This window comes from Equus caballus, chromosome 7 (genome assembly GCF_041296265.1).
Source record: "Equus caballus isolate H_3958 breed thoroughbred chromosome 7, TB-T2T, whole genome shotgun sequence".
NCBI lineage: Eukaryota > Metazoa > Chordata > Mammalia > Perissodactyla > Equidae > Equus > Equus caballus.
In genome coordinates, this window is record NC_091690.1 from 46946676 (window position 1) to 47013090 (window position 66415).

Genomic DNA, 66415 nt, shown 5'->3' on the forward strand with positions numbered 1-66415 from the left:
ATGAGGCGGGACAGACATGCACTTGGGGGAGGAGGGAGGGATCCAGGAAGGCCCCTCTCCCAGGGATCCTCCAGGAGCTGGGGAGTTTCCCAGGGGCCCAGTGGTGGGGGACAAGGATGCCAGGAAGCCTAAGCCAGGAGGGGACCTAGACCGAGGGCCCACCTGGACCAGGCTCAGACAGTCTTCAATGGCAGCAGGACAGGGTTGGGTGGGATAAAAGGAGGGACTTCCCGAGGCTGAAGAAGGCACTAGAAGTGGGGACTGTGTTTGGCAGGATCCCACAAAACCCAGGCCCAGACCCTCCCACGGGGCTGCACAGTGGCCGTGTGTCCTGGGTCGGGCACCTCTCCCCCGACCTCCCTTCCCTGTGCCCACGGCCTCCTGGGTTTCTCTTCCCGCGCAGGGGCAGGACTGAGGCCAAGACGGGTTTGGGGGTGCGATGGGGATTGGGACCCCCGCTCCCGCCTACCCCAGCACGGAGAGCCTTCGATTAAAAACTGGGGCTGGACCCGGAGTCCAGGACCCGAAGGGGGAAGTCGGGCTGGGTCTGGGGACCAGGCGGAGTCGGGACTCGGAGGGAGAAAGTTGGGGCAGAGTCGGGGACGCGACGACGGAGTAGGGGGACCGGCGAGAGAAAGTGGGGGCGGGCCGGCCCGGGGGCACATGACGGCGGCGCGCCCCGCCCCGCCCCGCGCCCGCCCCGCGCCCGGCCCGGGGGAGGAGACCGGGAGGTTTTAAAGGCGATCGCGCCCCGCCGCGGGCCGGCCAGTGAGTGGGATGGAGCGCGCCCGGCGCCCCCGGCCCGCCGGGGGCCCCCTCGTCCCCGCCGCCCGGCCCGGCGCGGCGCCCTCCCCGCGGGTGAGTCCGAGGGCCCGGGAGGGAGGCGGCGGCGCCGCGGCGGCCGCAACTTTCCGCGCCGGACTCGTGGGCGGAGGGGGTGCGCCCGGCGGGTCCCCAGCCCCTGGCGAGCGGAGGGAGGGCGCCGCCCCGCGCGCCGCCGCCGGTCCTGGGGGACAGCGGGCACCGCGCAGGGTCCCGGGCGCCCCCTACGGAGCGGGGGAAGGGCGGCCCGGCCTCTACCCCTCCCCGGGGGCCCGCCGACTCCCCCCAAGCAGAACCCCCGCCCTGGGAGACCCAGGAGAGCGCGGTGGGGAGGGCGGGTCCCGACGCGCCCCGGGCAGGTCAAAGTGGGCAGGGAGTGGGCGCAGGGTGGGAGGGCCTGTGCCCGGAGGCTGGGGTCAGGGGATGGATATGCGGGTGCCTGGGTCCCTGGGGGCGCCTGTCTGGGCTCTGGGGGCTGGGCTGGAGGGGCGCTCGGGGTCTGCCGGAGTTCTGCGGATGGGGGAGGGCAAGAGTGGTTCAAGTTCTTGACATGTCAGCCGCTGAGCCCGGGGAAGGCCTCCCATGGAGGAGGCGGGGCAGTGGGCCGCCAGTGCAGCCCGGGCTGGCGGGACATCGGGGGACCCCTGTTCTCCCTCCTGGCCCGGGAGAGGAGGGCTCATTCATAGAATGGGCCTGGTCGGGGAGATTCCTGGAGGGCTGACTCCCCAGGCCTGTGTAGCGGGTCGGTGCTCTGGGGCTGCAGGAGGAGGGCGGAAGGGCCCTGAGCTCACCCCAGCCCTCCGTCCTAGCCCCAGACTGACCGCAGCCCCGTCCTGCTCTGACACCCATGCAGCCCAGCCAGGCCCAGACCCACTGGCTTCCTGGATGCCTCAGGGCTGCAGTCGGCCCGTCACCTGCCCCCTCTCTGCCCCAGCCCCAACCAGCTGCCCGCCCATGACCGGTGGCGTCTGAGGGTGAGGCTGGGGACTATGAGACCCCTGGCATGAGGGGTGTCCCCTGACGGCCCTGCCCATGCCAGCCCGAGCTGGAGGGCAGCACCCGACAGGTGTCCGGGCTCAAAGGGAGGTGATGTGGGACACACCCTGTCCGCTCGCCCACACGCCCTGCCCAGGCTGCCCGTGTGCATGTGTTCACATGCCACCGTCTGTCCTGGGAAGGCACGGGCCCTGGGGCCTGGTGCCAGCTCTGTCCTAGTGCCCAGGAGGGCACCCGTTGCTCTCTGTCCTTGCAGGATGTCCTCTGGGAGCTCCTTCAAGACCCCAACTGGCAGGCCTTGTGTGTGGGCCTAGAGGGGGCCCCAAAATAGCTGCCGGCCTGGCCTGGGGCTGGCACGCGGAGCACATGCGTGACAGGGCGTGTCCGGGGGTCGGGCCTGTCTGTGCTGGCCCAGCCTCCCGGCCTCCGCAGACCCTTGCTCGCTGGAGACAAACAGTGAAGGTGGATGCTCCGGGGGTCCTCCCAGGGACCCCTGTCCCCACCCTGCCTGTTGCAAGTGGAGGCCAGATGTCCTGCGCAGGCCGTGGCTGCGGGGCAGACCCCATCCCGTCTGCCGCCTCAGGGTAACTGGCCCCCTGGGGACAGTGGGGTGACCTGCTTGCCCTGGGCCGGGTGGCGCTTCCATACACCTTGAGGCATTTTCCAGAGCGTGCCCTTCGCCTCGGGAGGCTGGGTGGGGGCGACTGTCTGCGGCGAAGAACCGCCAGGAGCCCTGGGTGGTCCGAAGAAGACGCCTGCCTGTCCTCTCTGGGCTGGCCCTGCCCAACTTTATGTGAGGGTCAGGCCTGGCCTTTTCTTAGGCTTGCTGCGTGACCTTGGGCCTGCCTTTCTCTCTGTGCCTCAGTTTCTCCATCTGTAAAGAGGGAGCATTGGGAAGCCATCCCCTGCCCTGTTCCAGGCAGGCCCTCACCTTCAGATCCCTTTTGGGGCTCCCTGGCCCCTCTACCTCCTGCCATCGGTACCCTGGGTGGGCGCAGAGGTGCGTCTGGGAAGGCCGGTCCCCTGGGAAGGCCGACGAGGAGGGCAGTGGCGTGGGTGTGTGTGGCAGAGGCGGCCGCCGCCATGCTGGGCACGGCTGAGTCATGCTCCAGCAGCGCCTGGCCTCAGGGTGCTGGAGCTGGCGCCACCCTGGGTGTGGTCACTGAGCTGTGGCCCTGGGCTGAGCAGGCCTGGGTGGTCTGGGCCCGGGGGTCGGGGGGTGAGGGGCCAGGGAGCTGACTTCTGAGATGCTAAAGCCCTCCGGCCTCCCCCTGGCCTGGGTCTGGCATCACCATTTCAGGACATGGTCACCCCCACCCTGGGAATGCCTTGGGGAGCCCGGGGACCCCGAGCTTTGGGCCTGGGAATTGTTGTGGTGTGAGGGCAGACGATGGGGCCTAGAAGCCAGCGACAGCCCTCGAGGCGAGTGGCCCCAAAGAACCAGGCCAGGCCAGGACGTGGACCCATCTGAGGGTAAGGCAGAGGTGGCCAGGCGGTGGGGGGCCCCCCTCCATGAAGGGCTCACAGTGTGGGTTCTCGGGGGCCCCTGGGAATCGTGGCCGGTCTGAAGGGCTACAGTTTCAGCAGGGGTTGGAGTGTGGTGTGGCGTGGCCGGGCACACTGGGGGCTGGGATGTGTCTTGCACGGTTCCCCTATTTATAACAAGTGATTCAGCCCTCAGTTACTCACCCCTTCCTGGGCCTGCCCCTTCCCCCAGCCCTGGGTGGGCAGCGGGGGGGGGGGGGGCCCCCCCACTCGCCAGCGCCCTCCCTCCCTGCTCCTGGGGGCCAGCCTCCGAGGGCTGCCCTCGGGCCGGCCGTCACGGGGGCTGCGACGCGGTCAGGCGAGGGGCGGGGGGCCGGTGGTCAGGCAGCCCTTGGCTGGGCAGCCCAGGTTGGCGGCTGGCTCGGGGCCGGCCCCGGGAGCCTCTGCGGAGAGTCTGGGCCCATTAGGCAAAGCGTTAGTGACAGGCTGGGCGGGCGGCGGCGGGCAGGGCGGGGCCTGCAGCCCGTGGTATTTTCCGATCCCAGCTGCTCCTGAGAGGGTGGAAAGTATTTGGGGACCAGGCTTGGGGGCGGTGGTGGTGGCGCCCCCGGCGGAAGCTGCCCCTGATTCATTCTTGGAGCATGGGGCTGGGGGGGCAACTTGCGTGCCTGTGTCTGTCTCATGCCTCCACGCCCTGTCTGCAGGGCAGACTCGGGCCCCATCCCTGCATCCCCACATCGCGAGGCCGGGCCCTGCACCCCCTCCCCCATGCTGCCACCAGGAGCCTGGGCCCTGCCTGGACCCTGTCGCCCCTGAGCCTGAGAGGCACGCTGCCCGTCCTGGGGCCGGCGCCCGGGCACCTGCATGGCAGTGCCCCGTCCCGCGAGACCCAGGCCCTTTGTGCCTGTGGGGGACGGGGAGTGGCCTTGGCCCCAGCCCGGGGCTCTGTGCAGGGGAAACCCCACAGGAAACGGTCCTGGCCAAATGGCCGCCCTTCCCGTTCTCGTCCCTGGGACACGAATGTGCTGTCTCACTTCCGGAGGCGGCCCAGGGAGGCTGGCTGCCCTGCGGGCTGCGGCTGCTCCCGGTGGTGCCCCCAGACCCCGAGGGGCTGGGGCTGGGCTGGGGCCTGGTGGGAAAGAAGGGGTGTGTGTGTGTGTGTGTGTGTGTGTGTGTGTGTGTCTGTGTGCGTGAGGGATGGGGGACAGGGCAGGACATCTCTCTCCACCTGTCTACTGGTGTGGGCGCCACCAGATCCGGGCACTGGGGCCCTACCAGTGTGTGGTGTCCTCACATCCACCATCCTTCCTGTTTCTGCCTGGTCCATGATGACAGTGTGGCCCTGTCCTAATTACACGTATCACTCATGGGATCCTTACCATGACATTACTCCTGCTTTGCCGATGGGAAGCGGAGGCCCAGAGAGGTTGCATGACTTGCCCAGAGTCACCTAGCCAGGAAGCTGCAGAGCCGGGGTTCAAATCCCACTGAACTGGCTCCAGAGTTGGGATCTCCTAGCCACAGGGCTGTGCATAAGGGAGACCTCTGTTTCCTGAACACAGGGCTGGCTTCCTGGGCGGTTCACAGGGCTTTCCTGCTCAGAAGGACCTGCAGCTTGGTTGAATGTTCTGCTGTCAATGTCTTGAAATTTTTTTTTTTTTGCTGAGGAAGATTCACCCTGAGCTAACATCCATTGCCAATCTTCCTCCTTTTTTCTGCTTGAGGAAGATTAGCCCTGAGCTACAATGTAGTGCCAGTCTTCCTCTATTCTGTATGTGGGACCACTGCAGTGTGGCTGATGAGTGGAGTAGGTCCGCGCCTGGGATCCGGCCCGCAAACCCTGGCCGCCGGAGTGGGGTGCGTGGAACTTTGACCACTTGGCCCCGGGGCTAGCCTGTGTCTTGAAATTCTTAATTTGTGAACTAGGGGCCCTGCATTTTCATTCTGCACCCAGCTCCACAAATCCTGCAGGCGGTCCCAGCACAGCGTGCTTGCTGAGTAGCACACACCCTGTTGGTCAGTCCTCACTGTGCTGCGAGGCCTGGAGCTCCATTTGACAGATGGGGAAACTGAGGCTTGGAGGGCATTTGGGAAACTGCCAAGCAGGGATCCACATCCTGAGCCTGGGTCCGGCGCTCTGGGGGCATCATGCTGGGGGAAGAGCTGGGCGCCGCTGCCGGCATCCGCCCTGTTGGGGTGCGGGCTGAGTCCCGGCCGCCGCTGAGGAGCCGGGCCACAGGGGGAGGGTGTGTGTGTGTGTGTGTGTGTGTGTGTGTTGGGGGGGGCCCTGTTGGTGGTTTCCTCCTGCCCTTCAGGCTTCTAGGAAGTGGCGCCAGCTGGAGTGAGATCACTTCCTCACCCGCCTGCCCGCCACCCGTCGGCTTCCTCTCCTTATGGCCCCATTTAGCTGCCCAGGGCTCCGTAACGGGGGGGCGGGGGGGGGCGGGAAAGGCGGCCCTGGCTCTGGGAGTTCCTGCAGCCTCCTTGGCTGAAAGGGACCCTCGGGGCACCCATGCCTCTCCGCGCCTGGGAGGCAGGGTGCGGCCGGGGCGGGGGCATCCAGCCTGGTGTTCCCGCTCTCCCTCCAGCTGCGGCTGCACATGCGGAGAGGGCTTCCCGGCAAACCTCCGAGGGGGGCGTCAGGCGGGACCTGGAGGACCGACGTCCTCAAATCTCATTGCCTCCTTTGCTCTCTCTCTCCCCCCAGGTGCCAGCCGCTGGCCCCACCCAGTGCCCCCACCCCTCTGCCACGGCCGGCTGGGGTTCCTGGGGATGGGATTTGCTGCTTGTCACAAATCACATTGCCAGGGATTTCCAACCGACCCTGTGCCCTGCCTCTGGGGCCGCCGCCACCACCACCACCATCACCACCACCACCACCGCCACCGAGGACGCTGCCCGGGGATGGGGATGGGCTGGCAGAGAGGCCCCCACCACCTGCGTCTGGCCTGGGGAGCAGGGCTTAGCTGCTTGTGAGCAGGGTCCACACCGAGTCATGTTCACAGTGGCTAAGTTCCGCCCCCCGGCTCCTGCCTCCTCGGCCCTCCGCCCTGCCTCGCGCCGCGCCACCGCTGCCCCGTGCCTCCCCGGGCTCTGCCTCCCGTGCCTACTGAGCTGAAACACAGTTGGTTTGTGCAGACTGGCTCAGTTCAGCAGGAACAGGAGTCAAGCCCCCTTGGAGCCTGCAGCCCCTCGCCCGCCTTGGGTGGGCTGATGCCTGGGCAAGGAGACGAGGACCTGGACCCAGGCCTGTGTCTGGAGGAGGGACTTGGGGGGGCATGGGGCCCAGGATGGGGTGGGTGGACCCAGCTGTCTGCTGCAGGCCTCCTCCCCCACCTCCGCACTTGGGGCCCCCCCCCCCCCAGTCCAACCTATGGCTGGGCTGGGCTCCCAGGGAGGACGGACAGGTGGGTGGGTGGCCCTTCCATGAAAAAGGGAAGCCAGCTGTGTCCCCGCCTGGACGACCCTCTGGGCCTGGAGCCTCGCCCCTCCTCTCCCAGGCCTGGTGGGGGCACGCTCCAGGCCTGCCCCTTCCCAGCAGCCAGTTACTCAACAGGAAGCTGCCCGGGCCCCCAGACCATTAAATGCCAACTCTGGGCTTCCGGAACCAGGCTGGCCTGACCTGAGCAGGCTTGGCCCTTCTCCCCGAGTCCTGCAGCTGCCTAACTTGGGGGAGGAGCTGTGACCCCCTTCTGGCACTCGGGTGGGGAACAGGTCCCTGTGGGCCCAGAAAGGACACAGGAGGCCTGTGCAGCCCTCAGGCCGGCCCAGGGCACAGCAGGAACGTTGAGGCTCTGCCCGCTGTCAGATGGAGTGGGCCTGGGGATGCAGAGTGAAGCCCCCGGTGGTCGGGCTGCCCCGCGTACCCCTCCGGGGCAGAGTCTGTGCTGCGTGTACCACCTGCTGTCCAGTTAAATAAGAGCTGCCTCGCCTCCTTCCTGAAGGTCTGGTGGTTTGTGATTCCCTCGTGCCTCCCATCCCCGAGTTCCAGCTTTTTTCCAGGAGGGTCAACCAGCCTGGCTTTATGGTCCTGGCAGCCGGGACTCCTGACCTCACGGATCCCCATCCCCACCCCATCCCACCTGTTCCCAGGAAGGCCCCACCTGTTCTCTGGAAGGCGGCAATTGAGTCACGTGGGTGGAGAGGGTGGAAAGGTGACCTTGAGGGGTACGCTGGAGTTGGGCAGCGACCCCGAGGGAAACCCCGGGCTGGAGGGACTGACTCTCGGGCCGATGAGGTGACAGGGAGAGGGACCTAGACGCAGTCACAATGGGGACGCTCTGTGCCTGGGGCGAGGAGGTTGGAGCCCAGTCCGAGGTGGGGGTGGGTGACACTGAGGGAAACGCGGGGCATTCGGAGGTGACTGGGACCTGAGCTGGTGACACTTGGGGGTGACTGAGACGCAAGGGACAGCTCGGGCTCGGAGTGGGATCTGGGGTGCCTCGGAACGGTCGGTGCGGGCAGGGAACTCGGGCTTGCGGTGCGTGTGAACGGAGACATTCGGGTGTGACTCGGCCCCGAGTGGCGCCCCAGGTCCGGGGACGACGACACGCGCGGGCGGCGGGGACCACAGGGGCCGGGGCCACGGCTGCCCCTCCCCTGGGCCTCCAGGCGGCGCTCGGGCGCGCGGGGCCGCCCGTACATACATGCGGGGCCGCGCGGGGCGGGGCCACCTCCTATTGGCCCTCTCGACCGGAGGGCGGTGCCGCGAGCCAATCGCCGAGCCCAGCGCCGCCGGAGCCCCGCCCCGGCTGCGCGCGCCGCCTGGCGGCCGGCCCCGCCCCCGGGCGCCTGTCCTCGCCTGCCCCGGGCTGCCGGGGCGCTTGCGGCCCGGGGCGGAGGCGGCCGCGCTCCATCCGGGGACTGGGAGGCTCGTCAGGGCTCACGAGCCCAGACGGGGAAGCCCCGCCCGCTCGCCGGCGAGACGCAGCCGGGGGCCCCGCCCGCTGTCAGCCGCACTCGGGCCACCGGGTGCAGCCGGCACGCGCTTGCCGGGCACCCCGCGCTGCAGGCTGCGCCCGGGGACGGGGAGGCGGGAGCTCCTCGATGGCGGGGAGAGAGGGCCCTGGGGGTAGGGGGGCGCGGCGAGGAGACCCTCACTCCCAAAATAAAAGCAAAAAGAAAACGCTGTGTTCAATCTTTAAAAAAAAAAAAAGGAAAATACAATATATGGTTCAATAAATAGAAACGAGTTACAAAATGATGTGATCCTTTGTCCTTAATTACAAGAGGAGACGAGACAGAGGGGAGCGGCTGGGAGACACAAACAGAAAGGCAGGCCGAATGGAGGGAGATACAGGGAGGGGGAGAGATGGAGGCGGCAGGGAGGCAGGAGAGGGCCAGGGCCAGAAGCCCAGACCCGGTTGGGGCTGGGGCCCCTGGCTGGCCTGTGCTTGTCTCCTAACACCAGCTTTGGAGGACAGTGTGAGCCTGGCTCGGTTCCTGAGTTGTATGTCCAGTGACTGACAGGTAAGGGGAGGGGCAGCAGTGACCCCCAGCCCGCCCTGGGACCCTGGCACCTATAGGAATGGGAGTCCTGGCCGGATGGGGTGAGGTATGTGGCTGAGGCCTGAGGCCTCTTCAAATCCTTCGGTGGGGGTGGGCCATTGGTCCAGCTGGGCAGCCTGGAGGGGGCGCAGGGCTGTGGAATGGGGCTCCTGAGGCAGAGAGAGTACAAAAGGAGATCGAAACGCCCTAACACAAGCCCCCTGGCCACCCTGGGCGGGGTGCAGGGAGGGTGTGCTGCACTGAGCTGGAGAGCCCATTGCTGGAAGTCCTGCCTCCCAGCCCCGGCCATGGCCCAGCGCAGCCCAAGGCAGACCTACAACTCTGGGGAGGTGGTGCTTGCCTATTGCTTTTGGGGTGCCCGAGGTGGGGTCATACCAGCTGCCCAAGCTCACACCCTCTTCCAGGCCTCTGGGTGGTGGTATGGCTTCTGATCCTCGAGTCTCGAACACTTGCTTGCACACTGCTAGGCACACACGTGGCAGGACCCCTACCTCCTACCTCCTTCCAGGCTTGGGGGGCGGGCAGGCAAGACCCCCTAGCTCCGGCTGGGCTCCGTCCCTGACTTAATACTGAAATGCCCGTGGGCCCCCAGTGTTGAGGCCCCCGATGGGGAGCGGGTGCTGCGGGGCGAGGCCACCGCCTGCCTGCGGTCCTCAGCCGAAACGCTCCCGCACCAAAAGCATCAGCTTCTTCTTGCCCTTGTAGGTCTGCTTCAGGGTCTCCAAGAACTGCGCGAACTGGAGGTGCCCATCGGGCGCCAGCAGGAAGGTCTCTCGCGCCTTGCCCAGGAACTCGATGAAGTCGCCGTAGTGCCGCGGGCTGATGTGCGTGAGGCGGGAGTGGCTGGTAGTGATGTAGGCTGCCACCGCAGCGTCCAGGAGCTGGCAGAGTGGCGCCCGGTCGGTGCCCAGTGGCTTGGCAGCCCGGCGGGCCCCCAGGGGCCCCAGGCCGGGTGCTGAGAGAGTCCAGCGGCGCAGTATGTCAGAGAGCATGGGGGCGCAGTGGACGCTGCGGATGATGAGGGGGACGATGGCCGAGAGCTCGTGCCGGCCCAGCGAGTGGCTGAGTGAGCAGGCCCAGAGCACGTCGTTGACGGCCGGGTGGCTGTCCTGGTTGAAGGCAATGCTGAGCTGCGCCAGGGCCAGCGTGGCCAGCTTGTAGGCCCGCAGCGGCAGGCCGCGGTGCTCCATGTAGCGGGCTACGGTGAAGAGGTGGGCGTGGCCCAGGCCACCAGCCGCAGCGTCCAGCACGATCTGGTAGGCCGCCTCAAAGGCTGCATGGTTCTTCTCGCACAGGGTGAGGGCGGGCAGGGCACAGTTCTGAGGGTCTTTCATGGCACACTGCAAGGCCAGGGTGCGGGCGCAGGCCCACAGCTCCTCCCGCCGGGCCGTGTCCAGCTGCAGCCGCAACAGTGTGGCATGAGTGGTGCCTGTCACGGCCACGATGGTGGCCGCCTCCACTGGGGTGAACAAGGAGTACCAATTCTGCATGATGTTCATCAGGGCTTCTGGGCCTGGGGGAGGTCAGAGGGCGAAACCCGTCAGGAGGAGGGGCAGGGAAGTGGTCGTGGGCGCAGGGGTTGACCCCAGCACTGCCATCCCCACCAGCCAGGACTGGACATGCACCCCCTCCCCCTCCACCCAAGATGGACAGAAACTGCACTTTACCTCTCCAAAGAAGCAGGGGCCGCCGGATTGGGTGGGAACATGTATGTGGGGCCAAGCCGTGGAGCCACTGTCCCTTACCCAAGCCACATTAGCCTGGCCAGCCCCCCGCCCGACATCCCCTTCGGCCTGGCCCTGAGCAGTGGCTGGAGTCAGACAAAAGTTGGCTTCTCTCTCATGCCTGCCGGGCTCCCCTGTGACACCTGGAGAAGCAGAACAGGGATGCTCCCCATGGGGACTCTCACCGATCTCTGTGGCACAGCTGACCAGCCAGCGCACCATCTCCCTCCGCCGCCACGTCATGGTGTTCAGGGTCATCCGCATCACCTGCAGGGTGGAAGGCGGAGAGAAGGGTCACCCAAAACCTTGGGCTGGTCTCAGGGGGGTCAGGGATCCAGAGGGGTCCGGGAAGACTTGGGAGTTAGGGACTGAACCAAGGAGCCACATGATCTGGGCGAGCGGCCTCAGCCTCCTCACCTGTAAGGTGGGGAGAACAACCGTGTCTACCGCCCGGGGCTGTCAAGAAGGAAATGATGTCGGCACAGCTCTGTGCACAGTGTCTGCTGCTCTGAGGAGCCCAGCTGGTGCCAGCCATTACTATTACTGCCACTATTGCTGTTATCTGAGGCCCCAGGGCTTCCACTCTGGACAAGCCCACCTGTCCCTTCTCTCCAGAAAGTTCCAAGCTTCATGTCTCCCTCTGTAGCCCCAAAGCACCTGACCCACAGGCCCTACTTCTCTTCAGGTCCCACCCCCACTAAGCACCCTCCTTGCTGGCCCTCCCCCCAGGCCCTATCCCCAGGTCCTGTCTGATGGACCTGCCTTCTGGAAGCTTCTAAGGAGCGCGTCTCTCTAAAGCTCCACTCCTATCTTGCCCTCCACATCCTCCCCGCAGCGGCTCCATCCCCTACAGGAGGTTGTTTGGGGTCAGTTCGGCCTCCTTCAGGTCCCTTGCTTGCCAGTTCTACTGAGATGGGCCCACCCCATCCTGGAAGCCTGCTCCAAGCTGTTCCTTATTCTCGTTTTACTTCCGTCCCTGAGGCCCGGCCCCCCGGGCTCCATGCCTGTCTATCCCCTCAGGCCCCGCCCCCAAGAAAGCTCCTTATTGGCAGGCTGTGCCCCTCAGCTTCAGCCCCGCCCACCCGTGGTCCTTAAGCATAAGGACACCAGCCCCCACGCCAGCACCTCTAGGCTGTGTTCCCTGTTGTGGCCCCACTTACCTGCAGGAGCCGTGAGCCCCCTCCTCGGCCTCAGCCACACCCCCAGAAGTGGATTCTCACCTTCTGACTCTGCCACTGAGTCCCGCATTCATAGACCCATCCCTACTAGGGACTCCATTCCTTCATTCCCAGGACGCTCCGTTAGAGGGGTGGCCCCCTGTGGCCCCACCCCCAGAGGTGGTGGCTCACACAGGCCCCGCCCTCAGGCGGCAGTCTCCTCCCCCCTCCCCCCCGGCGGCCGGCACCTGCAGGCCCAGCTCGAGCGCGATGCCCAGCAGGGTGGTGTCCGGTGGTGCGCCGGCTGGGGTGGCCGTCTTGCAGGCGTCTTGCGCCAGCTTGAAGAGCAGGGCCGGTGAGTGAATGTTCTGCCGGATGGAGCCCAGTACCGCGTGCAGCCACTTGGGGTCTCCTGGGGTGGGGGCGGGGATAGAGGCCACTGTTGGGACACTGGGCACCAGCCCCTGTCGCTGGCTGACCTGTTCCTGCAGATTCTGCCACACAGGTGTACGTGTGTGAGCGTGGAGGGAACACCTGGCGATGGTTCCATGAAGATCCAGCCCGCTCTCAGCACTGCCCCTGCCCCTTCTCTCTGTCCTCCTTCCAGTGGGAGGAAGCCACCTAGGGAGCCACTGGACCCCTAATTGTCACAGGCATCGATTCTGGACCCAAAATGCCACAGTTCAAATCCCTGGCCTGCCACTCACTAGCTGTGTGACCCTGAGCAAGTCACTTCACCTCTCTGTGCCTTGGCTGTCCTATCTGTAAAACAGCTTGTACTAAGGCCCTGGTACCTGCCTCACAGGGCCGTGGTGAGCCCATTCTTGCAAAGGCCTTAAATGGCAAGAGCTCCACAAATGTGAGCTTTTGTTACCACGATTATCACTGGCCCAGATCTGACAATTCTGTCACTCTGCTCAGCCACACAGGCCTCCTCTCTGTCCCTCAAATATACCAGGCACAGTCCAGCCTCAGGACCTTTGCACTGGCTGTTCCCTCTGCCTGGAATGCTCTTCCCAGATGCTATAGACTGAACTGTGTCCCCAAATTTGCCCATTGAAGCCCTAACCCTGGCATATGGCGTTACGAGGCAGGGCCTTTGGGAGTGATGGGGTGAGGTGTGGTCATGGGTGGGCCCGTGATGGGATGGGCACCCTGTGAGAAGAGGAGACCAGAGCACCCTCTCGGCCGTGTGAGGCCACAGTGAGGAGGCAGCCGTCCACAGCCGGGAGGAGCCCTCACCAGGAAGCGACCCTGCGGGCACCTGGTCCTGGACTCCAGCCTCCAGGACCGAGAGAAATGAGTGTCTGGGATCTCAACCGCCCGCCTGGGGTTATGTTACAGCAGCCTGAGGAGACCAGGGACCGGCAGGGCTCCGCCCACCTTCACATCGTGGCTTTAATGTCAACCTTTGCCCCCTAGCTGACTGTCCACCCCGCTAGAATGTACCACAGGGCACGGGACCTGGGACGGTGTGCTCACTGCTGCGTCCTGGGCACCCAGGGGGAGTGCCTGGAGAAGTGTGGAATTTGGTAAAAGGACAAAAAGGAGGGGGAAGGAATGAGGGAATGGAGGGAGGAGGAGGCGGCAGAGGAGGGGGATGGGGGACGGCCGGGGGCAGCCGCCATCCTCACCCTTGGCGGCCGTCAGCATGGCGGAGGCCAGCTCGCACTGGCGGGTCTCCAGGTGGCCAAGGATGAACCAGCGGGGGAAGCGGTTACTCATGACGGAGTCCAGTGGGCTGGCGTGAGCCTCTCCGGCGGGGAACGCTGTCTCCAGCACAGGCAGCCTGCAGGGAGGGGAGAAGTGGGCCCTCAAGTCCATCCCTTGGGCCGGCAAAGCCCTGGGCCCCCAGGGAGACGGAGGACGTGTGTGCGAGATGGTCACTGCAGTGTTGCTGATGCCCGTCTCCATGGGGAAGATCAAATAAACAATGCTCTGTTCACACACCAAGGGCTCATTAAGGGGATTATTTATGTCCTGATGTGGCCTGTTACTCCCTCTATGACGCCCTCCCCTTGCTCACTCTGCTCCAGCCACTGTTCCCCTCAATGTCCCTCACCCACAACCAAGCACAGTCCAACACAGGGCCTTTGCACAGGCTGCTCCCACTGCCTGGAGCGCTCTTTCCCAGACATCCTTGTGGCCCCTCCCTCACCACCTTGAGGTCTTTGCTCAAATACTTTTCTTTTTTTTTTTTTAACAGAGGAATTTTTTCTTTTTTAAAGATTGGCACCTGAGCTAACAACTGTTGCCAATCTTCTTTTTTTTTCCTGCTTTTTCTCCCCAAATTCCCCCAGTGCATAGTTGTATATTTTTAGCTGTGGGTCCTTCTAGTTGTGGCATGTGGGACGCTGTCTCAGCATGGCCTGAAGAGCGGTGCCGTGTCCGTGCCCAGGATCTGAACTGGCAAAACCCTGGGCCGTTGAAGCGGAGCGCATGAACTTAACCCCTCAGCCACGGGGCGGCCCCTCAAATACTTTTCAGTGAGCTCTTCCCTGACAGCCAACCCCCGCACCGCCGCGCCCCCCACCACATGTGAAATTACAACTTCCCACTCCCAACTCCTTCCACCCTTTCTTGTGTGTCACCATCTGACACGCAGCATAGTTCACCTACTAACTTATTTACTGTCTCACTAAGATGCCAGCTCCCAGAGGGCAGGAATTTGTGACTCTTTCGCTCACAGCTGCATCTCTGCAGCTAGAGCAATGCCTACACACACAAGGGGAACAAGAGATGTCTGTTGAATGACTCGACATCCCCCTTAAGGTGCACCATACACATATATTTCGTTTAGAAAGTTCTTCAAAGTTGTCAGATGTGATCAACAGCATGAAATAGGAGTCAAGACTATTCTGGTTCCAAACAGTATCTAATGTTCTCTCTGTGTGCCTTTGGACCCATCTACACTGGTTTTGTAACGTGTAAAATGCAGGCAAACGTGCTGATTTCCTAGGTTGTTTAGAAGATTCTATGGGGTCATGTGCGTCCTGGACTTAGGTCAGGGGTCGGCACCTTTTTTGGCACAGGGCCGGACAGCCAATATTTTCTGCTCTGCAGGCCATTGGTCTCTGTCCCAACGACTCAGTCTGTCACTGTTGGCAAAAGCAGCCAGACAACACACAAACACGTGAGCACGGCTGTGTGCCGACAGAACCTCATTTCTGGACGCTGAAATCAGAGGTTCAGATTCTTTTCATGTGTCACAGAATCTTCTCTTGATTTTTTCCAATCATTTAAAAATGTAAAAACCATTCTTATCTGGGGGGCTGTAGCGGGCCCAGGAGGTTACAGGTGGCGGGCCGAATTTGGCCCGTGGGCTGTAATTTGCTGGGCCCTGGCTTAGAAAAAAGCCTTGCACAGAAAAGAGTGTTCCCTAAATCAGAGCTCTTACAGTCTGTTCTTTCTAAATATTCTGGAAAGATGCACCCAAATTGTTAATTGCTATCTCTGGCGGCCGGGCTCAGAGGACAGGCCCAGGTTGCATCTTATTTGCTGGGCATGGTTTACTATACAGACAGCTTTCAAAACTCTGCTTCTATGGTCTGCTGCTGCAGGTGAGAAATGTAACAAGATTATTCATTGCAACATTTTTCTGGAAACAGTGTAAATGTCTGTCAACTCCAGCCTGGCTCTTTGCTGGTGCGACCCCGCATGGACACCGTGGTTCACATGCTGTGTGACAGGACAAAGCCTTTAAGATCCAATGTTCAGTGACAACAGGTACAGGACGTAGCCTAGGTGTGAAAGGAGAATGAATTTTCAATTTCATTGAAATTATGGGATTGCAGAAATGTCTACTCTTGCAGGATAGATAAGAAAGTGGTAACACTGCTTGTCTTCAGAGAGATTTGGGGGGGGGGGGGTGTTGGGAAAAATCTGCCTGGAAAAGGACTGAATTCTGTGCCACGTGGAGATTTCTCAAATTTAAAGTAAGAGAATGGACGATCGAGCACGCCTCCCAGCCAGCTCCTGCCCGCCGCTGGCCGAGCCCCCAGCCATCGCTGTCCTCACCTCATGGCTCGCAGCGCCAGGCGGTAGGCCAGGTCGGGGTCGTGGGGCAGCAGCGCGGCGAACAGGTAGCGGGCACAGGTGTGCATAGGCACGCTCTCCCGGAACAGCACCTCTCCGAAGCCGCTGAACGGACCCCCTGGAGGGGCAGCGGGAGCTCAGTCCCCAGGTGTGGGCTCACCTCCGCCCCTCCCAGGTCTCCCCAGGCCCAGGCTCTGAGTAGGGGATGTGCGGACCCCAGGATAGACTGGCTGAGCTAGGGGTCAGAGGGGATCCTGGGCAGCCCTGGGTCGGGGGCAGGACTCAGAGGCAGGGTGGGGCCAGAGGAGGGACGTGGGTCTGACCGGCGCCGGGAGCTCCTCCCTGCCTTAGGGGGCCGGGCCCCCAAGGCAGCAAAAGGGCAAAGCCAATAACGTCCGGCCGGGCCTCAGCGACTAGGCTCATTGGCTGCCAGCGTGGCTCGGGAGCGTGGCTTCACCACTAGCGCGGCAGCTATTGGCTGCCAGCACGGCTGGGGGAGGGGCCGAGGGCAGGATCTCGCCTATCAGGAACAGTCAAGGTACCACCGGGCTGTAAGGACCAGGAGGCGGGGCTGGGGCAGCAGCAACCGGGCTCACCTTCCAGCAGGAGCCCCGCCTGCTTCCGCAGCACCTGCACCAGCCGCTCGTCCAGCTCCACCTCCTCTAGCAGGGCCAGCAGCTGCTCCTCGTTGCGCACCACCTTGTCCTGGGCGTACAGCCCCTCGGGCAGGGCCCGCTGCTGCCCCAGACCCAGCAGGGCCACCTCCAGCGCCAGCGCCAAGTAGGACTCCCCAGGGCTCCCAGGCACAGGTACGTGCTGGTAGGCCACCTTCCGCTTCTCCGGGCCTGAGTCTGTGGGAGACGGTCACCAGAGCTGCTGGAGGGGACCCCCTTTCCTGGGACCCCAGTGGCCCTTGACCTCAAGCATGGAGAGTGGCGGGGTGGGGTTCACAGGGAGCACGGATGCTCCCAGCACTCACCAGGGGGTGGGGCCCGCCTTCTAGCAGCAGTTAGGCCTATGGTGGCCTCACTTTCAGGAGAAGCTAAGCCTACTGGTTCCGTGCACTGGCGAGGGGGCGTGGCCAAGCGTAGGGGCGTGACCTCATTCTAGGGGGTATGGGCTAGGGGCGTGGCCTCACTGTTTAGGGGTACCGGCCGGGGGCATGGCCAAATGCAGGGACGTGGTCTCACCGGCTATGGGATTATGGTCGGGGGCGTGGCCAAGCGTGGGGGGGGGGGTGGGCTCACTGCTTAGGGGGTACCAGCTAGGGGGCGGGGCCAAGGTGTCGGGTTTGTCCCACTTCTTCCAGGGCAACCCAATGTGGGTACCTGGGTAAAGGGTGAGGGTCTCTTCCTCCAGGCGACAGGCCTCCAGGAGCGCCCTGCAGAGGCAGCCAATGGGGTCCAGGGGGTGGCCCACCCATCCTTCGGTGTTGGTGATGCAGGTGGAGCCTTTCTGCAGCAGCTCTGCAGGCAGGAAGAGAGGCTCAGTGCACGCCTACTCTCCTAAACCCCCGGGGGGCCTTCCTCTCCCTGAACCCCAAGCTCAGCCTCCCCATGCCTGCCCACCACCTGCCCACTCAGCAGCCATTTTCTCTGCCCCTCTAGCTCTGCAGCGGCTCTTGCCCCCAGAGCCAGACCCAGGCCTGGCAGGACACAGGGACGAAACCATGCACTTTCTAATACATCCAACCAGTGTCATCCTCCTCATAACCCTAATCCCTCCCACCTCTCTCAAGCCCAACCAGCTTTCAGGGCTCTGTGGCAGCCACCCTCCAATGTCCCTGCACAAGCCAAGCTCTCTCTTGCCTCTGGGCTCCTGTGCATGCTGTTCCTTCTACCTGGAACACTGTTCCTCCCTCCCCTTCTCCGGGGAAACTCCTATACATCCTTAAGCTCTCAGCCTAGCTCTCATCTCCTTTGGAGGGCTTTCCCCAGGCCTCTAGGTCGGGTCAGGGCTCTGCTAGGGACCCACATGCCCCATGTTTCCATTACACCCTGCGTTCAATCTCCTGAGAACTGACCCATCAACGCAACCCTGCCACCCAGAGGACGCACCTGGGGCCCCTCCTGCCGCCCCTTATCTAGTCCACAAACATGAGTCTTTATCCCCCATATGGTGTGGGGTTTTTTTCCTAATACAAATTTGAACTGTTGCCCATGTTTAAAAAAATCAGTAAATTCCACATCAAATAATCCAGATTTCTGGCCTGTCTTGAAAAATCAGAAGGTCTGGCCTCACTGGGTCCATCCATGTTCCTGAAAGGCATATGGCTGGCACCAGCCTGCTACTGCAGGGGCCAGACCCTTAGAAACTACATTTCCCAGACTCCTTTGTGTGAGGAGTGGCAGGTGGGAGAGGACGAGGGCCGGTGAGCAGGTGTGCAGCTGTCCGCAGGCGCAGGCAGGAGGTTTGCCGGCAGGTTCTGGGTGTCCTCTTGGGAACTGCCCCCGCCGGGGCCGCCAGCCGCTGAGCTGTCAGCAGTTTGCGGCAGTCTCTGTGCTTCTGAAGTTCAAGTTCTTGACCCCGAGCAGCGGCCTCCCTGGCTTTCGATGCTGCAGCCCTGCCAGTGGTTTTGTGAGCCCTCAGTCCCCTGGATAGACTCCTTTCTGCTCAAGGCCCCTGAGAGCGGTTCCATTTTCCTGGTGGGACCCTGAGGGGTACCACAGACCCTCTGGGTTGCCACAGCCCCCCGGACATGGTGATAATATCGGTGCCTACCTTTCTTCTGCTGCTTGTAGGTCTCAAGCTGCTGTCGCCGCTGCAGCCGGAGCGTGTTGACCACGGCACCTGCCAGCCGCAGGGCCTGGCGGGGGTACCCGTGGGCACGCAGGGTGTCCACCCGGGCACAGGCGGTGGGGAAGGGCTCGCCCAGCCACAGTGGGTGGCCCTGGGGGTCGAAGATCGGCTTGTCGCTGCCCACGTTGCCGGTGAGGCTGGGGCCGTAGGAGTCACTGGCCAGGATCCTCTGCAGGTGGGCGTCGCTCCAGCGCAGGGACCCGGCCTGCAGGGCGCGGCCGAATACGGTGTGGCGGGAACCTGCAGCCGCCACCTCCTCCTCCTCCTCCTCCCCCTCCGCGCCTGCAGGAGAGGCGTCCAGCACAGCCTGGTGAGGCAGATCCTGGCGGTCGGGCCACAGCCAGGTCCTCCCCCCCCGAATGCCAGCTGGGAGAGACTGTGGGTGCAGCAATGGGTGTCACCTCCCCAAATACATGCAGCAGCCTTTCAAAGGCACAGGTGTGCGTGTGCGGCAGGGGGGGAGTTAGAGCCCTGTCCACACAGGTGGACAGCTGAGTGAACTGTATGTGTCCATCTCTCCCCCACACACAGTCCTCTTTTCCTCTCTCCATCTCTCTCTCCAGCCCCCATTCCTCTCTCTCCTCCGCTGTCTGTCTCTCTCCCTCCCTTTCTGCTTCTCTCTTCTCACTCTCTCTCCCTCCCTCTCTCTCTGTTCCCCGCCCCCATCCCTGCCTCCCCCCAGGAGGAGGCTGGGTCAGGAGACCAGCCCACAACTGCAGGGTCTGAAGGCTCTCCTGCCCCTGCCCTGGGCACTCACCTCCTCCTGGGGGGCGGTCGGGCAGGGCTGGGCCGTAGGAGGTGGTGACGGTTTGGTGGGGGGGCAGTAGGGGCCCCTCTCCTACCTGGGCTGAGGGCCACAGTGGGCCGCACGTTGGGGCCATCGAAAGAGTAATTGCCTTCTTCCAGTGGGCACACGTCCAGCTTGTCCCACTGGCCAAGCAGCTGGAGCCAGCTCGCCTGCTCCTCTGGTTTGCAGTGGGGGCTCAGGACGACGCACACCCACAGGGCCCCTGGGGAGGGAGGGCGGCGGATGTGGGCCTGGGGCAGGCTCAGCATTCACTTACAGAGGGCCTGCCTGCTGCTCTCTGCTTAACCCTCACCTCGAGCCTCTGAGGTTACAGAGAGGTACAAGCAGTTGCCCCAAGTCACACAACGGGGAAGGCAGCATTTGAACCCAGGCTGCCAAAGTCCTCTTGCTGTTTTTTCCCCTGTAGAATTTATCACCATCTCTCACGGGGGTCAGTCAACTACTGCCCACGGAGAAAATCGAACCCGCCCCCTGTTTTTGAACAGCCTGTGAGCTAAGATTTATTTTTACATTTTTAAATGGTGGGGGGAAAATAAATCAAAAGAAGAATATTTTGTGACTCGAGAAAATTATATGAAATTCAAATAAGTAAATAGTGTCCATGAATACAGTTTCGTTGGGGTGCTGCCACGCCCAGTGGGCATGCATGCAGGGGCTCTCTCTCTCTCCAGCGGGCAAAACCCAGTAGTTGTGACAGACATCACACGCCTGCAGAGCTCAAACTACTGGCTATCGGCCCTTGTGGAGAAGGCGTGCGCCCGGCCTGCGGGTCTGCAGCGGTGCCTTGCCGGCCCCGGGGAGCTGTGGGCTCCCCAAGGCAGGGAGTCAGTCTCTCCCAGGTCCTGCTGTGGCCCAGCACCCAGGTCGGGCCTCTCACAGCGGAGGGGCCAGTTCACGGAGGAAGGACTCAGGGGCCAGACCTGGCAGCTGGCGCTGGCCGGCGCCCACCGCGCTCAGGGGTGAACCTTACCCAGCTCGTCCCACAGCTGCCGGCACTTGTCCGTCATGCCGGCGCCCTGCTGCCGCCACAAGGCCAGGCGTGGGTCCTGCAGGAACTGCTCGGTCATGAGGATCAGCATGCGTGCCCCATTGGAGTCACGCATCCGCAGCATCTCCCGCACCTGTGCAGGGGCAGGGCGATGAGGAAGGGGCGGTGCCGGCGCCAGGGCCCTCCAGCCCCGGGTCCGCCACCTGGCACAGCACCTTGCAGAACATGGAGCGCAGCTGCTGGCTGGCGCCATAGTAGCCACCGTTGGACAGCAGCTGCTTCACCTGCTCCTGGATCTGCTCCTCGTCCAGGTGCCAACAGTTGGCATCCTCGATTCCTGCGCCCGCAGTGGGGTCTGGGGCGCCTGCAGGGAGGGAGGGAAAGCTGAGGCTGGGGCAGGGCAGAGGGGGCATCTGCCCCTGCCGTTGTCCAGTTCTTCAAATCACCCAACCCGTCCCAAAGTTCCATCCATCACTCATCCTTCCCACCTGAAAAACCACCCATCCATCCATCCATCCATGTGTCTGCCTGTCCATCCAGCCATCCATCCATCCATCCGTGTGTCCACCTGTCTGTACATCCATCCAGCCATCCATCCATCCGTGTGTCCACCTGTCCATCCATCCATCCATCCGTGTGTCTGCTTCTCCATCCATCCAGCCATCTACCCATCCATCCGTGTGTCCATCTGTCCATCCATCCATCCCTCCATCTGTGTGTCCACCTGTCCATCTAGCCATCCATCCATCCATCCATTTTACACAAAATGTCACCCACCCATCCATCCAAACCACTCACCTGTCTCTCCATGCCCCCACGTCATGCCATGCATCTACCCACCCACACATTCATAACCCTTAACCTACCTATCTACACCATTAGTCTACCATCCACCCTACCCATAACTCCCACCTGCTCACCTATCTATATACCTATCCCACTGGTCCACCCCTCCATCCACCTACGCCCCCCATCTGTCTTTCCAACTCATCTGTGCCAACCACTCGAGATACCCACCAACCCATCTCTCCACTGACCCACACAACCATACTATTCATCCATCCAACTAACCCCAACTTTCTCTCTATTCTTCTCCATCGCACAGCCCATTCACATGTATCTCCCAAAACGCCCACCACCACCATCCACCCTCCACGAAACACCCACCCAGTCAACCCATCCACCATGGCTGTCCACACAGATGAACATTCCACGCACCCATCAACTCCCCCCAGTGCCTGCCCCCATTGGTCCTTCCCATCTGTCCAGCACCATCAGTCTACTTCAACCCCCGATTACAGCCCATCCTGCCTCCGATTCCCACCAACCCCCAATCCCCGAGTCAATCACCCATTTTTCCACACCATCGGTTCACGCCGACACAGCACCATGAATGCCTCCTGCATCCACTCATCCCCGCCCTCCAATACCCACCCGCCACTCGTCCGTCCACCAGTCTCCATGGGACTCCATCCTCTCGCCCTCATAGTGAAGCAACACAGCCCCTCGTAGCCCCAGACCCTCTCAGAGCTCCTAATTCCTGCTGGTCTGTCTCCCACCCATGACATCCACTAATGTCCACACATGCCCGCCACCCCTCCACACTCAGGCCTGCTCCTGTGATCTCGGGACACCCCCACCCTGGGGCCTGAACTCCCACTTGTTCCCTCAACTCAGGCTCTCTCCATTGGCTCACTTGTGACAATTCATCTGCCCAGAGCCACAGCAAATCCAGGACCTGCCACTTACTCGGTGTGTGACCTTGACCTCAGGCGGTGGTACTCCCCCCACCCCACTCGTGGATCAAGGGGACCTGAGGATTCCGTGACAAGCGCGCGTTGCACGGCAAGCAGGGTGGCGGGGAGCCCGGGCGCCCTTACCGTGTACCAGGTTGATCTCGGAGCCCAGGAGGAGGATCTCGTCGGCCAGGCGCTGGGCGGTGGGCAGCACCTCGGTGTGGTGGGCGCTGATGAGGTACTGCACGAACTTCTGTAGCTGCTCGCGGCTCATCTGCGACAGCGTCTCGGAGATGGGCAGCCGCAGCTCCACCTGGCGGGCGTGCCGGATGCGGTACAGCGACAGGGCCACCACGTGGGCACAGTAGAAGAGGTCACGGTTGTCGCAGCCACAGCTCACGGCCGTGATCTTGCAGCGGTCAAAGCTGACGGAGACAGGGTACAGGCGCTCGGGCTCCCCGGGGCCCCCTGGCTCCCGGATGTTTCCACTCAGATGGAACCCTACGACCAAAGGCAGAAGGTCACCACTGTGTCACCCCAGAGACGGGCAGCACTGGTCCGCGGTGCACAGCAAGGCCCGGGCACAAATCCCAGCTGAGTAACCTACTGCAAGTCACTTAACGTCTCCATGCCTCAGTTTCCTCATTTTTCAAATGGGAATAAATAGTGACATCCTCCTCATGTGTTTGTAACGAGGATTAAACGAGTTAATTTTTGGCTAGTGCTTAGAACACTGCTGGCACAGAGTAAGCTGTAAATAAAGACGTGCTCGTGTTCTAATTCTGAATAATATTACTGTATCGTAGTGACGATGTTGAAGATTATAGAGATGACGATGTTCTCAGCCCTCGGGTTGCCATGGATACAGCCCGGGCTCCAGGAGCCCTAGCCTTCTTGGGAAGATGCCTGTGACACTTGGGGGAGAGTGGCTGATGTGGCTCCCCAGGGGCCAGCCTACCTCTCACCCCCTGCCCCTCCCTGGCCCTTGGGGAGCCCAGATGCCAGGCTCATCCAACTGGTTGGGCAGCCCAGGCCCGAGCCGGCCCTGGCTGCGTCATGCGGGGAGACGGCGGCTTCCTCATACCAGCTGGAGGCGGCCAAGCTTGTGGCCGGCTGGGTCATGTCCAGGCAGGGGGGCCCCAGGCTGCCAGGGTTCAGGGAGGGTCATCCTGGTGGAGCCCCTGCCTCCAGCTGGGACACGGGGCATGCCCCATGGCAGACGTCACGTTCCGGAGCTTGCCTGCTTTCTGGCTCAACCTCCACCAGTCCCCTTGTGTGCCCCGCTGCCTGAGGTCTAGAATCATCTTTCATCTCTAGGTCTAAACCTCTGCCCCCTTCTCTCCCCTGGATCCCGCTGCCTGAGGTCTAAGACCATACCTCATAGCTGATCCTAAACTGCTACCCAGACTCCCACCCAAGCCTCGTTGCCTTAGGTCTGAGACCACCACTAAACCTCTGATCCCGACCTCCAGCTGAGTCTCTGCCTGAGGTCAAAGGCTACCTCTCACCTCTGGCCCTAAATCTCTGCCTCCAACTCTCACCTAAGCCCCTGCTGCCTGAGGTCTAGGACCATTCTTACCTCTGGCTCTAAACCTGAGCCCAAAGCATCACTGGGTCCCTCTGCCGGAGTCTGAGATGTCCTCTCACCACCTCTTCCCCTCCCCTGCTGTCTGTGGTTCAGGACTCTAGAACCACCTCTCACCTTGAGCTCATAACCCCACCCCCAGCCCCATCTGGGCCTGAAGCTGAGGTCTAGGATGCTCCATCACCCCATCTCAGCTTCTACCCCCAACCCCCACGGTGGCCTCCACCTGCCACCTAGGAACGGCTTTGCCTCAGTCCTCGACCCTTAGCTGGGCCTCACTGCCTGGGTTCTGGGGCCTCCCCTCCCCCGCTTCCTAGTTCACCAGCCTTCCCCCTACCCCCATCTAAGCCCGCTGCCTGAGGTCTAGGCAGATGGCTGATCTGGAGCTTGCAATATCTCACACAACCCTCCCTGGGCATGGAAGCCGGGGTTCTGGGGCCTGCCCTCCCTCTGGCCCGGGCCTGCTCCAGGCCTCCCTGCCTCGTTGGCCGGGGCGGGGGCCACACTCACCCACTTGCAGCACGCGGTCCACGGCCCCGCTCTGCAGCAGGTGCAGCCCGCGGGTGAAGGGCACCCGGGCGTCGTGCTCGCCCTCTGGGGGCTGGCAGCCCAGCGAGGAGTACATACATATCTCCCGCTCGCTGCGTGGAAATGACCAGAACACGATGCGCTTCTGGACCGGCTCCGGCACCCGGGAGAACCGCTCCTCGACCTGTGGGAGGGCCGGTGGGTTAGAAACCCTGGCACAAATCCTGGCTTTGCCCCTTACAAGCAACAGGACCTGGGCAAGTCACTCCACCTGCCTGAGCGTCGGTTTTCTCAAGTGTGGGGTGGGGTGTTGACAGCACCTGGGGACCGTGAAGATTAAATATGCATTAAATATGCAAAGTGCTTACAGGAACATCTGGCTCACAGTTAGTGTTCTAGAACTTTCTGCCGCTTCTCTCCTGGGTGTCAGGTCCCAGGGTCCTGATGTAAGGTGGTCCCACCTCCCAGGCTTTGAGGGGGCAGGAGGAAGAAAGACAGAAGTGACAAGAATAGTGAGCAGGCCTACGTTATCTTAGCCCACACTGTGCTCAATGCTTTACGTACACGGTTTCTTTTAATTCTCACAGAAACAACCTTGTGACACTAGTTGTCACCCCATTTTGCAGCCTGGGGGATCTGAGGCTCACAGGTAGGCATTCACTTGTTCAGAGGCCCACAGTTGGCGAGCTCCGATTTTCGAGACAGGCTCTGTCCCCAGCTCCCCAGGGCCCCCAGAGAGGGAGGGGTGTCCTGGCCACCGCTGTGGGCTCTGGGCAATGAGCTGAGCGGGTTGAGCCCACGTTCCAATCCAAGCTTGCTACTCACGGGCTGGGTGACCTTGGGCAAGTTTCTCAGCCTGTCTGTGCCCCAGCTTCCTCAAAGTGGGAAGGAGAACAACTCCCAGAGGCCCGCAGAGGATTCTGGGAGCTGCTGCAGGCGAGCGCTTCCCTTGCCCCCGGCCTGGCCAGGGCCGGCACGTGGGAGCCCCGAGGTGGGTTTAGGATTATTCTGGGTGTCTCACACACAATGAGGGAGCAGAAACCCTCTGGAGCCCCCAAGCCGGGGTTGCAGGGGGGAGTGGGAGGGCGAGCGACTGGCCCAGGCCTCAGGGACAGTTGGCAGATGACTAAGGAGGGATTTTCCTGGCCATGAATCAGAGTGTGCCCCATCCACGCCTGACCCAGACCCGCCAGTCCCGGCAGACTTCCTAACTCTGGAGAGGCCAGCAAGCAAGGGACGCCCCTCACAGTCAGATGGGGGAGGTGGGGGGGGGGTGCCGGGTAGGGTGGGCTGCAGAAGGCACGTCTGGTCCAAGCCACATCTCCAGCTCCTCAGGGGCCCACACTGAGGCTGGGAAAGGAGACTTCCACTGCCCCAAACTTGGGGCATCCTGGCAGAGCCCCTAGAAACTACAGAGGTGGGGTTCCAGGTGCACCTGTCTGGTCCTGAGCCCCGGGTCCCGCCCCCGCTGCCACCTCTGGACGGACTGGGATGGCTGGGAGGGCGGGCGGGGAAGGGTGAGTGGAGCTGAGGGGCAGGGCCTGAGAGAAGGATCTGGAGCACTGGGGGGGTCCCCATGGGACAGGTGGGTTCTGGAGGCTGAGGTCTGTAGAAATGGGGGAGTCCTTTCCTGGGGTGGGAGAACAGGAAAGGTGAGTGTGAGACTCGAGGGGCTGAGAAAGGGGGTGTCGCCAAGTGGGGGCGGCTTGTGGGTGCTGGAGAGAGGAGCGAGGATTGGATGGGGGCCCTAAGTGGAGGAGGAGGACGAGGTGGGAAAGAGGGGTCCCCAGGGCCGCGAGGGGACCATGGGGCAGGAGGAGAAGGAAGCGTCCTGAGTCGGGATCCGGGCGCTGAGGGACCCCCGGGTCTTGCGCGCGGGAGGGCAGGGGTGGCGGAGACGGGATGGGGTGGGTCACGGGGCTTGAACGAGGGAGGTGGCAGTACGCGCGGTGACTCGGGGCGGGGCGAGGGGGGGGTCTCGGGGGGGTCCCCGGGGGCGTATCCGACGGCGGCAGCTCCGGAGTCGGGGGACGGACCGGGAGGAGAAGGCCGCCCGGGAAGAGGCTGGGGGCGCGCCCCTCCCCCTCCCGCGGTCACCTGCTCGAAGGCCCAGCTCTCGGCCACTCGCTTGGCGCTGAGGTCCAGCAGCGCCTCGGGCCGGCCCCGGCCGCGCACGGCCCCGGCCCCGGCGTCGCGCTCCTCCGGTCCCGCGGGGCAGCCCCGGCTCCGCTTGGCCGCGGGGGGGTCCATCCGGCCGGGCCGGGGCCGGGGCGGGGTCTCTTAGTCGGTCCGATGCCCGCTCCGCTTCGCCGGCTCCCGCGACGCCAGCCCACCTTCCCTCTTTCCTCCGCGCTCGGCCGCCCGGGGACCCCCGCCGCACCCACCCCCGCCCCGCGCCGGGCCAGCCGGGCGATACGGCCCCTTTAAGGCTCTTCACAACAATGAAGCTGCCTGAGCCGCCGCTTTATCCTCCGCCGCCGTCCCGCCCCCGCCGCCCGTCCCCATTGGCACCCCCCTCGGCCTCCGAGGCCCTCCCCCGCCATTGGCTGCACCTCCAGACGCTTTTCCAGGATGCCGCTGCTCATTCGTTTCAGGAGCTGCCTGTCTTTCCAGGGCGGCCCAATCAGAGCGCTCAGCGAACGGCGCTGTCAATCTGGGGGCGCCGGCGGCCAATCACAGCAGGAGGACCCCCGCGGCGCCGGCCTCTCGCGGAGTTTCGGGGCGGGTCCCGGGTTCATTCACAACATTCCTCCCCCACCCCGGGGGCTGGACAGCGCGCCCGGGGCAGCTGGGGCTGCGCCCACACACGGCTTTGTTTACTGAGGGTCGCTTCCGGGCGCCGCGAGGGGACAATCCACATGGCTCGGCCGGGGAGCGAGACGGAGCTGCGGGATCCCCGGGCAGCAGCGCGGCCCCTCCTCCGTCTGGGTTGTGTGATGCGAGGAACTTTCTCAGCCTCTCTGGACGCCAGTCAAGTTGTGATGCTTTTGGAGGGGGGGGTTGGGGGCATCCCAAGCCCCTTGGTAGACCTCATGGGGGCTGCGGAGTCCCTCTCTAGAAACAGAGCCCAGTTCCAGCTCATCCTTGAGCCCCAAGCTAAGAACCCCTAATCCATTCTACGCCCTAACCATTACGTGGTCATATGACACTGGATTTTCGGCTATTTCTGACCTACTGAAATGTCAGTGTCCTAATTCAACGTAATACAAGTCCAGTCCGACCACCTCTGTTTTTTTCTGACCCGGTTGGTCGGGGCCACGCTCTCTGGCCCGGAAGCCGGCCCCGCCCCCGCATCCTTCCTCCCTGTGTCCTCGGAGAGCCCTGCCGGTCTCCTCCGCCCCGCTTCCCTCCACCATCGTTACGTTTCTGGATCTGTTTTCGGCAGCGGTTCGATTCCGGCCCCGCTCTCTCCGCCGGGAGCCCCCCAGACGCGGTGGCCCGTCTGATCCGGGCGCCGCGGTGCCGCCAGCACCTGTCCGGCGGGCGGACAGCAGCCACTCAGCCTGGAGCTTGCTGACTGACCCAACTCAGCTTTGCTCCTGTTCATTCGAAATTACCTAGAGAGCAGGAAAGACCCAGGGTGGCCCCTCAGTGGCCTGACGGCCGCCACCCCTTCTCATATGGAAACTCTGGCTTTTTCCTTCCAGGAACTTCGTTTCACAGCTGCGCTTTCTGGCCAGTCCCCAACCCACCATTCAGTAAAGTCCCCCCGACCTGCGCTGTCACCACCGGCCATAAGTGGCCTTTTCATCCTTGAAATGGGGCTGGCCCGAACGGCGCTGACCTACAAACGGAACACACAGATCGGATTTCTGAGACTTGGTAGGAAAAAAAAGGTAAAATTCCTCATTAGAAATTTTTAATATTGCTCACGTTGAAATATGGATGATAAATAATGTAAATGAATTTGGGTTCATTCCTATGGGACGGCGGTGGCCTTGGGAAGAAGCCACCAGAAAGCAGTGATGATAGCGTCCTGACCGCTCCAGGGCGCTCCGGCTGTCCACACGTCACCCAGTGTGAGCCCTCCACCACCTGCACAGTGGGGACCAGTGCCTCCCTTTCTCAGACAAGGAAACCAAGGCTCAGGGCGGGGCAGGGGTGGGGGTGGGGGTCCTTGCCTGAGCCACCCAGCCTGGAGGCCTGGGCTTCCTGGAACGTGCACCGCCTGCAGAGGACTTGAGGCAGAGACAGAGCCCCAGGCGCCCCCCTCACACATGGGCCCGGGGACCCCCTCAGCATCTGGTCTGTGACGACGACAGCTGAGCCCGGCTCCCAGCCCCGAGGATGCTCCAAGGGGGGGTCCCCAGATGCTGAATCAGAGGCCACTCCAGGCCGGGGGAACAGTGGGTGTGGAGGAGGAGCCGAGAATGGGTCATCGCAGGGTGGGGAGGCATTCTTTTATTCTCTAACAGTAGATACGGATATTGTCATCATCCCCATCTGACGGATGAGGAAACAGAGGCCCAGAAAGGTGGCTTGCCCAAGGCCAGCATTCAAGCCCAGGTGGGTGGGCTGGTCCTGTCACATTGGCTGGAGATCAAAGGCAGAATTTTGGAAACACCAAGATTCTATTCCAACTCTATTCTGATTTTACAGATGAGGGGAATGGGGCCCAGAGAGGGTCAGAGAGTTGCCCAAGGCCACACAGCGATCTTGGGTCAAAAAGCCCCTGGGAAGATGGGGGTGCCCCCAGGATGAGGTCTCTAGGCCTATCTCAGACGTGCCTCTTGCCAGCGGCACTTTCAGGAGAGGCGAGGTTGGGGGTTCAGCCGCTCACGTCCTCCCTTCTGTGGCAGCCGAGCTGGGGCTCCAGGGAAACGGAAGCTGCGTTCACCCTGCCCGCCGGCCGCCGCCGTGAGCTCACTGTCTAGGCATCTGCAGCTCCTGACCCGAAGCCCACGTGTCCTCAAGACCCACGGGAAACGGGCAACCCTGGAGCCCAGCCGCCAGCGATCTATGGGCGCCGCCCCGTCCCCTCCCTTCCCCGGAGCCCCTCCCTCTGCCAGCCGCGCGGGCCCCGGCCATGACTGCAGGAACCGGCCGGGCGGTTTCGCTTCCTGGTCCCCGCGGCCCCTGGCGCCCAGCTGGAGGCTTGCTTCCTCCGTGTCTTCCCTCCCCTTTCCAAGCACAAAGTCATGGGGAGCATCAGCACCCGGCCTGGAAAAACGGGCACTGGAGGCGGCGCGGGACGGCGGAGGAAGGGCCGGAAGCAGCTGGGCAGGGACCTCGGTCCGGCAGGCAGGGAGTTGGTGGCCGCTGGGCTCGGCTGGCTCCCCTGGGACTCGGCGCGGCAGCTCCAATCACACCTGTGAGGCCCTCCGCTTTCAGGCTCCCGAATTCCCCACGGGGGTGGGTGGGTTAGGGTTCATTTAACATGGGGAAACTGAGGCTCAGAGAGGTGAAGGGACTTGCTGAAGGTCAAACAGCCAGGAAGTGGCAGAAACTGGCCTAGGCCGCGAGGTGAGGGGGTTTCCAAGAGTCCGGGCTCTCCGAGCCAGCAGCAGGGGGGCTGGTGGGCAGGTGCAAGGCAGGCACTCGGCTGGAGGAGTCACCCAGGGCGGGAACGGGAAGTTGATGCTGTCTGGGGAGGTGGAGGGGGAACGAGTGGGTGACATTCCAGACCCCATGCCTGTCGCGCCTGAATGCCTTTCCTCGCCCCTGGGGTCCTCCTCAGAGGGGCTGGGGTCAGAGGGACAAAGGGAGCCAGTGGACAGTGCCCTTGGCCATCCGTGGGCCTGGCCTGGATTCACGGCGCCTCCTGGTGGCCGCAGGAGGCCCCGGATGGCGCCCCAAGCCCACGGGTCCCAGCCCAGGCCCTTTGAGGTTCCGGTGGACAGGGACACCGAGGATGACAGGGGAAAGGTGGAAACCATCCCAAGAGGAAATCGTGACTCTGACAGACAGTGAAGACGAGCCTGGGCCAACACTGCTATTGAACTCGTGTGAACCAGGCAGATGCTACACTTGGCTCAGAAGCGTCTGGAGAACAGGTCCCTCACAGATCAGACTCTGGGCATAAACACCCGTGCGGCCGGACGGACACTGGCTTTTGCACGTGGGAGGCGGGCTGTCCTCGGACCCTCTGCCGGACGGGCTGGAATCGGTTGTACGTGGCCGTCAGATTTTCCCGGTCCCGGAGCAGACAAGGCACACACCAGGCCACAACCGCACAGCCCAGAAGGGCGCGCTGTGTGGAGAGGATGCACAGAGCGGTCGCCGCGGAGTCACCGAGACGTGGCCCTCCTTGCAGCAAGGTGGGGGGATCCCTTCCCTCCAGGAGCGCCTGTCAACCGGGCAGCCCGGGCGCCGTCCCGCAGCTGGGGCAGCAGTGAATTGGCAAAGGCGGGGCCCGGAGCTGCAGGGCCCGGAGCTGCAGACGGATGGGAGGGGCACAGTGGCTGGTCCTGGGGGCCAGGGACAGAGAAGGGCTCTCTGGGAGGACGTGGAGAGGAGGAGGGAACAGCAGGTGCAGAAGGCCAGGAGGCAGGACAGGGCGGAGGCGGGGGCTGGGGCTTCCCGTTATGCCCACCAGAGCGTCAGCTCTCAGCCCTTCCAGCCCAGTGTGCGCCAGGCTGTACACACAGTAGGGGTGCAATAAACACCCAAGGGGCAGAATGGACCCTCTCGAAGGGTGGAAGTCAGCCCTGCCCGCCGAGGTGGCCCATGCCGCCCCCCCCCCCACCACCCTGCAAGGGACCCCAAACTGCCAGGGCCCTGCTTCAGCTGCCACCATTCCCGACTGTTCGAGATGTCAGTTACGATTTTGTGTGTGAAACTGCTGCCCCTGCCTTTTCCATTTGATGGTTAAAACTCACCTATAAAAGTCATCGTTTAAAAGTGCGCGACCAAGCGACATTTAGTACATTCACAGTATCTCACAGCCATGTCTATCTAGTTCCGGAACATCTGTAGCAGCTCTGCAAAAACCCGTCGCCGTGAGCAGTCACTCCCCACCCCTCCCCTGGCCCCCGCGGATCTGCACGTTTCTGGACTTGCCTGTCACGGACATTTCACATCAGTGGAACCACTGTCTGTGGCCTTCTGGGACCGGCTGCTCTCACCGAGCAATTGTGCTTCATGCCCAGCGTAGCAGGAATCAGCGCTTCCTTCCTTTTTGACAGCTGAATAATATTCCACCGCGTGACCACATCCTGTTTGTCTGCTGACGGGCTGAGAGACACACGGGCTGTGTACGCTTTTGGGCCACTGCAAACAGTGCTGCTGTGACCACATATGTACGAGTTGTCATTTGAATCTGTTTTCAATTCTTCTGTGTGTGTGCCTATGAGTGGGACCGCTGGCTCACGTGGCAAACCTATGTTGAACTTACTGAGAGGGCACCAAACTGTCTTCCACAGTGGCTGTCCCCTGCTTTCTAAAGAAACGTTGCTGGTTCAAGAAGTTTTAAACACCACTGTGTGTGGGACCAAAAAAAAACACATCTGAGGTGGGTGAGGCTGGCCAGGCAAGGATGGGCCAGCAGGGGACCAGTCACCCACCTCGGGGGGAGCAGCCAACTGCACCCACAAGCGCCACCACCTCTCCCAGATAGCAAGTCAGTGTCGCCCAGCCCGCAGCCTGCCAGCCCAACCACCAGCAGAGGGAGGGCACCAGACCAGCGGCCCCTCCTGACTCCACAGGGAAAGTGGCTCCCTTGGACACCTGGCTCGTCCCTGGCAGAGGGTGACCCCCAGGCTAGAAGCACAGAAGTCCCTGGGGAGAGTGCTGGGGTAGTGCTGGCTGGCTCACAAGAGTGCACGATGCAGGAGGAGGGAGAGTCCGGTTTATTGTTCAGGCTGAAACTGTGGAGACAGGACCTGGAGAGGGGAGGGGGCCGCGGGAGCTGGTGCTGGTCCCCTCTGGCCTCTGCTGAGTTCCAGGCACTCTATGGACCTGCTGCTTGGTCACCGGCGCAAGGGCCGGCCCAGTGAAGCTCGAAGTGCCACCTGAGGCTCTGGGGCGCATGGCTCCTGCTCCCCACAGTGCGCATGGTCTTCCCTGGGCTGCTGTCCTCAGGAAGGCGTCTTGGAGGAGGAGGCTGCCTCCTTCTTCTTGGCGGGGGCCTTCAGCAGCGCCAGCTTCTTGGGCAGGCTGGAGCTGGCTTTCATCACCACATCATGCTCGATCTTCTTCCGGATCCCGACCTCCAGGTCCTGAGGGGGCAACGAGGGGGCAATCAGACCGCATGGTTCCAGGTGGTCAGATTCTAATAATTCTAAAGGCAAAAACGATGGAATCCGACCTGGATGTGAGAGGAAAAGGGCTCAAGAACGACCCCGAGGATCCGGAATGGAGACCACAGCAGGACCCTGGGCCGGGGCAGAGGAGGACTCAGGGCCTGGCTCTGGACATGCTGAGTTTGAGACACACGCCTCGCCCACCACCAGATGGAGGGAAGCAGGTGGCTGGGGGCCTGGGTGGGAGAAAACTGAGCTCCGGGACACGAAGCACTTTGCTCAAGATTGCAGGGCGGGTTGGCACACGGATGACGATACAGGCTGCGATCTGACTCCACCAAAACCAGTCTTAAGTCTCTGTAACTTCTTTGTACACTCAACACTACTCACCTACATATAACGAAGCCACATTTAAAGACAGACGTGAAAACGACAGCAATGGCCACAGCAGCCATCGTTTACTGTGCCCCACGCTGTTCTCAGCGCTTACAGGTGCCTAGTGACCTTGACTCCCTATAAGTCTGGGAGGAAGGCGCTAGCTCTCCGACTAGGGCACAGGGGAGAGGCTCAGGGCAAAGAAACACCAGCCTTCCTGAAGCTGCGACTCTCCCCAACTATGCGCTGCTTTCCTGCAAAGGTGCAGTTTTCACCTCCTTTCCCATGCCACCCGCTGCAGAACGTTAACAACCACAGCAGCTGACTTGCGTTGAATACTTTTGGCCTGCCAGGCCTAGAAACCTGTTAAATGCTAGGTGATGATGCTGTCGCCACTGCACGGGGGACGGAACTAACGCTCCCTGAGCAGGGAGTCCTCCAGGCTCCATCCCTCGTCCCTGAGCGGATTCTAGGCTCCATCTCCGGTCCTCCCCGCGCCCCCCCCCCGCCCCGCCTCCCTCCGGCTCCGGGCCCCTCCCCAGCCCCCCTCCCTCCCAGGCCCCGCGCCGGCTCCGGGCCCCTCCCTCCCTCCCGAGTGCCCCCGCCGGCTCCGGGCCCCTCCCGGCTCCCTCCCTCGCCCGCACTCGCCTTCCTGAGCTTCCGCTGCTGCACGATGCGCGCCTTTTTGGGGGCGATGACACGGCCTGGAGAGAGACGCGCTCGCGTGAGGCGGGGGAGCCCCGGGCCCGCCTCACCCCCAGCCCCCGGACCCCTCCTCACCGCCCTTCCTCGGGCCCCGGTTCCGCTCGGAAGCCGCCGCCGCCGCCGCCGCCGCCGCCTTGCTCTTCGCCGGCTTCCGCGCCTGGAACTTGTGCTGCCCCTGCGCCATGGTCGCGCATGCGCCGGAAGAGGCGTGGCCGTGAGCCCCGGCAGCCGGAAAGCGCAGGGCACGGTGGGATACAGTGGGGTCAGAGGGCGCAAAGGCTCACGGGATACAACGTGGCAAAGAATTACAGGGACAGTACATGGCAAAAGTGGTGGATCACAGGCAGCGTTTCCGGAGTTTCAAAGGAAAGGTTACAAAGGCAAGTTAACATTTACTGGGCGCTTATTTGTAAAACTTACCCTGTTTCATGCTCTTTATGTACAAAATTCAGTCTAGGACTCGGGTGAGGCAAAATTTAAGAGAGTGCCAAAAACTTCCAATGATCAAGATAATTTTCAACACTTAAAAATAATATTTTATTAAAAAAATCAAATCACCAAACTACAGCCTGCTGCCCAGCTGCCTGATGTTGTGAATAAAGTTTTATTGGAACGAGGGCCAGTAACAGAGGTGAGGTCAGTACCTTCAAGGTGTCTAAGGTCAGGGTTCCATTCTATTTAAAATCTTGCTATTTTGTTTATCACAGGTTGTTTTTGCGGGAATTTTGATTTTTAAAAAATATTGCATGAAACTATTACTTATCTTGATTACCGACCTTTTGGGCACCCCTGCAGAGTCCCAGCCCTGCCAGCACCCTAACAGGGTGGAACTAGTAAGATCCCCATTTGTGAGGAAACCACAGCGTGGAGAGGTGAAGTGACTTGGCCATGATCACACAGCAGAAAACGTGGCAGAGCTGGGAGGCGAACTCGGGCAGCCTGGCTCCAGCCGCTGGGCTCTTAAGGGCCGTGCAAAGGCCCTGTCTGCTCTCCCCGCTCTAGGAGGAAGTGTGGCTGAGGGAAGGAGGTCAGCTTTGGGCAGGCCATTCAATAAGTTTAGTATAAAATCTAGGAGGATCGGGGCAGAGTATGCAGAGCCCGGCCGGTGACTTCTGGGCTCCATCTAGGGTGCCCCACTCAGGAGGCGGTGGCATTCAGGGCTGCCCGGAGCTCCTCGGGGGCAAAGACGCCCATCTCCGTGATGATGCCGCCGGTGATGAGGTCATGGGGGGTGACATCGAAGGCAGGATTCCAGACCTCAATCCCTGCGGGGGGAGAGGGGAGGCAAGAAGGCAGGCACGTGGCTCAGTGATAGTTCTCAAGCTGTTGTCACCTGTCCCCCCCACAGTGGTTCTTGGAGCTGGGGAATCCTTGACAATCTGGGGATGCTCACCCCAAAAGTGCACAAAGGCATGGGCTTTGGCACCCAGTAACAAATTTAGAGCCCCCACAGTTCCTGGACTGTCCTCGTCCAAGAAGAAGGTTTCAAAGTTTTATATACGTGCACCCCACTTGTGCCTGCTCCAAGGATCCCTTTAAGAACCTCCAAAAATCCACCTCAGGCCCTTTGCACAGGCTGCCCCCTGTGCCTCAGATATGCACATGACTCGCTGTTTCACTTCCTTCAAGTCTTTACTCAAATGTCCCCTTCTCACTGGGCACTTCTCTGATCAGCCTGCCTAAACCCCTGGCACGGACACTTCCCACACCCTTCTGTGCCTGCCTGTTTCTCCTCAGTCCTCACCCCCTTCCAACATACACTATAACTGTTATTGTCTCCTTGGTTGTCTGTCTCGTCCACCGGACTGTCAGCTCCATGAGGGACCTGTGTCTCTGCACCTTGCGTGGCAGCCAGCATCGGCCAGGCCCTTGAAAGCACGTGCTGAGTGCATAGCAGCTTCTTACACAGGAGGCCGCAAAGGGGGCCGTAACTGTTTTCTCTGCTCACAGTTTTTTTAGGACCACCGAATTAGCAGCCAGCTTTCAAAACGTGGGCAATTTCATACGTGAAAAAATGTGAGGCTTCTCTTAGAAAAACCAGAAGACCCGCACCCCGGGTCTGCGTCCCTGTGACCGCTGGCTGGAGCAGAGTCCTGGGGCTGCCGACTGCACCTGGCTGTCACTCCTCCTTGGTACCCTGCTGGCCCCAGCTTTCTTAGGGCAGGGCGGGGCGACTGTCAACCCTGCTTTCCACGGTCTTCTGGATTTTGACCAGTGCTAATTATGCCTCCAGGAAAGCAGTGACACCAAAAAAAAAGTTTTGGAATTAAGGGTCTATCTTTAAAAAGCTGTAAGTGATCAGAGGAGAGAACAGAGCGTCAGGAATGTCCTCTGCTTGGCGGTAGACAATGATTTTTACTCTATACGTGGACTACGGGGTGGCCCCACGGTGTCCGCAGGATGAGGGACCTTAACGGGTCTCCTTAGAGAAGGTTTCCATCACAGGCTTAATGTTCCATGAGCCCTGACTGAGGGCCAGGGACCACATCCCACAGCACATGGGCCTATGAGGGAGGTCATCCTAACGACCCATGCTAGGGACGGGCACCCAGGGCCTGGGGACAGGGCACCCAGGCCGGCCGCGGTGGCACCGCTACCAGGTGTCTGTTCTCTCGCAAGACAGTTTGACCTTGAAGCTGACCTCCAAGACGCTTCCATTCCAAGAAACGGCTTGAAGGAGCGGCCCGTGAGTCAGAAGGCGGCTGCCACCCCAAGGGCCACCTGCCCTGTGAAGGCGCCGGCTGTCCCGGCACAGATGCCCCTCCACTCTGAGCAGATGGCTTACCGGGCGCTGCGACCCTGACCCCGCTGACGTCTGTCAGCTCCTGGCCGGGGCGCTCCTCGATGACAATCTCCCGGCCCGTCTCCAGACAGAGGTCACACGAGGAGCTGGGGGCGGCCACGTAGAAGGGGATGCCGTGGTGCTTGGCGGCAATGGCCAGCTGGTAGGTGCCCACCTTGTTGGCCGTGTCGCCATTGGCAACCACGCGGTCAGCTCCCACGACAACGGCTGGGGAGCGAGACGCTGGGGTCATGACCCGGCCTGCGCCTGGCGCCCCGCCCCCGCCAGGACACGTCCCCTGGGCCTGCCCCGCTGACCGGACACGCCGCGCTGGGCCATGGCTGCGGCTGCCGCGCTGTCGGCGATGAGTGTGGCGGGGATCTGCTCGTAGACCAGCTCGAAGGCCGTCAGCCGCGCGCCCTGGTTGTAGGGCCGCGTCTCCGTGCAGAGGGCACGCTCCAGGCGGCCCAGGCGGTGCAGCGAGCGGATGACACCTGCGGCCCGGCCCGCGAGGCCGGAGGGGACAGATGGCAGGACGGCCGCTGGCTGCGGTGGACCCCACCAGCGCTCCCTGCTCCTCCACCCACTCGTCACCTCCGAATGCACTGTACAGGTTTGTGCCTTACACGGGCGTGTCTGTCCCTCCTCCTCAGGCAGACACTGTTACTGCTGGGTCCCCTGCGCCCGGAACTGTCTCTGACACACAGTCGGGGCTGAATCAATGTTTGTTGAGTGAATAAAGGAATGCACGCATGCATGAATGAAGGGCACACAGCAGATGCTTACAAAATGTTTGTTGAGTGAATGAAGAAATGTCTTGCCATCAAGGCCTCAGTCCCCACGCATGACGGTGGGACCCAGGCAGGCAGGGAAAACTCCTGAGGATTGAGAGTGGAGTGGCATCTGCTACCTTACCTCCCAGGACCCAGTCCCCCCTCTTTGTCACAGCTCCCCCAATCTTTCTTTGTGGGGGTCCAGGCCCTTCTCCTCAGTCCTCTTGGAGTCCACATTCAGCTCACTGTCTGGCTCAGGCTGTGCCCATTGACTGACTAATTCTGGATGGGCAGCTGACCCTGTGAGCTCCCCTGAGATGCAAGAAGCCTTTTCTGGCCCAGTCAGCAGGGAGACCCTTGGCTCTTTTCCTCTTGATCTAAATGCTGGCAGCCCCCCTGCTGACCCATGGAGTGTGAGGAGGAGGGCAGAGCTTGGGCACTGGGATGGATGGGTCCTGATACTAGCATTTGAGACCCTGGGTCCATCCGTACCTGAAAACAACCCTCTTAATTATTTCTGTACAAAAACTAATAAGTTTACTTTTTTTTGGTGGGCAAATTAGCTTTTGTTCCTTCTTCTTGCATCTACAAAAGGCCCTACGCCATCCCCATGGATGTGCACTCACCTAGGGCTGTGCCATAGCCAGAGGTGGCCAGCGCCCCAGTGTTACAATGGGTCAGCACAGTCACCTTGCCGCCCCCGGGGGCTGCCTTTTCCAGGAGGTGTTGGGCTCCGAGGTCCCCGATGCTGCGATTGTCCCTGAGGTCTTTCTCCAGCATGTCCTCGGCACAGCGGATCACTCTGGGGGCGACGAGGGGCTCTGGGCGCCAGCCACCAGGACCAGGGGCCCATGCCAGCCCCTCCTCCCTCCCATGGAGGCTCCGCAGGAGCACTTCCTGCTCCGACCTGCCTGCAGCGGCCCTCGGCCTGCACCCTTCTGCCGCTGCCACCTGGCCCTCCACTCGATCATGCAACACGTGTTTACTGAGCGCCTCCTGTGGGCCAGGCACCGGGGGACACAACGAGATAAATGTCCCAGCTCCCAGGGAGCTGACACTGGCGTGGGGTAGCAGACTGTGCAGATCATAGAGTGAAGGAAAAGACAGTGGAGTCAGGCGCAGGGCGCAAGAGATGAGGTGGATTGTGAGGAGGTGGGGAAGGCAGAAACCTGAACCCTGAAGACCAGGGTATTAGCTCTGTGGACACCTGGCCGGCAGAAATGGCACGTGCAAAGGCCCTGAGGCAGGAGCCCGGCTGGTGGAGTCAAGCACCACGGAGAGTAACGCTGTACCTGGGAAGGCGGGAAGAGAGGAAAAAGAAGAGGGCAGGGAGGAACCAGAACAGGATATAAAATTCCTGAAATGTAAAAAGCAGGAGGAGGAAAGAACCCTGAAAAGGACCTCCAAGGGCAGACAAGGACTGAGCATGCTCAGGTGAGGCGCAGCCAAGGGGCTGAGTCCAAAGATGCGGAGGCCAGGCTGCAGACGGTGGACTCCAGCCCTGCCTGTGTAACCTTGGACTAAACGTGCCGTGCCTCAGTTTGCCCATCTGGAAAACATGTCGCTGTGCCCCAAATAGGAGCCCAAAGCCTCCGCACAGAGTAGCGCCCGGCCCAGGCCCCTACCTCTCCCGGACCGCCTCCTCCGTGGCGCCCTCCCGCTCGGCCTCCCGGGCGGCGGCGTCGGCCAGCTGGCGGGCGACGCGGGCCATGTTGACGGCGGTGGGCCGGGCGGTGACCAGGAAGCTCAGCGCCTCGCGCACGAAGGCCACGAGCGCGTCGAGCCCCGGGCCCCCCGCGCCGGCCTGCAGCTCCACGGCGAGGCTGAGGCAGCCCACGAGCGCGATGGCGGGGGCGCCGCGCACCTGCGGGGGGCGCGGGTCAGGACGGGGGCCGCCCCCACCATCACGGCCCTGCGCCCCCAAACCCGGCCGGCCCCCCAGCCCATGCGCCCCCCGCCCCAGCCTGGCCGCCCACCTTCATGGCGCGGATAGCCTCCCAGGCCTGGCGCACCGAGCCCACCGCCTCGTAGCAGCTGCGCTGGGGCAGCAGCAGCTGGTCGAGGATCTGCAGCGAGCCCCGGGAGTAGCGGATCGCCTCCAGCGCCATACTGCCGCCGCGCTCAAGGACCGGGACGGGGCCGCGCGCTCGGGGGGCGGGGTCGCCCCGGACGGCGCGCGTGCGCACATCGACCCGCGCGCTCCGGGGCCCGCCGCGCACGTGGCCGCCCCCGCCCCGTCCCAGCCTCCTGCCAGCAGCCCCGCCCGCGCTCGGCCTCCTGTGCGGCGCCTGCGGCGCCTGCGGGAGGCCGGGCCTTGCACTCAGCGTTCGCCTGACCGGACTTACGGGGTCACAGCAGGACCCTCGACCCCCGGGCTGGCCCCCTTAGGTGCCTGACTTCTCCAGCCAGAGCGAGCGCTCCCGTGGCCCTCACGCGCGGTTCCCAGAATGAACGGACTTTTCCTGCTGCCCCGCCACCTCTCCGGGGCCCGGGGGTCAGGCCCCCACCGCGGAGCCGCGCCAGCAGGAGCTGGGCGGGAACCTCAGCCCCCGGGCCCGGCTTGGCCCCCGCTGTGTCCCCAGCGGCTGGGACAGTGCCTATCACACGCAAGGCCCCACCCTCTGTGAAAGGAGCCTCCTGCTCCAAGGTTCGGGGGATGCCCGCCTGCTTCTGGGCCATTTTCTGCTCCGTGTACGTTTCCTTCAAAAGCAGCGACGTGCTAGGGACTTTTTAGTGACCTGTCCAAGGTGCCCCCATGGGCCGGGGACACGGAGCAGCCTCCACCTGTGTGCTCCAGCCCCAGCTGCATTTGGCACAGGTCCTGGGTGTGTGCCCCCTGCTCCCTTTCCACCCTTCACACTCAGCGGGTGCCACCTCCCCTAGGAAGCCTGCCCCTACTGCAGGCCGACCTGAGCCACTACCTTCAGACCCTGGGCAAGATGATGGGGACCCTGGCTGTGGTCGCAGCATCAGCACCTGTGGCTGAGTGCCCCCAGGCCTGGCTGAGTGGTGGTGGGGGCTGCCCCTGGGCCCCCCTAATAACCTGAAGCAGGGGCCAAGACCCAAGGCTTTAATGTGGGGGTCCCACCAGGCACAGACACCCTCTCCAGGTGCAAATACATGAGAGCTGCGGCACCACAAGAGGTCGAGGTCGGGGAGGGGTGCGGTCTGGGGGCTCCTGGGTGCCGCCGCCTCCACAGGGGTGCTCACTCACTCTCTGAGTCAGAGTAGTCGGCCACCAGGGAGGAGCTGAGGCCGCCTGGCTGCCGCAGGTCCTGGGGGGCAGGGGAGGCTGTGTCCTGGGAGGGGCCTGGTGCAGACGGGGTCCTGTGCTGACCGCTCCCCTCCTGCCCACCAGGCCCGCTGGTCTGGGGGGTCTCGACGGTCTCCTGAGAGCAGTCTTGGGGGTGTGCAGGCCTGTCCTGGGTGGTCCCCTCTGGCACCCTTGGCCCCCCCAGTCCGGGGATCCCACCCGCATGCTGGGGGCGCCGCCGCACGATGCCCAGGGTGCCCACGGTGATAGGTGTGCCGGCGGGCGCAGGCCTGCGGCTCTGGGCCAGCTTCTTCAGGACGCTGCTGCCAGTGCCACTGCTGGTGCTGGTGCTGGTGCTGGTGCCGGTGCCAGGCGCCGCGGCCGGGGGGAACCAGGAGCGGCGGCTGATCTCCGTCCGCTTGAGTCTCTGTTTGTCCTCATAGGCTGCGGGAGGGCAAGTGAGGGCGCTGGAAGGAGGGCGGAGGGGGCCGGGGCCGCCCCTGCCCTGCCCCCCGCCCGACCCTGCGCCCCCAGCCACGCACAGTCCAGGGTGTGCAGCTTGAGCAGGGCGGCCAGCCTGCGGTCGGCCTCGGTCTCGGGCACCAGCGGGATGGCCAGGCTGGCCTTGGCCTGCAGCGCCTGGTCCCTCTCCTCCGCCTCCTGCAGGGCTCGTTTCTTTTCCTGTGGAGAGGGAGTGTCAGAGCCGTGCCTCCACCCGTGCACTGCCTCAGCATCATCGTTACCGCGTGTATCGTTCGGTCCCTCACTCCCTCGTCCCACAGACGTCTAGAGCGCCCGTCGTGTCAGGCCTGTTGTAGATGTGGGGTGTGGCAGAGTGCAGCCCGAACCCGGGCCCTGGTGCTGACATTCTAGTGGACGAGAGACCAAGTGGGAGGAGAGAGAATGTGGAGAGGGTGTGGACGGTGGGCTGGGGTTCACCTTTAAACGTGGTGCAGGGGAGGGGGGAGGGCCAGGAACTGCCTCCCTGAGATTATGTCTGAGGGAGGGAGCCATGTGGGTATCTAGAAGAAAAGTGTTCCAAGGTGAAGGAACAGCCTGTGCAAACGCCCTGAGGCAGAAGCATGCTTGGAGCAGTTGAGGAACAGTGAGGAGGCCAGTGTGGCTGGAGCAGAAAGAGCACCGGGAAAGGGCACATCATTCAGGCTTGGTGGCATGCAGGGAAGACTTTGGCTGCTTGTGTAAGTAAGTGGAAGCCAGGAAGCGTTCTGAGCAGAGGAGGGACGTGCACTGACTCAGGTGCTCCCAGGCACCTGCTGGCTGCTGTGGGGTCACAGACTGGGGGGGGTGGGCGGGCGAGGGCTGGAGCCTGGAGACCAGAGAGGAGGGACCGTGCAGGTGCAGGTGGAGATGACGGGGCCGTAGAAGCAGCCAGGTTCTGGATCTCATTTGAGGCAACCCTGACAGCAGACAGGGAGGTGTGTCCAGGCTGACTGCTTGGGGCCTGAGTCTCTGGAAGGACGAGCCACCGAGTGAAGGGCAGGGAGCAGGCGGGGCAATGGGAAGCAACGAGGTGGAGAGGGGAGGGTGGTGGGATGTCCTCTCTGAGGGTCCTTAGACCTGCCACCAGGAGGCACCAGAGGGGCGGGGATGCAGCCCGGGCTTGGCCTGGCTGCAGGGGCGCCTTCAGCAGCGAACGCTGAACAGCTGAACAGGAACATGAGCAGTCGACTCCCAGTAACGACGGGCATAGGAGGCCGGGAGGCCGCCAGGAGGGAGACGGGAGCCGGCAGCCTGTGGGGCTCGGAGAGGGAGGCAGAGGAACAGCTTTGCCGGACCCACAGGACTTTCTGGGCACAGGCCGAAACCCGTGGCTGTGATGGTCATGTGACCCCGGGGCCTGGTGCCCTGGAACTCGGCCCCACGAAGTGGAGCCACTGTGGCCCGTGGCAGCCATGCTGCAGGGCCCTCGAGCCGGGCCTGTGCCCCGAGGGCGGGCGTTGGCCCCTGCGCTGTGACTCCACGCCACCCTGAAACACGCCACACTAGAACGGGCCTGCCGCTCTGTTAGGAGCAAACCCCCTTCTCCCACCCTCACGAGGCCGCGGGCACAGCTTGGAACTGCTGCGCGGGCGGGCTGACTGGGCGGCTTGGTCCGGGGACAGCAGAACACGCTCACGAACGGGTGTGAGGAGCTGGCCTCCACTCTGCAAACCGGCTGACAGCAGGGCCGTTCTTCCCAGGGGCAGGAGCCACGTGACGGATGGGGAGACCGAGGCTCAGAGGGCAAAATGCCTGCCTGTGCCAGGACGCGGGGATGAGGGTCGTGCCTGGGCGGGGCGCGCTCACCCGGAACCGCCGGCGCAGCAGGCTGTTGAGGGCAAAGTCGTCCTTCCAGGCACTCTGTGCCTCCTGGAGGTGGCTCAGTGTGGGGACGGCCTTGCGGAGCGTGCCGCGGTCGGCCTCGCCGTGCTCCAGTCGGAACATGGCATCCGTCTCCAGCTTCTGCTTCTTCTCATGCTCTGTGGCGGAGGGAGAGCGCGCTGGGCCCTGGGCCACCGGGGGCGCAGGCCAGCCGGCCTCAGGCTCCCCTGGCAGCACGCTCACCTGTCGTCAGCACCTGCTCGTTCTCTGCCATGTCCCAGCGCTCCTCCTTGCGCTGGGCGCCGCTCACGATCACGTAGTCGCAGTTGGCGGGGTCTGTCTGCATCTCGATGTAGTTGACACACAGGTGGCATTTCATCCGGAACCTGGGCGGGCGGTGGGTGGCAGTCAGGACACCGCGGCCGCGCCCCAGGCCACCCGGGGACCCCTGCCTGCCTCTTCTGTCCATGCTCGTCAGTCACAACTGTCTGCTGACCACCCCTGTATCTGGGGTACAGCTGCGCGCGGGAAAGATGCACCCCGTCACCCCAGAACTGACCTCCCATCTGGAGTTTGTTCCTTCGTCATTCATTCATGCATTCATTCAACAAACTCTCTGGGCTGGGCTGCTCTGTGGCGGCTCTGCGCCAGCCGTTGGGGACAAGCACTGCCGTCAGCCCTTGGGCGGGGGGCTGATGTGCCCATGGGGGCTGCGTCGGAGCAAATGCACAAGCAGCCAGTGTCGGCCGCTTTGGAAAAGGCCTCTCAGCGTGGGAGGGTGTGCGAACAGAAACCCGAGGGGAGGGAGGGGCCTTGCAGACGTCGGTAAGAGAGTGTTCCAGAGGAGGGACCCCTGGGGTGTGAGGGATGAGAGCCTGGAGGCCTGTGGCTGGAGCAGAGGCAGAAAAGGAGAGTGGGAGGAGGTGGGGCAGGGAGGGGGCAGGGCAGAGCTGTGGGAGGACTCAGACTGTTACTTGGAGCAAAGTGGGAGCCATGGAGGGTTCTAGGCAGGAGAATGTGCCTGACAGACCAGGATGGTTTCCAGGAAAGGTCTGCAGGGAACGGCCATCAGGAAGAGGGTGTGCACTTCTCTCCCGCTCAGACTCCTCTGCAGCCCCCCGCGGCCACCCCGCGTCCCTCTTGATGCCCCCAGGCTGCCCCTACCTGTAGATGGGGGTCGTGTAGTAGTTGCCGACCTTCTTCTTTTCTGCGTTGTAGCGAACACCTGGGAGGAGGAGGAGAGTGCAGAGGCTGGGGTTCAGGCCACCCGGGGTGGGGGCAGACAGGTGGCACTGCCCCCCACAGGGGAGGCACCTCAGGAGGGCACTGAAGTCCAAGGTGGGAAGGGCCGTGTCCAGGCTGCGTGACAGGGGCTCAAGCCACAGGGGAGGGCGGGTGGGAGCCAGAGGGCCCAGGTGCCAATCCTGCCGCCACCCTGACCAGCCACTCGACCTCAGGCCAGCCGCCTTGCCCTGGGCCTCAGTTTCCCCACCTATCACCCAGGTGCTGACAGCACCTTTGCCCGGGCTGTGGCCGCTCCGCAAGCTCAGCGCCAGTACTTCCCTGGGGAACGTCTCGGCTTTTCCGTCTGACCTTGCTTATCGGACACAGGGGCTTAAACTAGGACAACAGCCCGGGCGGGTGGGCCGCCTGCTGGTGGCCCTGAGGATGCCCTGTGTGCAGTCAGGCCGAGCCGCCATTTGTCCCAAGGTGGCCTCCAGGGCAGACGCCCAGGCGGGGTCTGACAGGCACGTGGGGGCTCTGTCACCCTTCTCGACAGTGGGGACCGCGGCCATGAGGGGTTGGCCTGCCCACCAAGAGCTGCCAGCTCCATGTGCGGGCGAGCTGCTCCTGGGGCCAGGTGCCATGCCCGGAGCCCAGAGCCCAGAGCCCAGGTGACGGCGAAGATGCGGCCGCTGAGAGGGTGCGGTCACCCGCCCGAGGGCTCACGGCTGCCGAGCGCTGCCCCAGCCCAGGTGCTGGAAGCAGCAGCCCCCAAGTTCACAGGCCTGAGTGTGCCAGGCGCTAAGCACCAGATACACCAGAGGGGGCACTTGACCACCTGAATACCACAGACGGGTAAACCAAGGCACACGGCGGCTCAAGCGCCCAGAGGGTCCCCCAGCTAGGACGTGGCCAACGGGATCTGAACTGAGAGCCCGGCCCCCTAGCTTCTCGCAATGAGGCGCCCACAGCCCGCCAGTCGCTCGGGGGCTGGCCCCTCCCCGCATCCTGAGCGGGGCACCCCGGTCTCTCCCGCCGGGCAGTGAGGGACGTGACGGCGGGGTGGCTCACCCATGCCGATGTGGTTCTTGCAGCCGTCGCACCAGATGTTATAGGGCATCTCGAACCTGCACGACAGAAAACAGCTGGTGTGCAGGGTGCGGGGGCCTCTCCCGGGTCCCCACACCCCAGGCTCCGGTGCGGCCATGCTGCAGGGGCCCTGCAAGCGGGACGGTACAGAACGGGGGCAGGGCTGGCTGACCCCGCTGGGGAGTGTCCCTCGGGCCCCACCGCAGCACTGGCCAAACTCCCGAGCAGAGGAGGAGAGGCCGCAGAGCGTGGGGGTCCACCTCGAGAGTACTTGGGTCCTCCTGCCTCTAGGCTTGTGTCACGGTTCTAGCTGCGACACACGGTCCTGGCTTTCCAGGAACAGCGACAGGATTCTCTTACAGAGCCCTCGGGGAACGAACGAGGCGAGGTGCAGGCACTGCCCGACGAGGCAGGCTCGGCGCACAGAGTGGACGTGGTGGTGTGCGGCCCGGGTGGGCCAGCGCAGTGCACTTGGCAGCGTGGGGATGCGGCGGGGGTTTTGGTTTTTTGTTGGGTGAGGGAGATCGTCCCTGAGCTAACACCCGTGCCCGTTTTCCTCTATTTTGGTGCGGGACGCCACCACAGTGGGGCCTGATGAGTGGTGTAGATCTGCACCTGGGATCCGAATCTGCGAACCCCGGGGCCACTGAAGCACAGTGCACGACTCAACCACCACAGCGCCGGGCCAGCCCCGTGGCGGGGTCTTGAAGGGTCCTCGAGCCCTGTGCCTCCTCAGGCCCTGCTGACTCCTTTTCCACAGACATTCCCGCCTCTGGTGATGTTGTCACTAGACCCTCTGTGAGGCCTGGGGTGGAGCCTGAGGCTGAGGGCAGAGCCCGGAGCAGAGAAGGGGCAGCGAAGGGGACAGGGAAGGGGGCAGTGAAGGGCTCGCCTGGCTGGGGCTGGGGCTACACGCTGGCTCCTGCTTCCTGCCACGGACGAGCCACGGAGCGCGGGCCAGAAACAAGGGGAGCCTGCGGGGAGGGCCCCTGTCCTGGCTCGATGGTGGTCACCAATGGCTGCTGCTCTCCCCGCTCCCCAGCCCCACGCCCCTGCGTGCGACTCTGCACACCTCCTGTCAGCAGGCGGGCTGCACAGCCCAGCCCTGCACCATGACCAGCCCTGAGCACCGGGGAGCAGAGGGGCCGGTGCGCGTGCTAGTCCCAGCCTCCGAGGCCTGGCATGGCGCTGCTCGCTTTCTCCTGGGCCCTGACGCCGTTCCGTGAACGAGCCCAGGCTGGCTGGCGGAGGAGGAGAGACGCGGAGCAGGGCCCAGTCTCTAGGCCAAGGTCACGCTGGACCAGCCAGTCCCAGCCAGCTGACCCCAGACACGTGAGAGGCCCGGCAGAGCCGCAGACTCGGGAGCAGTGATACATGCTATCGTTTTGTTATGCGGCAACGGCCGACCGCTACAGGGCTTCTGCAGCACAGAACCAAGCCCCTGCAGCAGTGGGCGGACGGGGCAGGGCCTCCTCCTGGAGACGGACGCCGGGCATGGGGGGCAGCAGTCCTGGGCTGATGGGGCCATACCTGATGATGAGGATGCCCTGGGACAGCTTCCGCGCCCGCTCCCGAAGCGGGTGGCTGTTGTGGTACCGGTTGAGAGAGCCATGCTATGCGGAAAGGAGGAGGGGGCGGGTTAGCACAGCCGAGCTGGGGGAGCGTGGGCTCGCTCTCTCAGGCCGCAAGGGGCCCCCTCCTGCTGTCCTGCAGGGAGGCGACAGCTGAGGCCTTGCCGAAGACATGGGGCTGGAATCAGGAATACGTGAGTCTGAACCTCCCCTCCCATTTAGGGGCTGAGAGCGGCGGGACCCTGGGCAGTGACCTCACCTTCTGCCTTCCTGAGCCTCGGTTCCCCCATGTGTCACTGGGGACAAGGACCGTGACCACATCCCAGTGTTGTGGGAGGATTACGTGAGATGACAACACGGGCTAACGTTTACTGGGCGCTCTATAGGCGTCATCTCATGTTAACCCCCCAACGAGTCTGTGACGTCATGTCATTTTACTTCCTGCTTCCAACATACGGGGAAACTGAGCCTAGAGACGCCTAGATGGCAGATGGGCAATACGCAAATAAATGGACGATACGACAGGGGGTTCTAAGGGCTACGAAGAGCAATAAAGCACTAGTCGATGCAACAGAGAAGGAGACGGTGGTCAGGGAGGCCTTCTGTGGGGAGAGACCTAAAGGAAGGGAAGGAGCCTGTGGTCTAAGGAGGAAGAGATTCCAGGCAGAGGGGACAAGGAGGCGGCCAGAGGAGCTGCACGCGGCGGGCGAGGAGTCTGACGCAGAGCCTGCGTGCCACACCCCACCCTGAGCTCTGCTGACACACGCTACGCTGGGCTCAGAGCACAAGGTCACTGCTGAGAGCCGCGTCTACCGCCAGCCAAGAGGACGCCCCGGGACGCGAGTGACAATCACCAGGCAGGGAGACCTGGGGGCGCCCACGCTTCTGCAGCGAGCCTGCGAGCCCGGGAGGGGATCCTCGCGGTGCGGCCGGGCCTTACCTTCTCAGGGTTGAAGTCTGGAGGGTAGTACTTGTTGACGCCCTTCCTCTCGCCCTGGGGAGCAGGAGAGACACGTGACTCAGGGGAGACCTGCTCGGGAGGCCTGAGGGCCTGACGGGACCTGGCGGCGGCGCGGGGCACGGCCCCGGCTCCATGTCTGACCGGGGACTACACACTCGGGAGAAAAACCCCTGGTCATCGCCGTGGAAAATTCCACGAGGGCCAGACTCTCCTGGAGCAGTGGCTTTCAGTCTTGGGGACCGTGACTCACAGTGAGACACTGCTAACCTTGCACCCACACAGAGAGACATGTAGCACGGCCGAGGCGCAGGTGGAATGAGAGGCTCCCTGGCTGCGAGGGGCTCTCCAGACACGGGCAGAACTGCTGCAGCAGCCCCCCAAGCGGCCGCATGGCACACAGCCCGACGCCTGGCCACCCCACCAGCTCTTCTGACCAACTGCCTGCTCTGGGCTGTGGGCCTAGACGCTTGGCTTTTTTATTTTATTTGTTTATTTTTTTTTGAGGCAGATTGGCCCTGAGCTAACTACTGCCAATCCTCTTTTTGCTGAGAAAAACTGGCCCTGAGCTAACATCCATGCCCATCTTCCTCTACTGTATATGTGGGATGCCTACCACAGCATGGCTTGCCAAGCAGTGCCATGTCTGCGCCCGGGATCTGAACTGGCGAACCCCAGGCTGCCAAAGCGGAATGTGCAAACTTAACCACTGCGCCACCGGGCTGGCCCCTGGATGCTGGGCTTTTAAACAGCAATGTAGGAGCCGGCCCTGAGGCATAGTGGTTAAGTCCAGCGCCCTCCGCTCTAGCGGCCCGGCTTTGTTTCCCGGTGGTGGAACCGCACTGCCTGTCTGTCAGTGGCCACGCTGAGGTGGCGGCTCACACAGAAGAACCAGAAGGACCTACAACCAGGATACATAACCATGCACTGAGGCTTTGGGGAGGAAAAAAAAGCCATGTGGAAAACACGTGTTTAAACAAATCCTTGTACACGTGCATTCACAGCAGCATCACTCACACAATTGCCAAGGGGTGGAAACACCCAAATGCCCACTGACAGATGCACCAATGAACACAACGTGGACCATCCCTACAGTGTAATACTACTCAGCCATGAAAAGGAAGGGTGCCCTGATTCACGCCACACTGTGGACGAACCGTGAAAACAACACGTTCAGTGAAAGGACCAGGCACAATGAGCCACGTGGCGTGTGATTCCACTGATAGGAAACGTCCAGAACAGGCAAGTCCAGAGAGACACATGCAGACTGGTGGGTGCCGGGGGTGGGGGAGGGGACGGGGAGGGACTGTAGGTGGCGACAGGGTCTCGTTTTGGGGTGATGGGAATGTTTTGGAACTAGACAGAGGTGGTTGGCACGTAATCTTGTGAATGTACTCAATGCCACTGAATCATACACTTTAAAATGACCAATTTTGTTGTGTGACTTTCACCTCATTAACAGGAAAATCAAAAAAAAGAAATGAGCTCTCTGGGTGATTTTAATGCACAGCAAAGTCTGAGAACCACTGGACCAAAAGATCAAGAGCAGTGAAAGCCTGGGGAGGGGAGGTGACCCTGGGGGGAGGGCAGGGCCCCTACGGGGGTCTGATAGAGACCAGAAGAGAAGCAGCCCAGTGAGCACATGCCCGGCTACTCACCATCCTGGCAGCTGCCTACTGGTCCTCACCCTCAACACGGCCAATCTGAAAAGATGAGCAGACAGCGATTGTGTGGCCTTGACCCGCCACCAGTCCTGTCCTCCTGGGGAGCCTGGCGGGGGGCCCGCGGCCTCCTGTGAAGATGCAGTGGGCTGTGTGCAGTGGCGGCGGCTCAGCCGACCCCTCCAGGTGCAGGAGACCTCGGAAGAGCAGCGTTTCTGCTTAGAAAAAGAGTCCTGTGCGCTCTCCGTCCGACACACATTCACAGCCGCCCTTCTCCCCGTCCAGAGCCCCATCACCGCTCGCCTGGAGCAGCGCAGTCACCTCCTGCCGAGTCTCCTGGCTCCGCCCTTGAGCCCCACAGTCTGTTCTCCTCACAGGGGCCAGAAGGATCTTAGAATATCCACCTGAACTATGGCTCTCCTGCTTAAACCCCTCCAGTTGTTCCCATCGCCTTGAGAATGAAGTCAACCCCCTGCCCATGGGCTATAGGGCCCCTGCCTGGCTCTCCCAGCCCACCTCTTACCCCTCCCCTCCTTGCTCACTCTGTTCCAGTCACCCTGGCTCCCCGGCTGCCTTTGAAGGCTCGGCAGCTACAGGCTGACGGCCTGAAAGCTCCTCCACCAGCTGTCCGCTCTTGGTCACAGGCCTCAGCTCAGACATCACGTTCATCAGAGGCCTTGTCTGACCCCCAACCTAAACGCCCGCCTTTCCTGGAGCTCCTGACACTTCGCCCTGTGTCTGGTCACCCATCTGCAGTCTGTCTCTGGGCCAGGCCGCACGTCGCTGCATCTCGAGCTGTGAGGTGAGCCTTGCCCCTGGGGGATGCTGGCTGCAGGAACCACCCAGACAACCGGCTGAGCTGCCACGAGAATCAGTGCAGGTGACACAGCCATCAAATGCAGGGGCTCCTTAAACTGGGGGTGGGAGGACCCCCTACCCCCCTGCATGTTTGGAGAAGAGACTTTTATGTCAAATGAAAGGAAGTTCTTCTTTACTCCAAAGAGAGGCACTATGAGGGACCGAAGCGTATTCTAGAATGGGGACTGGCACATTTTCTGTCAAGGGCCAGACAGTAAACATTTCTGTCTCCATCTCAGGAACTCAGTGCTGCCGCCATAGCTCGAAAGCAGCTGCAAACACTGTATAAACGCACGGGGGGCAGGGGGGGGCTGCAGTCCAATACAACTTTATTTAGGGACACTGAAATGTGCATTTCATGTGATTGTCACCAGTCACAAAATATTCTCCTTTTGAATTTTTCCCATTATTTAAGAAATTAAAACCATCATCAGCCGGCGGGCTGCACGAAACCAGACAGTGTGCAGGCTCCCTGGCGTCAAGAAGCTTGGTCTCTGATCGTTCCTGCCACCTCAGTCGTGCACTCCCCAGGGTCCCCGCCTCCTGTACTCTGTGTCATGTCACCATTACCTCCAGGACGCCGACGCCGGGGCTCAAGGGACTGGCCCAGGGTCAGGGGCTGATGGGGAGGAGGAGCTGGGGTGCAAAGCCTGGATGCTAGCTGTTCTGCCAGCACCCGGACCTCCCTCCACCTCGGGTCCTCCATCTGCAAGGTCTGCCCCTTGGACCAGATTTCCCTCGGGCGGCTTCCAGCCTCAAAGCGCTTTTGCCCACAAAATGGCTAAGCGCCCACCCAGGTCTGGGGGCAGCTCCCCGGGCTTGGGCCCTCCCTGGCTGGGTGACCTGGGGCCAGTGTCTGAGCTTCTCTGAGCTACCTCCTCGCCTGGAAAGAGCGGATGGGGCGACAGGACCGCCTTTCCGGGGGTGCCTGCACAGAGCGAGTGCTCCGACCTCAGCAGCGGGGGTCTCCGGGGGTCCTCCCGCCCCAGGGAACCGCGCCGCCGCCCGCCGCTCCCCCGGCGTCGCCGCGCAGCCGCGCCAGCCAGGACCCACGGGCCCTCGGGCAGGACCGGGGCCCGGAGATCGGGGCGGAGCCGGCTGGGACCTGTGCCCGCGTCCGCAGAGCCCCGCCGCCCCACCGCCCGCACCTACCTGCCCTCCTCCTGACGTCACGCCGCGCCTCTGCCCGGAAGTGCTGCCGGGCGCGCCAGGGGGCGTGGCGCACTTCTCGCGCGACCAGGACGCCTGCGCGAGGCGGGGCGAGGCGGCAGCGCCGCGCTGATTGGCAGAGCGCCGATCCCGCCGCACGCCCTCAGCCGCGGAGCGGACCAATCCGGACCTTCGCACGTCACGGCGCCCCCCCCCCCCCCCCCCGCCCGGCCCCGCCCTCCCCGCCTGCCCAATCCGAGAAGCCGCGCGGCGAGGGCCGTAGACTCCGGCCGGCGGGCCGAGTCTAAGCAGGCGCTGGTTCCTAACGGCCCTCGAGCGGAGCCCTGCTGCCCCGTTTTTAAATGGTTGGAGAAAAAAATCAGAACAATAACATTTTATGACTTGTGAAAATAACATGAAGTTCAAATTCTAGTGTCCATAACTGGCGTTTTGTTGGAAACAGCCACGTGCGGCTGCTCCTCCGCTGCAGGGAACGCCCGGCTCTGCCTTCCGCACGGGGGAGGGGCTTTCGAATTCCCTTTCCCGCCCCGGGGGCCCGACGAGGCCCATTCCTCAGCAGCAACAGCTGGTTAGCAGGTTCCTTTGCAACAACAGCTGGTTAGCGGGTCCCTCCACAGCATCAGCTGGTTAGCGGGTTCATCAGCAACAATAGCTGGTTAGTGGGTTCATCTGCAGCATCAGCTGGTTAGCGGGTCCCTCCACAGCATCAGCTGGTTAGCGGGTTCATCAGCAACAATAGCTGGTTAGTGGGTTCATCTGCAGCATCAGCTGGTTAGCGGGTCCCTCCACAGCATCAGCTGGTTAGCGGGTTCCTCTGCAGCGACAGCTGGTTAGCGAGTTCTTCCGCAGCATCAGCTGGTTAGCGGGTGCCCTCGGTGCTCCAGGCCTCGGGGGGTCAGGAGCAAGGGACACACCATTTCTCACCGAGCGGCCGACAGCCAGCTGGCCTTTATCAAGGGCAGTGTGGGAGATGATGGCCTCGCGACCGCCCTGGATTGCTGGGTGCCGGCCCCGTTCCGGAGCATCGAGAGCCGGCTCTCTGTAAACTCGGGGCTGCATGCCGAGCGCTCACTCCTCTCCAAGCACCGTTCACCAGCGCTCACCTCTCACATGTGTCATCTCCGGGAATGCTGCTCCTGGGAGAGGGAGCCGCTATCATTCCTGTTTTACAGATGAGATGGGCCCAGAGAGGTTAAGCAACTGGTTCAAGTTCACACAGCTAGTGAGGGGTGGGGGTGTTGACCTGCTGGTTCTGAACTGTGTTCCCTTAACCTTTGTGCTATGCTGCTTCGGGTTGTATGCGTAAATGTAAGGGCTGTGGGGACCCAGAGGGATCTCTAACAAGGCTGGGGTGTTTGGGGGCAGGCAGCAGTGAGGCCCCTGTGAGGGGTGAGCCCTGAGCTGAGCCAGGAGGATGGAGGCGGAGGAAGGGGAGACCGCGCAGATGCTGTGGAACAAAATGGAGCTGCATCCGACCACAGCAGTCTTGCTTGCTCCCTCTGGGCTTTGCTTGAGTCCTTGTCCTGCACCTGTACGAAGAGACACACCACCTTGCGAGTAAAATACTTTGGGGAGGGAGGTGCGGGGACACTCGGCTTTTAAGGACACGTAGAGCTTCCCTGATTCCTCACACGCAGGGCCGGTGACGGAGCCCAAACACCAGACTGAGCTGCGCAGAGACCGTTTGACAAAGAGGCCACAGGCAGGCCAGTTCCTGTGGGGCCGAGGGCACCAACTTAGGGGGGCCGGAGGGACTGGATTCCAGCCCTGGGACCCTGACCAAGGCACCTCACCTCTGTTTGCTCATCTGTAAAGTGGGATGTCTTGGCTCTGCCCACAGGAACAAATGCAATAAATGTCTACAAATGTATTTGTGAAACAGTTTGAATAAGAAAGGAGAAACCGGTGCGCTGGAAAGGTTGTTCCAGGATCATGGGGTGGCTTTTGGGGACGAGAACTGAATGATGAGGAGAAGGCGGGCTCTAAGCTTCAGGAAGTTCTTGACATAAAGCTGAAACCCACTTTCCCACCATGGGCACCCACTGGCCCTATTCCTGCCTTCGAGGCCCACAGAGGACCGTCCCCTGTTCCACATGTCCACCCTGCAGCCCCCTCCCACTTCTAACAGGCTGAGATTTGAGCCTAGCTCTGGCTTCGATGCTCCAGTCCCCTCCAGAGCTCAGAAAGCAGGCCTCATAGGTCAGGCATTTTATACTTGATCCCCTCTGTGGCTGTGGCTGGGATCACAATCATCCAGGGTGCCCCCCAGCCCCACTCCTCCCTGTGTGAGAACATCTGGCCTCCAGAGGCGCTGCAGCTAGGCACTGAGCAGGCCCACCCTCCGCCACAGCTGATTGGCTCAGGGCTGTGGATCCAGCCCACACTGGGCCAATCGGGTTTGCTCCTGGGAATTTAGAATTGGGATGCAGACGTGCTCAGGTACCTGCTTGTGGCCTGATCTGAGAATGTGGAACTCTGGGACTTAGTGAGAGGCCATCTTTAGCTGTGTGCAGAGAAAAGCAGGGAGAAGCAGCCATGAGGTGAGATGGAGAGGGAGAGACACAGACAGACTGCCGTTATCCCCAGGGGCCTACCAGTTGGTAGGGCCCTTGAGATATTCCTAAATAAACTCTCCTCCTTCGACTAAGTTAGTTTGAACCAGGTTCTCTTGCAGCCAAAAGAACCTTAGCCATGAGAGTGGGCCTGTGTACAGTGATGTAGGAAGATTTCATATGCTGAGGTGTATGGGAAAGCCACTCAGGTTTAAACTTGATGTGGCTTAAATTCTATTTCAACCAAGGAAGGCTGATTTACAGTCTGGCAGACGCTCACTGTACATCTGCTTTAGTCATTGTCCCACAGTAAAGAATGTGCCCTTTGAAGATAAGAACTGATGACTCCCTTCTTATGACGCCAGTGCTTTTTGCATTTTCCCTTCCCGTGACGCCAGGGTCCTGTGACCTGCTGTGTACGTGCTAATCTGTAACAAAATATCTCCTTGGATCCTTGAAAGAATGTACCCCTGTCATGCTTTGTCATGTCTTTGTCTGGCAATGGCATATAACGGTGGTGAAAACCACTCTTCTTCAGAGAGCTTTCTTCCGGCACTTCTAGGCTAGTCCTCAGCTTGGCATGACGAAAACTTTCTGCTACAGAACGATTATCGATTATTTGCATTGATAATGGTTATGGGAAACGGTTAAGTCAATGGTTGTGTTGGAGCAAAGAAACGAGAGGCCGACTATTGGGGTGATGATTTCAGAGCAACCCAATGCGATGGTGCCCAGGTCGCAGTCTCGTGGTGTTCACACCCGCTGTGATCCCCTCCCTGAGTGTGGCCCAGGGACCCTGTTCTCACTAGCGGAATTTGGTAAAGTGATGATGTGTACATAAATACATCACAGAAGATCGCAACTCCCGCCTTGCTAGGACACTCTCTCCCTTGCTGGCTTTGAGGAAGCCAGCTGCCATGCTGTGGGCTGCCCTCTGGAGAGAGCCATGAGGCAAGGAAGCGAGGGCAGCCCCCAGCCAACAGCCAGCGAAGACCTGAGGCCCTCAGTCAGACAGCCTGCAAGGAACGGAAATTCCACCAAGGACCACAAGAGCTTGGAAGCGGATCCTTGCCCAGTCGAGCTTCAGAGGAGACCACAGCCCTGGCCCACACCTGGATCACGACCTTGCTGAGGACCCGATTAGGCTTCGCCCAGACTCCTGACCCACAGAAACTGTGAGATAAGTGTACATTGTTGTAAACCACTCAGTTTATCCTGATTTGTTGCACAGCAACAGAGAATAGTTTCTTTCTCAGGCTGTAAAGCAACATAGAATAGAAAAAGCCCGTTTGACGTGTTTTCAAATCAGCTGCAGGCAAACAGAAAACGCTCACAGACCTGCACATTCGCATCTGTAAGATCCCAGTGTGATCAGGACAGTACTGGGGTTGCTCAGATATGTGAAAGGTTCTAGAAAATCCTCTCCCTGGTGCAAGCCCGAAGGCAGAGTCGACGGGGCACTGGGGTGGCTCTCCAGGTCCCACGTGGGCCACTCCGGGCGCTGAGCACGTGGGGCACCGGGAGCCTCGGCGCCCTTGCCATCACAGGCCAGTCCTAGAGGAGGAGAAGGAGCAGCCCCAGAAAGCGAGCCGGGGCAGAGCCACGTCCCGTCGCCCCTCAGGAGTGCGGCGCCCGGCTTCCTCTGCAACGAGTCTTTGGTGAAACAAAGTTCGCGAAAAGGCGCCTCTGTTTAGAAACAGGTTTCACGTGTGGCCGGAGGAGGAGGCTGGTGGCGAGAGGGGTTCTGGGACACGCTGGGCAGTGAGAGCTACTTACTTGGCCCCGTGTCTCTAGAGAGGAGGACGGGGCGGGATTAAAGGAGAAAGGGGGCTCCCTCCCCACCATGGAAGGGCATCCTGAAGCCGTGAGGCCCGTCATGCTTTGAGGTTCTGGAACAGGAAAAGGGCCCGAAGTCTTCACCTTGAGGACTCGATGCCGTCTGCGTGCTGCCTCCAAACAGCGAAAGTAATCACGCACTTGACTCCCACTCTGCTTTTATCGCACCAAGTTCAAAGGACTTTTAAAAGGGGGTCTGTGTCTTGACGGGTTTAGGAAAACTGGACTCTTGGGATCAGCTGGCTCTATTCTGGGCGCGGCTGCTTGCTATTCTAGGTGACCTGGTGTGCCGTGGGAAGGGCTTGACGATCTCTTGGAGCCTCTCCTGTTCATGAAATTTGAGGAGAGAGTGAGAAACGAGAGACACAGAGACACCCGTAACATGTCTGGTTTCCCAAAAGCCTTTGAAGTAATAACTCAGAGCATTTTGGGCTGGGAGGAGGAGGCCGGGAATGCTTGATGGCGCCAACACAGGCGACATGAGGAAGGCATTTCCTGTTCTCTCGGTGGCTGTTACAGAGGTCCTTTATTCACCATGGAACGCCCACAAACGCATGAGTATACTTCATGGCTCTCCTCGGTCCCTGACAGCTGAATCTGAAGGACACGGGGACAATGAATACAAGGGTCCTGTAATCAGTCACAGGCAGGTGGGCCAGAATTTGGGCGACCACGTGCTTTGGTCCTGGCGCGCAGCCTTGGATCTAAGGGTCAGATGGTGGATATCTTACTCTTGTGCCAGATGGCTCTGTAACAGCTGCTCAGCTCTGGTGGTGTTGCATGAAAGCAGTCACAGACAACATGTAAATGGACAGGTGTGCCTGTGGCCAATAAAACTATATTTCCACAACCGGGCTGTGGGCCAGATGGTCTGGGGAGCCCGGGGCCAAGGGATTGAAAAGATGAAATCTCCATCTTTAGAGCATCGACAAGTCTGACTCCTTCTGAGAAGCGGTGGCAGGGGCGCTGTGGACGGCCCAGAGAGCTTCTGTGCGGAACCGTGGCCATCTGCTTACTGGTTATCACAAAGATCCAGAGGTTTGGATTCAGGGCCCATCAGTTACTAGTTCTGCGATCTGGGACAGGTTGGTAACTACCGTAGGACTCAATTTTATCACGCAAAGTAGGAGATAATGACCCTTAAGCTCGGGCCGCAGAGGTTTCAGGGGCTAACGCGGGAAGGCACCTGGCGCGGAGCTGGCTCTGGGTCTAGGTCCCGCTCCTGCTGAGCCGACGTCTTTGGCTTAGCAAATGGGCTTTCCCTTCCCACCGTGTGAGTTGGCTGATGTTTATCAAAGTTGAAATGGGAAGAGCAGCACTTTTAATTTTTGGCCGTCCCCATGTGGGACGACTCTGCATAAAGTGAGTGACTACGTCAGTTCAGAGCAGTGAACACTGTCTGCAGGAGAAACAGCCCCGAAGAAAAGATCGTGCCCAGAATGTCACCCTTAAGGCCATCATTAGGACTTGAAAAAAATATTTGGGAGGCAGTCTTGACATAACTATTATACACAGACAGTTGAAAAGTGAAATGGAGTGGGACGCCCCACCCGCAGCGCCCTCGGGCCAGACAGAGATGGTTACTAAGAGAGTTCTGCTCCTTAAGAGGCGTGTCGTCCAACAGAAATGTGCACTCTGGACAATTTTTAAGAGGATGTCTCTCCCTTTGTTGCTTCTGAGATGAATTCTAATAAAACATGGGGATGCCAAGATCAGAACTGCTTCCTTTGGGAGCAGAAAGCCTCGGCGCCAAGTCTGCTTGTGAAGTCCCGTCCCCAAAGGCCATTTCTTCACGGCATGCGCCTGTCCTGATTCACCTGCGTTAAGGTGATGTTTTCCAAGAGCAAACCCCAAGCACACGGAATGAGCTCTGGATGCCACACGACGGGGGCGTGGGACTCAGGTTTAGGGACCACAGAACTGCCCCCGACCCCAGCTGAGCCCCATGGAATAAACTCCTTCTCCTGCCGCCAGGAGCACCTGTGAACGCCACCCTCCGGAAAGGCGCCGCCCACAGAGCCGGCCCAGATGAGGGAGGAGGCAAAGCACCTCTGATGAGGGCAATGACAGAAAAGGTGCAAAGTGAGGGGAACGGGAAGAAAGAGAGGGAAATGTTGTCTGGTACACCAACACTTTCTAGAACCTTGGAACACAATCTTAAATCTCAAGCAAAACATTTACATCGGCCTTATTTATTGCTTACCCAAATACACCACGTGCCCCTTGTTCATTCATTCGACACCTAGTTATTGACTGGTCCTAGGTATCGGGATTGTTCTGAGCACCCGGGAGGCAGCGATAAACACAACGGGCTGTCTGTGCTCCCTTGAGCTTGTGTTCTCGCGGGTTCAGGTCGGGCCATCCTGGTTAGCCCATTCTCTTGAGCAGGCTCCCAATTCCTTACTTCAAGTTCCTGCTCTGTGAGGGCAGCACATAGCATCTTCTGGCCCATGGCCCAGATCTGGCACCTGCAGAGGACATGGAAAGGCAGGTGGATGGTGAAGAGGATTAATTAAAGGGATGATCCATGGCTTTCTGTACGCATGCTAGCCAGGTTAGAATTATTTACGTGGATGCTTGGGACGTTCCTATAATTTAAGCACCACATCACAGAGTATCTTAAAGGACAGTTCTCAATTTTATTTTATTTTTCCTCATGCAAACACTAGGGTGTCTTGTGCTTAAACACCGTAATTTTCAACAAACGAGCCCCTGCCACTGCTGTGTTGAACACCACCGTAATTTACTTGTTAGAATCAGGGATAATAACGAGTTCATCTGAGTGGTAACAACAGCCTGGAAGAAATGACTCTGAAAGATGTGTTTAAGGGACCAGGCCGGGGAGGGAGGGGGACTGAGGGATGTAACTAAAGGCATTTGGAGGTGAAGTGGAGGGGGCGCTGGGGAGGAGGCTGGATGGCTTCTGGAACTTTCGAGAGAGCGTGCATTTTGTCAGAAGCTGAGCATTTCCAGGTCCTTAGAAATTACCTGGCAGCCCTCATTTGACAGAGGGGACAATCAGTCCAGAGAAGTTAAGTGACAAGGCCACAGAGCTTGTAAGGGCCGCCCTGGGGACAGATCCCAGGTCTCCGGATTCTTGGCCCAGTGCCCGTTCAGCTCAGTGGAAGAGTCCATCACACTCATCCGCTGTTTCACAGACTCCAACTGAGTCAACCAGTTTCCAGAAAATCTGGCTATTTTACGAATCTCCACTGGGAGAATTAATGTAGCATATATTTTGGGCATAGCACAGTGGTTAAAGAATTCAAAATCGACTTAGTGAAAACTGACAGATTTATCTATCTTTTCATTTTTGGCTCTGCTCGGGGGGTTCTCTCTCGGTGCCATCCTGCCCCCTAGGGGACACCTGGCAACGTCTGGAGATACTTTGGGTGGTGACATCTTGGGGCCGGTGGCGTTCACGGCATCTAGTGAGCAGAGGCGGATATGCAGCTGAACAGAAGCATCCTACAGGGCACAGGACACCCTCCGCCCTAAACAACGACCGGGCCCCTAACCCTCTCCCCACCCACTGGGGCGGGGCCTCCTCCCGGCAAGGGGACGCGCACAGCCACCTCCCGGGCATCTTCGCGTCCTCGTCCCACCACTCCCACCACGGAGCCGCCCTGCTCCCCGCCTTCCGGCCCCTTCTGGCCTCTAGGGAGGGCTGTGAGCTCCCACCCTACAAATGGGGAAACTGAGGCAGGGCGGGCACGGGACGCGGGTCTCGCCGCTCCGAAGGGAGGCGCGGGCCTGGAAGGCGGGGTCTCCTCCGGAGTCCCCGAGGGCGCCCAGCACGAAGCCGGCGCGTGGCGAGCGGCTCGTCTCTCCGGCGCACTCCCACCCGCCTCCCGACTCCGCGAGGTGCTGCGCGGCCAGGGCCCAGCCAAACGGCCTGCGCGGCGGGCCTCCCCGGCGCATGCGCGCGCGCGGGGCACTGTGGGAGGCTGGCCGCGCGCCCTCAGCGCAACCTGACGCCGGCGCGGTTGTCAGGGCAACGGGGGGGCGGGGCGGGAGCGAGGCCGCGTGGTCTCCACGTGTTTGTCAGCAGCCGTCCCCTAACTCAGGGAAGCTCCTCCCGCTGGTTCCTTGTTGTCCGTTGGTCCGTTCGCTTCCCGGTTGGACGGAAGCAGATTTCCTGTCCCCGGGAGCACGTACAGTTGACTCAGTGACGGCCACAGGCGGGCGGATGCCGCGATTAGTGATTAGGAGCCGGTGGAGACTGCCAGCGTCCATCCTGCTGGCGATCGCCTGTGCCTTTTCTTTCCTCTTTGCCTCTGAGTGCTTTGTAATTTAACAGCGTCTGTAATTTCTCTGAGTTCTCCGGCCAGATCTCACTTTCGCCAAATCACGGATCTGAATTTCGCAGCAGTGCCTGGGTGGTGACGACCTCCATTAGGAAGCATTCTCCACGTGACGAAGGAGTTCACAGCAGGATTTCCTCGAACAGAAAACTGCCTCGGCGCACCGGCTTCACTTTATATAAAATTCATCTAGATACAAGATCCCCTCCCCCCCATTTCTTTTTTGTGTGTAAACTGCTGTGTATGGCTGTGCAGGCTGTGCCTGGCGGAGGGGCTGGGATCTGAATCCAGCCTAGGCTCTGTTCCTCTGTGCACTGGAGGACAGTGCACCTTCTAATTGTCTATCAGAGTGGGTGCCTTTTTCTGTTTGCGTGAAGTTTCTAAATGTGCTGGCTACCTTCCTGCATGTATTTTTGTAAATTGAGGTAACATTGGTTTATAACATTATATAAATTTCAGGTGTACATCATTATATTTCGATTTTTGTGTAGTTTACATCGTGTTCACCACCCAAAGGCTGGTTACCACCTGTCACCGTACACATGTGCCCTATTACCCCGTTTGCCCTCCCTGCACATAATAATTTTACGGTAACCAGTTGCATGACTTTGGGGTTTATGGAACGCTTATAACAAGGTTTTATAGTGTGTCATTCCATTTTATCCAGGCCAAGACTTTGTGTGGACCCAAGTCTTTGATTAAAATTAAACATGGTGCGAAGAAGGTCGTGTAGGGTGAGGTGTCAGTTCCTTTTTCTGTGCTCCATCAGGTTGTCCAGGAACCTAGATTCCATCCATCTTCTTGCTCCTCTGTCTCCTAGGGGTTGTCCTTGCACGCATGGTAGGAGCTTGCTTGCCTCCACTCCGAGTTCCAGCCTGCGGAAGGGGGAGGAGGAAGCCTAGGGCAAGTGGCTTTGTGTTTAAGGTGATGACCTCCGAATTGCTCTCATGTTTGCTTGAATCCCATTGGCTCAGACATAGTCACGTGGCCACACCTGGCTGCAAGGGCTCCTGAGAAATGTAGTTTCTAGCTGGAAGCCATGTGTCCAGCTAAGATTCGGGCGTTCTATTACTAACAGGAATAAAGGGAGAACAGATGCTGGGGGACAGTTAGCAGTTGTAAGTCCCTCGAGGGTAAGGACTGAGTCACTGAATTTTTTGAATAAATGCAGCAGACATACAGTAAGTGTTCCTCGAGTGGTTGATAGAGAGGGTCCTGTTCTATTTGCTGAGCAGCATTGCATAGTGGGGAAGCCTGGGTTTCAGTCTTGCCTGGGATACTTACTGTGTGACTTTGGCCAGGTGGTCTCATCACCCAGCCTCAGTTTTTCTAATCTGCAAAATGGCTCATATACCCGCTTTTCAGAGGGTGTGGGGAGGGTAAACGGTAGAAACATACATGAAACTCTTAGCATGCGCTCAAAACTCTTAGCGTGTGACTTTTCCCCAGACTCTTAGCTGTAGTGAGAATATCATACCTTTTACTTTACAATATGCTCTTAATTCCAGGAAGCTGCACAAAAATATATAGTCAAAGGGAAAAAAGACAAGAGTGTGGAAACGTTAATGCCACACCTTATTGCTATTAGAAAAAGAGGTGGAAACCAGGCCTATCGTTCAACCTATTGTGAGCAAGACACTGTGAATTTTAACGGAAATAAAATTTAAATGCCATTAACAAAAAGTGATGTAAACATCAGAAAGGCAACTTGAGGGATATTCTCCAGAATAGGTGACTAGTACCCTTAACGAGAGTCAAAGTCAAGAAAGATAAGGAAAACCTGAGGAGCTGCCAGACAGCGGAGGGGACTAAAGAGATGTGACGATTAAATGCACTGGGGGTTCCTGGACCAGAAAAAAGATAGTAGTGGAAAAGGTGGTGATATTGAAAAAAGCCTACAGTTTAGTTAATAGTAATGTACCGGTGTTAATTTCTTAGTTTTGACAAATGTGGCGTGGTTAGATAGATGCTAACATGGGGGAGCTGGGTGAAGTGTGTGTGGGAAGCTCTGGGTGCTGTCTTTGTAACACTTCTGAAAATCTAAAGCTACATCAAAATAAAAAGTTTTAAAAGTGATATACAAATTTGAATTTATTCAATTATTGCTTTTTTTGGTTGCAAAGATGGCATTGTCCTCCAAAATCTATTTTCTTTTGCTTCCATAGCAGTACTGACTGCTGCTTACCTGGAGGCACAGGGAGAGGCCCCTTTCCCACGCCGCACTGCAGCCAGGTGTGGCTGCTGGGACATGGATATTCCTTCAACCCAGCATCAGCTCTGCAGTGGGGACAGTGCCCTAGGTGATGGCTATTACGGGTTGCATTGTGTCCCAGAAAAACAGATGTTGAAGTCGTAGCCCCTGGTGCCTGTGAAATCACTGTGATATCGCGATATAATGACAAATGGATATTTGGTCTTTGTCTGGGCTCCTGGCACAGAGCTACTAAAACTCTTGCAATTTCCTGAGAGAGAGAGATGATAGGAGCATCTTTTTAATTTTTTTAAATATTGGTCCTGAGCTAACATTTGTTGCCAATCTTCTTTTTTTTCTTCTTCTCCCCAAAGCTCCCCCAGTACCTAGTTGTATACTCTATGAGTGCCTCTGGTTGTGGCATGTGGGATGCCAGCCACCTCAGGATGGCCTGATGAGCGAGGCCATGTCTGCGCCCAGGATCCCAACCAGCGAAACCCTGGGCCGATGAAGTGGAGCCTGAACTTGACCCCTTGGCCACGGGCCCGGCCTGGAGCATCTTTTGTTACAATATTCAGTCTTAGTCTCTGGTTCCCGGTATAAGACCTTCAGAGACCTTTGGAATCTCCAGAATAATAAGCATGTCTTTGGTATGCTCATGAGGTGATTGGTGGCTGGGGTCCCTGGGTGGCTTCAGGCTGGGGGCTGGTTGCCAGAGAAATCAAGTCATGATTAGAGGGTTGGAACTTTCGTCAGGGGTTGGCGCTGGAGATTGAGTGACTCGCCGATGACTGTGTCAATCATGCCTGTGTCCTGAAACCTCCACAGGCCCCTCTAAACTGTGGGGGATGGGACGTTTCTGGCCGGTGAGCACATCCACATGCCAGGAGGGGGTGCACCCCGACTCCACGGGACAGAAGCTCCCGCCCCTGGGACGCTTCCAGACCTCTCACCCTGTGTGCCTCTGAGTGATACTGTAATCATCTTATTTGGAAATAGGGTCTTTGCAGATGTCATCAAGTTAAGATGAGGTCATTAAGGGAGGTTCTAATCCCATATGACTGATGTCCTTATAAGAAGAGGCCACGTGAAGATGGAGGCAGAGAGTGAAGCGATGCAGCCACAAGTCAAGGACGCCATCAGCTACTGGACAACAGAGAGGCAAGGGCGATCCTCCTCTACGGCTTGGGAGGAGCACGGCCCTGCTGACACCTTGATTTTGGACCCTTGGCCACCAGAACTGTGGGAGAATAAATACCTGCTGTTTTAAGCACCCCGTTTGTGGCACTTTGTTACGGCAGCCCAAGGAAATGAATACAACAGCAGAGTAAGGAAATGAACGCAACAGCAGAGCGAGGAAATGCGTGAACCCGGGCCCCGTGATGGAGCGCAGCAGAGCGGAGCTGCACACGCACCTGGACCGCTCACCTGAGGACAGTTACCTGAGAGGGAGGCAGACCTTTACATCCTTTAAACTGCTACGCTTTTTGGTCTCTGTTATAGCAGCTTGTCTTTATTTTTTTTTCTGATTCTGTTAATGAGCTTTCTAACACTGACGTTTCTATCTCCCAGAAGCTGCCCTTTCTCTTTCCTCCTTCCTTGTCGGCTCGTTCCATCTGTCTTAAGAAGGGACCTTTCTCCTCTCTTGGAGCATCCCTTGTGTACCTCCCCGGCTTTGTGACTGACTGCTTTCGAGTGTTGCTTTCGAGGGAGAACTGTAGAAGTTGTGAGAGACGTCTGTGACAAAGTTGGCATCCAGTAACGCCAACCGGATTACCGGTTTGGGGGGCAGGTTTTGGAGAAAACAGCATGAATCAACCTCAATTATTTGTAAGTAAAATTAGAGTCATTTCAAGCTGTCGCTTTTCTCTGTCCTACACACGGCATTCAGAGAAGTTGGCAGAAGAATGTTGTTTGGGCTTGTATTAGGCAATTATGGGGACATAAATCTGGGTCTAAATTAGTGAAATTAAAAATGGAAGATCTTTTCACTCTTGGAGGCGGTACAGTGTGGTCATCAAGAGGGCAGACTCGTGCTGGGCTGTCTGGTTGGAGCTTATCTCTACTATGACCTGGCTGTGTGACCTTGGGAGAGCTCCTTAACTTCTCTGTGCCTCATTTGGCTCGTCTGTTAAATGGGGAATGTCTTAGTTTGGGTCCCCTTGAGACAGGACCTGGGTTCAGGTCGTTCATGTGGGAGGGGTCAGAGGAAAATTGCACCGACAGTGTTGAGCAAGCGAGGAAGGCGCTTCAAGACTGTTGCAACAGGAGAGAGGGTAGAGCTCAACTCCTAACACAGCAGGGGCGGGGTCAGCATGGACGGTGAGGAAGAGGGACCTGCCTGGGTGTCAAGGGAGGCGGTGTTCTCGCTAGGCTGGGCTCAGCCAAGGAGGAGGCCTGGTCAGTAAGTTTGGTCCAGGAGGGTCCTCGCTGGAGCTGAGCCCAGGGAGCAGGAGTGAGGGGGTTGGGAGAGCGTGACCAAGGAGGAGGAAAAGCCGAGAGAGGGTGTGTTGTCGGGGCCACTGCTGTGGGCCGCAGGGTGAAGGTTTCTCCCTGTGAAAGCTGGAGACAGGGACAGCCACCACAGGGTCACACGCTCCACGGGTTGAGGGTTGAAACCCGGCGTCCTTCTCTTTAAACTTCTTATTTTGAAATATTTAGACTTACAGAAAAGTTGAAGGACAGTGCAGAGAGTTCTCGGATGCCCCAGCCCAGCTTCCGCAGGTGTCAACATCTTACAAACCAGAGCAAAGGCTGCAAAGCGAGGAAATCAACCTCAGTGCAAGACGCTTGCGTAACCGCAGGCCTTTGTTAAGGATTTACTGGGCTCTCCAAAAGTGTTCCCTGTTTGCTCCAGGAACCCATCTGGACGCCGCCTTTCATTCTGTCGTCACTAATGACGCTCAGCGGCACTCAGCGTCCCCTCCGTCTGGGGCAGCGCCCGAGCCGGCCCTGGCCTCTCGCCGTCTGGACGTGCAGCGTGGCGCTGGGAGCGGATGGCCGGGTCCGTGCAGAAGACCCTCCTGACATTTCTCACAATTGGATTAGGATAATGCATTCTTTTTTTTTTTTTTTTTTACAACTGCTTGTGCAAATATGGCCTTAGTTCCATATCTGGAAAATCAAGTTTTTCAAAAAGTTGTGCTAAAATAAAATTCATAATAATCTACACAGAATTCGAAATATAGTAGAATGTACATCTGAAAGCTAGATAATGTTATAATCCAATGTTACTGCAATAAAAAATAAAAATCAAAAAAATTAAATTAAATTAGCATAAAATCTACCATTTTAACCATTTTTAAGGCTTAAGATGGGGCACTGTCAGCAGGAGGCGGCTTGGAGCTTGCAGGACCTGTCCCCTGAGGCTGAGAGCAGAGCGGGGTGAGGTGGGGGCAGTCGGGGCACCGAGGGTGTGCCAAAGAGCTAATGATAAAACAGCCCGTCAGCCTGCAGGGGTGTGGCCCAGGTGAAACAGGGCAGTTCGGGGCTTGGTTACGGGCCAGCGCTCTGTGGGGTGAGCCAGGCTGCAAGTGTGCAAGGCGGGGGCCGTGTGGGCCTGAGAATGTCAAACTGTGCACCCACCAGAGTGCCCATCTTTCTCGGCGTTTCCCGAGACCAAGGAAGCTAGGCGGTGCCAGTAGCACAGAGACCAAACACCTTGTGTCGCTCAACAAATACAGCAGTCCCCCCTTATCCACGGTTCCACCTTGCAGTGTTTCAGCTACCCCTGGTCAACTGTGGTTCAAAAATATTAAATGGAAAATTCCAGAAACAAACACTCCATAAGTTTTAAATTGCATGCCATTCTGAGCAGCATGATGTAATCCAGCACTGTCCTGCTCTGTCCCGACCAGGACGTGACTCGTCCCTTTGTCGAACACATCCAGGCTGTACATGCCACCTGCCCGCTGTTCACTTAGCAGCCCCGGCGGTTATCAGACTGACTGTCGCAGTGTCACAGTGCTTGTGTTCAAGTAACCCTTATTTTACCTGATAATGGCCCCAAAGTGCAGGAGTAGTGACGCTGGCAGTTCGGATGTGCCAAAGAGAAGCTATTGTTGTTTATCTCTTACTGTGCCTGATCCATCAATTAAACTTGGTGGTAGGTCTGTATGCATGGAGCAAATGGTAAATGTGGGGTTCGGTGCTACCTGCAGTCTGGGGCGCCCGCTGGGGGTCTTGGAACGTGTACCTTGTGGACAAGGGGCGACTGCTGTGCTGCAGAAATGACAGAGCTAACCAGGGACACAGCGAGGCTCGCAGGCATCGGCGCCCGCCGCTTCTGCCCCTGCCTCACAGCGCAGCCTGTTCTCCGCACAGCAGCCAGAGGGAGCCTTTGTTCTTCCTGTTTAGCAAAGTTTTCAAATTTGTATATCACTTTTATTTTCCTTTGACCGTTTAAAAATGAACGCTTCAGTGGCATTTAGTACATTCACC

At 60.4% G+C, this 66415-nt stretch overlaps 4 protein-coding genes, 1 long non-coding RNA gene and 4 other non-coding genes across 13 annotated transcripts; 5 read left to right on the forward strand and 4 right to left on the reverse strand.

The window, feature by feature from the left end:
• The first annotated feature begins 6054 nt into the window (after window positions 1-6054).
• On the forward strand, window positions 6055-6127 carry MIR23A (microRNA mir-23a). Its single transcript, NR_032866.1, has one exon. It is a non-coding gene; the product is annotated as a microRNA mir-23a (primary transcript).
• Window positions 6128-6251: 124 nt separating this feature from the next.
• On the forward strand, window positions 6252-6328 carry MIR27A (microRNA mir-27a). The gene has a single exon (NR_032868.1). It is a non-coding gene; the product is annotated as a microRNA mir-27a (primary transcript).
• Window positions 6329-6400: 72 nt separating this feature from the next.
• On the forward strand, window positions 6401-6468 carry MIR24-1 (microRNA mir-24-1). Its single transcript, NR_032867.1, has one exon. It is a non-coding gene; the product is annotated as a microRNA mir-24-1 (primary transcript).
• A 1777-nt stretch (window positions 6469-8245) lies between these two features.
• On the forward strand, window positions 8246-8348 carry MIR8992 (microRNA mir-8992). The gene has a single exon (NR_127998.1). It is a non-coding gene; the product is annotated as a microRNA mir-8992 (primary transcript).
• An 80-nt stretch (window positions 8349-8428) lies between these two features.
• Window positions 8429-26449, reverse strand: ZSWIM4 (zinc finger SWIM-type containing 4). Its single transcript, XM_023645262.2, has 14 exons — window positions 26269-26449; window positions 24154-24355; window positions 22203-22559; window positions 20538-20686; window positions 20305-20455; window positions 19369-19536; window positions 18449-18808; window positions 17056-17193; window positions 16324-16578; window positions 15710-15845; window positions 13327-13481; window positions 11941-12104; window positions 10721-10802; window positions 8429-10324 (listed from the first exon to the last, which is right to left on the reverse strand). The coding sequence occupies exons 1-14, from the start codon at window positions 26419-26421 to the stop codon at window positions 9465-9467; spliced, it is 3330 nt and encodes a 1109-aa protein (XP_023501030.1). The 5' UTR covers window positions 26422-26449; the 3' UTR covers window positions 8429-9464.
• A 458-nt stretch (window positions 26450-26907) lies between these two features.
• LOC106783385 (uncharacterized) lies at window positions 26908-32694 on the forward strand. Its single transcript, XR_011440605.1, has 3 exons — window positions 26908-27146; window positions 27819-28007; window positions 28971-32694. It is a non-coding gene; the product is annotated as an uncharacterized lncRNA (long non-coding RNA).
• C7H19orf53 (chromosome 7 C19orf53 homolog) lies at window positions 31944-33752 on the reverse strand. 2 transcript variants are annotated; one of them, XR_011440604.1, is made up of 4 exons: window positions 33507-33752; window positions 33375-33430; window positions 32417-32741; window positions 31944-32327 (listed from the first exon to the last, which is right to left on the reverse strand). XR_011440604.1 is itself a non-coding variant. In XM_001914837.5 (3 exons), the coding sequence occupies exons 1-3, from the start codon at window positions 33613-33615 to the stop codon at window positions 32187-32189; spliced, it is 306 nt and encodes a 101-aa protein (XP_001914872.2). In that variant the 5' UTR covers window positions 33616-33680; the 3' UTR covers window positions 31944-32186. The 2 variants fall into 2 exon arrangements, 1 of the variants encoding a protein (XP_001914872.2); XM_001914837.5 differs by lacking the exon at window positions 32417-32741 and having other exon boundaries at window positions 33507-33680.
• Window positions 33753-33944: 192 nt separating this feature from the next.
• On the reverse strand, window positions 33945-39201 carry MRI1 (methylthioribose-1-phosphate isomerase 1). The gene is made up of 6 exons (XM_023645266.2): window positions 38963-39201; window positions 38612-38850; window positions 37613-37788; window positions 36531-36707; window positions 36217-36441; window positions 33945-34696 (listed from the first exon to the last, which is right to left on the reverse strand). The coding sequence occupies exons 1-6, from the start codon at window positions 39092-39094 to the stop codon at window positions 34569-34571; spliced, it is 1077 nt and encodes a 358-aa protein (XP_023501034.2). The 5' UTR covers window positions 39095-39201; the 3' UTR covers window positions 33945-34568.
• Window positions 39202-40041: 840 nt separating this feature from the next.
• YJU2B (YJU2 splicing factor homolog B) lies at window positions 40042-51189 on the reverse strand. 4 transcript variants are annotated; one of them, XM_023645263.2, is made up of 10 exons: window positions 51075-51189; window positions 49062-49279; window positions 47386-47439; window positions 46405-46487; window positions 44857-44912; window positions 43726-43786; window positions 42805-42947; window positions 42547-42719; window positions 40782-40920; window positions 40042-40683 (listed from the first exon to the last, which is right to left on the reverse strand). In XM_023645263.2, the coding sequence occupies exons 2-10, from the start codon at window positions 49062-49064 to the stop codon at window positions 40193-40195; spliced, it is 1203 nt and encodes a 400-aa protein (XP_023501031.2). In that variant the 5' UTR covers window positions 49065-49279; window positions 51075-51189; the 3' UTR covers window positions 40042-40192. The 4 variants fall into 4 exon arrangements, with proteins under 4 accessions (XP_023501031.2, XP_023501033.2, XP_023501032.2 ...); XM_023645265.2 differs by having other exon boundaries at window positions 49062-49106; window positions 51075-51176; XM_023645264.2 differs by having other exon boundaries at window positions 49062-49261; window positions 51075-51174.
• Between the last annotated feature and the right edge of the window lie 15226 nt (window positions 51190-66415).

Excerpts from the sequence above, each read along its gene's own strand:
- YJU2B (XM_023645263.2), bottom strand. Across the intron at positions 40,921-42,546 it reads TGCTGCGCCGGCGGTTCCGG|GAAAAGAAACGAGCCCTGCA; the intron begins GTGAGCGCGCCC and ends CCCTCTCCACAG. Across the intron at positions 40,684-40,781 it reads CAAGCTGCACACCCTGGACT|CCTATGAGGACAAACAGAGA; the intron begins GTGCGTGGCTGG and ends GCCCTCCCGCAG.
- MRI1 (XM_023645266.2), bottom strand. The coding sequence starts at position 39,094 with ATGGCGCTGGAGGCGATCCGCTACTCCCGGGGCTCGCTGCAGATCCTC. Across the intron at positions 36,708-37,612 it reads TGGCTATGGCACAGCCCTAG|GTGTCATCCGCTCGCTGCAC; the intron begins GTGAGTGCACAT and ends GCCGGGCCGCAG. Across the intron at positions 36,442-36,530 it reads GGCCCAGCGCGGCGTGTCCG|CCGTTGTCGTGGGAGCTGAC; the intron begins GTCAGCGGGGCA and ends CTCGCTCCCCAG.
- C7H19orf53 (XM_001914837.5), bottom strand. The coding sequence starts at position 33,615 with ATGGCGCAGGGGCAGCACAAGTTCCAGGCGCGGAAGCCGGCGAAGAGC. Across the intron at positions 33,431-33,506 it reads CCGGGGCCCGAGGAAGGGCG|GCCGTGTCATCGCCCCCAAA; the intron begins GTGAGGAGGGGT and ends GTCTCTCTCCAG. Across the intron at positions 32,328-33,374 it reads AGCAGCGGAAGCTCAGGAAG|GACCTGGAGGTCGGGATCCG; the intron begins GCGAGTGCGGGC and ends TTGCCCCCTCAG.
- ZSWIM4 (XM_023645262.2), bottom strand. The coding sequence starts at position 26,421 with ATGGACCCCCCCGCGGCCAAGCGGAGCCGGGGCTGCCCCGCGGGACCG. Across the intron at positions 16,579-17,055 it reads GACCCTCACCCTTTACCCAG|ACTCAGGCCCGGAGAAGCGG; the intron begins GTACCCACATTG and ends CGTCTCCCACAG. Across the intron at positions 12,105-13,326 it reads CATGCTGACGGCCGCCAAGG|GAGACCCCAAGTGGCTGCAC; the intron begins GTGAGGATGGCG and ends CCCCCACCCCAG.